The following is a 72,089-nucleotide window of genomic DNA, read 5'->3' on the forward strand; positions in this document are numbered from 1 at the left end:
CTCCGGTTTGACGGTGGAGGTCTCACTCATCTTTTCACCGGCCGTGTAATGCTGCTGCGTGGAAGCGACCTCGCCTGTGGCTCTGCTCTCCCTTCTCTATGCTTGCGAAACGTGGACCCCCCTCTAATGGAACATCTACGCCGGTTAGAAAAATTAATGTTGTTTTCACTCTTGACCAGTCGTGGGGACATTTGAAGTTGTATCACTCGCCAGATGAACACCCCATTACGTTGCGTCTATGCATGCGGCACCAAACCATTTTTGTGTCATTATTAGGGGCGCCGCGGTGGCTAGGAGATGTTAACTGCCTCTCCTGGTCTACAGGAGGTCGTGGTTTGATCTCGACCCTGACGCCTGCTGTATATTTGGAGTTTGCGTGTCTCTCTGATCACCATCACGGTGGCTAGGAGATGTTAACTGCCTCTCCTGGTATGCAGGAGGTCGTGGTTTGATCTCGACCCTGACGCCTGCTGTATATTTGGAGTTTGCGTGTCTCTCTGATCACTATCACGGTGGCTAGGAGATGTTAACTGCCTCTCCTGGTATGCATGAGGTCGTGGGTTTGATCTCGACCCTTACGCCTGCTGTATATTTGGAGTTTGCGTGTCTCTCCCCGTGGTCGTTTGGATTTTTTTCCACATTTAGAATCAACGTGCGTTTAGAGTATGCGGCTGCTGCTATACATTTCCACGTGATAAGCCGCTTAAGTTGGGCTATCATTTGTGATAGCCAGGTCGCTTCTGAAAAAGAGCTGCTACATTGGACCTTACACGGTAAAATGTAAATCATTCATATCGTTTTATTGATTTACTAATTATGCAATTAAACAAAAATATCGCCCAAACAGAGACTCAGACACTGAATCAGAGACACAGGAGCGACTCAACACTCAGACATAGATTGAGATTAGAGACTTCGAGTTTCTATGAATCTCTCTGAGTCTCTTATTTCAGACTCAGAGAAAGGCTCGGACACAGAGAGAGACTCAAAGAGAGACTCAGGCTCAACCCTAGTTTTGGCCCCACGCCACCGCAGTTGAAACTGCCCCGACTCACACGGCCACCCCACCCTCACCCCCACCGTCACATTCTCTCTGCCTCTCACTTTATCTCACTCTCCCTGCCTAATTCACTCTCTCTCTCTGCCTCTTCGCGCGCACTGAGATCGCACGGCCCCTGAAGGAACGTAGATTGGACGGAAGACAGACTCAGAGACTCAAGCCGGGACAGACTCGAAATCGAGACTCGGAGATCGTGCCAGAGCCGTGAGCCCGGATTGCTGCCCCACAATGCTGCCCCTGCTGAGGCCGCCCCTGCTGAGGCTGCCCTGCCGAGGGCTTACCCGTGCTCCTGCCCGGTCGACCCTTCTCCGTGCACTCCACGCAAGCAGGGGTCTCTGCTCAAATGGGTGAGTCCACGCTGCACTCAGACTCACCGAGTCCACGCTGCACTCAGACTCAGTGAGTCTACGCTGCACTCAGACTCACTGAGTCCACGCTGCACACAGACTCACTGAGTCCATGCTGCACGCAGACTCACTGAGTCCACGCTGCACTCAGACTCACTGAGTCTACGCTGCACACAGACTCACTGAGTCCACGCTGCACTCAGACTCACTGAGTCCACGCTGCACTCGGACTCACTCAGTCCACGCTGCACACAGACTCACTGAGTCCACGCTGCCCTCAGACTCACTGAGTCCACTCTGCACTCAGACTCACTGAGTCTACGCTGCACACAGACTCACTGAGCCCACGCTGCACTCAGACTCACTGAGTCTACGCTGCACACAGACTCACTGAGTCCACGCTGCACACAGACTCACCGAGTCTACGCTGCACACAGACTCACTGAGGTTACGCTGCACTTAGACTCACCGAGTCCACGCTGCACTCAGACTCACCGAGTCCACGCTGCACTCAGACTCACCGAGTCTACGCTGCACTCAGACTCACCGAGTCTACGCTGCACACAGAATCACTGAGTCCACGCTGCACACAGACTCACTGAGTCTACGCTGCACACAGACTCACTGAGTCGAAGCTGCACTCAGACTCACTGAGTCTACGCTGCACACAGACTCACTGAGTCTACGCTGCACTCAGACTCACCGAGTCCACGCTGCACTCAGACTCACCGAGTCCACGCTGCACACAGACTCACTGAGTCTACGCTGCACACAGACTCACTGAGTTCACGCTGCACTCAGACTCAGTGAGTCTACGCTGCACTCAGACTCACCGAGTCCACGCTGCACTCAGACTCGCTGAGTCTACGCTGCACACAGACTCACCGAGTCCACGCTGCACACAGACTCACTGAGTCCACGCTGCCCTCAGACTCACTGAGTCTACGCTGCACACAGACTCACTGAGTCTACGCTGCACTCAGACTCACCGAGTCCACGCTGCACTCAGACTCACTGAGTCTACGCTGCACTCAGACTCACTGAGTCCACGCTGAACTCAGACTCAGTGAGTGCACGCTGCACACAGACTCAGTGAGTTCACGCTGCACATAGACTCACTGAGTCCACGCTGCACTCAGACTCGCTGAGTCCACGCTGCACTCAGACTCACTGAGCCCACGCTGCACACAGACTCAGTGAGTCCACGCTGCACACAGACTCAGTGAGTCCACGCTGCACACATACTCACTGAGTCCCCGCTGCACTCGGACTCACTGAGTCTACGCTGCACTCAGACTCACTGAGTCCACGCTGCACACAGACTCAGTGAGCCCACGCTGTACACAGACTCACTGAATCTACGCTGCACACATACTCACTGAGTCCACGCTGCACTCAGACTCACTGAGTCTACACTATTTACAAAGATGGATAACCGGTTGCGAATGTCAGTAACCGGTAGCCGTCTGTATTAGTCTATGGGTCTCTGTGTGTGAGGTTATGGGTCTCTTTGTGAGTTCATGGGTCTCTGTCTGATGAGTCGTTGGGTGTCTGTGTGAGTCTGTGGGTCTCTGTGAGTGAGGTTATGGGTCTCTATGTGAGTCCATGGGTCTCTGTCTGATGAGTCGTTGGGTGTCTGTGTGAGTCTGTGGGTCTCTGTGAGTGAGGTTATGGGTCTCTATGTGAGTCTGTGGGTTTCTGTGTGGTGAGTCTACAGATCCCCGTGTGAGTCTATGGGTCTCTGCGAGTGAGGTTATGGGTCTCTATGTGAGTCCATGGGTCTCTGTGTGGTGAGTCAACAGAGCTCCGTGTGAGTCTATGGGTCTCTGTTGTTGTATATGTCGGGTTATGAAATTTTCATAAAAAAATAATTAAAATTAAATGAAGATTGGAAAAATGCGCAAGTTTTGGAAATTATATGCATAAATTATGATAAGCATGGAGATTATGTTAATGTGGGCAGTTATGATAATTAGGCTTAGCTTCCTTGCCCAGAGTCGTATTAATCGGGATAAAACAATTATCATTGCTTAAACATTTATTAATTATATCTTAGTGTGTCTCCAAATTCATATCTCAACGCAGGATACAGTTCTTGTAAATAAGATAGTTATGCATGGACTTGGAAAGAAACACTCAAACACTTCTGGGTTAATCAATTTTAATTCTTAACAAAAATATGACACTCTAATATGCGAACTCTCATGCTTGGAATTATCCAGGGTACCATCGGGGAGATTTCTCTCAGTGAGCAGCATACTTAACCATCAATACTTTTTTTTCCTTTTGCAATCGCACATATCATTAATTCCACCGCGTAACGAGCATAGACGACGATAGGGAGAGTTCTTAAAACAGGCATGCAACGATATTCATAGGAAGGCCAATAAAAGCACTTATTATACCCCAAAGGCGAAAGAATATGTCAATAGATTCGTCGGAAAGATTACATTTTTAACGAAATGTTTTGGAACAATGGGGTGCGAAGGCGTGTGTGTGTGTGTGTGTTCTTTATGGGAGATCGTATCTCTGGCTCAGCTTTAATTAATTCTTAAGCGAGATTCTATGACAAAGGAACAGGTTTGACACGATATTCTCTCTCTGTAAACATGTAGATTCGTGATGAGGATTTCAAGAGTTTAGTTTGCATCGACGAATCTATTGGTCGTATATGCGAATAAAAAAACAAAATAAAAGAAAACGACTAATGCACTTATAACCGACGTATTATAATCACGCGATAAGCAGGCGATGCCTTCATGGCCAGCTGATGATTCATACTTTTATAATTAGTCTTCTTATGATTGGCTAGGGTTGATTCCATTGTGTGGGTGTGTGGGATTGTCTCCTTGGTAAATTGTCGTATTTAAACAGACGCCGTCGTGAGTTTGTGAGTGTGAGGGAGGGGATACGAACGGCTTGGAGTTTCCTCTCACACGTGGCGTGTCTGCAGTGAGCCGCCGGCTTTCTCTCTCCGCTGCTAGATGAGTGGCGTCGGCCCGATGCTGTCCTTGGAGAGGCTCGGTCACTAGGTGGCGCCCGGTGGCGCCCGGTGGCCCCGGTGGTGCCCGGCGGCGCTTGGCTGCGCTTGGCGCTGGCAGGCTGGTACTCTGTAGCGCTGGCGGCGCGGCGGTGCTCGTTCGCTGGTGGCTGGCACCTTTGTGCTCGGGGCACTGGACGAAGCGGCTGTGCGCGCTCGCCGCCTACGGGTGCTCTGGCGATGAACGATACTCTCGTTCGTTGCTGGGTTGACGTTGGGTTGACGTTGGGTGTCTTCGCTATTGCCCGAGAATGATAACTGAAATCTCCGTCAGTTTCACTCGCACCTCGGCGGCTCGGTGTAGCGACAATTCTTCGGTGGTGCAGACCCCTGTTTGGCTTAGCACGTCGCTACTGAGCGAGCATCGCCATCTTGGATGATGAGAGAGCGCCTCCGTTGGAGGTGATGATGATGAGATCTCCTCCGGCTCCGGTGATGAGATGAGATGCTCTATGTATGGCTGTGTCTCTCTTATATCTGGAAAATGTCTCTGCTAGTCACGCCTGCCTTCAAAGGGGCCGGAATCATATTTTTTTCGTTCGCTTGTGTGTGGACACAGCTGCGTGTGCGTGTCCGTGTGTGTTCGATTTATTGGAATAAACAGGACCCTGCGGGATGGGCTGGTAGGAACGTATATCCAAAGAATATAAAGATAATGTATTATTACACTTGTTTAGCCAGGAAAGCCCCACTGAGTCTAAAGGTTTTTGTAGGGTCCTGCCAAGTGTTTGCAGTAGGGGGCGATGTTGCTACACCGAATCGGACGATACGAAGGGAGAGTGTGAGGCCTAGGTCTAGGCTTTAGGCCTAGCTGTAGGCTTTAGGCCTAGCTGTAGGCGTTAGGCCGCTGTGAGTTAATTTTTAATTTAAATGTTTTAATTATTTATGTAAAAGCTTTAAATGTAAATGTTTCTATTGAAAACATAAGGGAATGTAACATTGTTAAACATTAACTCCCTTTCACACACGCGGGGGTACGATACGAAGGGAGAGTTGGAGGCCTAGTTCTAGGCTTTAGGCCTAGCTCTAGGCTTTAGGCCGCCGTGAGTTAATTTTAAATTTAAATGTTTTTATTATTTATGTAAAAGCTTTAAATTTAAATGTTTCTATTTAAAAGCATCAGGGAATGTAACATAGTTAAACATTAACTCCCTTGCACACACGCGGGGATACGATATGAAGGGAGACTTTGAGGCCTAGTTCTAGGCTTTAGGCCTAGCTGTAGGCTTTAGGGCGCTGTGAGTTTTTTTATTTAATTTCAAAGTTTTAATTTAAAGCTATCTCAGGGAATAATAAGGGAATGTTACACGTGTTTAGCCAGGAAAGCCTCATTAATTGAAATGTTTTAATTACAAGCTATCTGAGGGAATTATAAGGGAATGTTACACTTGTTTAGCCAGGAAAGCCTCACAGAGTCTAAAGGTTTTTGTAGGGTCATGCCAAGTGTTTTCAGTAGGGGGCGATGTTGCTACACGTAATCGGACATCGGACGGACGGACGAAATAATCTATTGTAGGCTGGTCCACTTCGTTCCTACCAGTATAAAGTTCTTCAAGCGAAGCAGCCGTCCCAGACCGTCCGCTCGGCCTCTGCCATAATTAACCTGGAAAGGGGGGTGTCTTCATCACGAAACTGGAGTCACAGCTGAGTCATCAGGCTCTTTGTTCACAAAAGGCCAACTCTGCTTTGTCGTTTGTTGTGGGCAGGGGGGGGGGTATTGAGACATCTGTTAAATATCCTTCCCTCAAGCCATCTTTTCGTCCGTGGGACACAGATACCCGACCAGCAATACACTTTTTTGTGATAGACTACGCTTTGGTTCTTTCGGTAAAGTCACGTATCAAGAGAAAATAATCAATTAAATACTAGCATACGACGTTTCGATTGCAACACAAGCGATCATCAGGTATAAATGAAATAGAAACACAAATCTAGTATACTTAGAAATGTAATGTAATACAACAGAGAGTCGGATAACATAACAGTCAACACCCTACCTGGTTGATTACGTTCTTCCTGAGAATGCTAAATTTGAGAGAGAGATAAAACACAGAACCAGAGACATATAGACAGACATATAAGTAGATACAGATATCACAGAGATACATAAAGATAGAGACGTACATCGGCACACAGAGAAACCACGCCTCTGTGTCGAGGCCTTAAATAGAGAGAGGGGGCGGGGGCGGAGAGAGAGGGAGGGGTTAGATAAATTAGCATGTCAATGAGTGGCACGCTGCAGAAGGTTGGAAAAATGAGGGGACCGGGAGAGAGACACACTGAATGAAATAACCTAGCAAAATTTCGAAATGTAATGTAATGCAACACAGAGAGTCGGTCAATACACAATTAACGCATATACTGGTTGATTATGTTTTTCAAAGATTGCTAAGTTAGAAGTTAAGTGTGAAATTTTAAAGAGAGACAAGACGCAAACACGAAAAACAGACAAAAGCAGAGAGAGAGAGGGACAACAGCCGAGACACACAGAGAGAGCAGAACATAAGAACGACAAAACGAGTGGAGACAGATAAAGGTACACTAATTCAAATAAACCTAGAAAATTTTCGAAATGTAATGCAATGCAACACAGAGGGTCGGTCAACACACAATTAACGCATAGCCTGGTTGATTACGTTCTTCCAAAGATTGCTAAATGAGAAGTTAAGTGTGAAATTTGTAAGACACAGACACGAAGACCAATACACAAGCAGAGAGAGAGACAACAAAAATCCAGATAGAGTGAAGACGGCGGCGATGGCAGCGGCGGTGGCAGTGGCGATGGTTTGTGAACGGCACCACATCGTGCATCAGGTGGCACGTGTCGACCCGGTCCTCATTCGGGGGAGTGGGGAAGTATGGTCAAACAATCGGCCACATCCTTCACCCCGCGCCCTATGCCCACATGGCGGAGTGGGGGGGGTCACTGAGCAGGGTGGGGTGGGGCTCAGGGAGGGGGGTAGCCCCACCTCTGTGCGTTACGCAACGGGGCCCTTTGCCTCAGTCTGACTCCTGCGAAGTGAGCCCGTGGGAGTCAGGCGAGGTGAGAGGGGAGGGGTGGGAGGGGGATTGAGAGGGGAGGGGTGGGATGGGGATCGGGAGGGGAGGGGTGGGAGGGGGTTTGAGAGGAGAGGGGGGTTGAGAGGGGTGGGGGGAGTTGGACACGGCCCGTGACTTCAGTTCACGCGGCCCTGAACCATCGATTATTGAATTATGCCATTTGTTGTTATGATTGTCATTGTTTACCACACCCCGCTTCCACCACCACCACCCTCGTGGGGAGAGTCCCGTGGCGCTGTTGTTATGGAGGGTCCTGCCCGGTTCTGATGAGTGTGGAACGGATGGGGATTGGTCCTCCCACGGGTTAGAAGGTAGTGAGATGGAACAGATGGAGATTAGTCCTCCCACGGAGTAGAAGAAAGTGAGATGGAACAGATGGAGATTAGTCCACACACGTGGTAGAAGGGGATGAGATGGAACAGATGGAGTTTAGTCTACCCACGGGTAGAAGGGAGTAAGATGGAACAGATGGAGATTAGTCCACACACGGTGTAGAAGGGGAGTGAGATGGAACAGATGGAGATTAGTCCACACGGATAGAAGGGAATGAGATGGAACAGATGGAGATTAGTCCACCAACAGGCAGAAGGAAGTGAGATGGAACAGATGGAGATTAGTCCACACACTGATAGAAGGGAGTGAGATGGAACAGATGGAGATTAGTCCACGCACGGATAGAAGGGAGTGAGATGGAACAGATGGAGATTAGTCCACACACGGGTACAAGGGAGTGAGATGGGACAGATGGAGATTACTCCACACACGGTGTAGAAGGGAGTGAAATGGAACAGATGGAGATTAGTACACCAACAGGCAGAAGGAAGTGAGATGGAACGGATGGAGATTAGTCCACACACTGATATAAGGGAGTGAGATGGAACAGATGGAGATTAGTCCACGCACGGATAGAAGGGAGTGAGATGGAACAGATGGAGATTAGTCCACCCACGGGTAGAAGCGAGTGAGATGGAACAGATGGAGATTAGTCTACACACGGGTAGAAGGGAGTGAGATGGAACAGATGGAGATTAGTCCACGCACGGATAGGAGGGAGTGAGATGGAACAGATGGAGATTACTCCACACACGGTGTAGAAGGGAGTGAGATGGGACAGATGGAGATTACTCCACACACGGTGTAGAAGGGAGTGAGATGGAACAGATGGAGATTAGTCTACACACGGGTAGAAGGGAGTGAGATGGAACAGATGGAGATTAGTCCACGCACGGATAGGAGGGAGTGAGATGGAACAGATGGAGATTACTCCACACACGGTGTAGAAGGGAGTGAGATGGGACAGATGGAGATTACTCCACACACGGTGTAGAAGGGAGTGAGATGGAACAGATGGAGATTAGTCCACACACGGGTAGAAGGGAGTGAGCTGGAACAGATGGAGATTAGTCCACACCCGGGTAGAAGGGAGTGAGATGGAACAGATGGAGATTAGTCCTCCCACGGGGTAGAAGAGAGTGAGATGGAACAGATGGAGATTAGTCCTCCCACGGAGTAGAAGAAAGTGAGATGGAACAGATGGAGATTAGTCCACACACGTGGTAGAAGGGAGTGAGATGGAACAGATGGAGATTAGTCCACACACGGGGTAGAAGGGAGGGAGATGGAACAGATGGAGATTAGTCCACACACGGTGTAGAAGGGGAGGGAGATGGAACAGATGGAGATTAGTCCACACGGATAGAAGGGAGTGAGATGGAACAGATGGAGATTAGTCCACACATGGTGTAGAAGGGGAGTGAGATGGAACAGATGGAGATTAGTCCACACACGGATAGAAGGGAGTGAGATGGAACAGATGGAGATTAGTCCACACACGGTGTAGAAGGGGAGTGAGATGGAACAGATGGAGATTAGTCCACACACGGATAGAAGGGATGGAGATGGAACAGATGGAGATTAGTCCACACACGGGTAGAAGGGAGTGAGATGGAACAGATGGAAATTAGTCCACACACGGGTAGAAGGGTGTGAGATGGAACAGATGTAGAAGGGAGTTCCACAGCCCATCCCTGTGCGATCCACCAACCATCCTCCACCACCCCCATCTGGCCACACAGCTGGGCTGCGGCCACGCGAAACCTGGCACCGGGTCAGAGACCCGTGGAGCATGGAGTGGTGGAGCAGTAAACGGGGTGACCCCAGAGTGACCCTTGTGTGGTTATCAGCTCAGGTCACTCATTGACTCACTGTGATCATTAACACGAGTGGAGGGCAGAGAATTGGGGGGGGGGGTGACCTCGGTGGCCCAAGGAAAACTTGTCGATTTGTTTCAAACTTCACCGAACTCTCACTCGGTCACTCTCACTCGCAAGTTCTCTGTTAATGTGTGTGTGGGGGAGTGTGCGGGAGGATGAGGGAGTGAGTTGGTGGGTGGGTGAGTGATTGTGCGGGTGTTTTAATAAGTGAGTGAGTGTGTGGGTGGGTAAGTGAGTGAGTGAATGAATGTGCAGGTGAGTGCGTGATTCATATATTGATTATGTGGGTGTGTGAGACAGTGAGTGAGTGTAGATGAGTTAGTGAGTGTGTGGGTGGGTGAGAGAGTGAGTGGGTGGGTGGGTGAGAGAGTGAGTGGTGGGTGGGTGGATGAGTGAGTGAGATGTGGGTGAGGGAGTGAGTGTGTGGGAATTTCACCACGGCAAAACAACCTCCTACCTCCTCGCGGTGCCGGACGGGCAACACTGTCGTGGGCAGTGCTGTGGGGGGAGGCCCAATGCCCATTGGCCTCTCTCCTCATGGCGTCTGTGACCACCACAGTGGCTAAACGGGGGCTCTGGACGGGTGTGAGGGGCTGGTAACCCCTCCACCTTCAATTCATTACCACGAAACCACGAATTAAACATAAACCTGTAACAAATAAGCTTGTGCCGGAGGCCCCGGGGGGTCAGGCTTTTATGACGTCTCCTGGCCAAACCCCATTTGGCGGAGCCAGGAGATTGAATTTTCACCCTCGGGGCTCCTCCAGAAACAACAAAAAACCATTGCGGATGGCCACGTGGAATGTTCGAACGCTCACTGCGGAGGAGAGGCTGCCACTCCTCTGTCGGGAGCTGGACCGGTACCGCCTGGATCTCTGTGGCATTCAGGAGGTCCGGTGGACCGGTTCTGGCTCCTGCCACCATGAGGGGTGGACAGTCCTCTACTCGGGGCAGGAGACTGCCAAACAACAGGGTGTGGCTCTTCTTCTGAACAAAACAATGAAGGGGGCGTGGGAGCGTGGCGGTGAGGTGTGGGAAGCTGTAAGCCCCAGGATACTTTGGGCTCGCCTTCCCATCAACCAGAGGCGAGGAGTGGTGGTCGTGGTTACTTATGCCCCCACCGAAGACGAACATCCGTGGAGGGATGCAAGCAAAGCCGATGAGTCAGACGCTTTCTATGACCTCCTGTCACAGGTGCTGGCTAAAGTGGCCACTCGGGACAGAGTCATCTTGTTGGGTGACTTCAATGCCCGAGTTGGTCATGATGCTGACACCTGGTCTGGAGTGATTGGAAGGCATGGGCCAGATCAGCTCAATAATAACGGTAGGAGGCTGCTAGATTTTTGTGCAGCCCATGGGCTTGTAATTACCAACACGCTCTTCCGGCATCGGCGCATCCACACAACATCATGGATACATGCCGGGTCCAAGCAAGAACATCTGCTGGACTACATAGTGACGGACCAGCGGATGCGAACCCATGTCCTTGACACCAGGACCTACCGTGGAGCTGATCTGTCCTCTGACCATCGACTAGTCATCTGTAAGATGCGCCTGCCTTTCTTCCACTCCGGTGGTGGGTGTACACCCAGGATCCCATTCCAACCAAAAGTGGCCTGGTCTCAGTTAGCTGATGAAAGTTGCAAGCGAGAATTTCATCATCGCTTGCAGCTGGGGTTGGCATCGTCCCCCACTCCACCTGATGTCGAGGGTAAATGGGCGAGGTTTAAGACTGTGACTCATGCAGCTGCAATGGCTGCTTTGGGTACGCGGTCCAGACCTCCCCAGAAACCCTGGCTGACAGAGGAGGTGTTCAGGTTAATTGAGAAAAAGCGACAGGCCCACTCTCATCGCCTACAGCATCCCACGTCAGAGAATGAGTAGGTTTACCGCAGCCTTCGCTCGGAAGTTCGGAGAGCCGTAAGGCGTTGTAAGGATGGGTGGTGGTCGCGGGTTGCTGAGGAGATGGAGTCTGCCTCAGTGGCCCGTGATCACAAATCACTATTTAACTCCATCAAAAAAGTAACCTGCAGCGCCACACCTATTACCATCATTAGAGGAAAAAACGGTGATCCAATCTCCGACCCCCAGGAACAGGTTTGCAGATTTGCTGAGCATTTCTGTGAGGTCCTGGGGGAGGGAAATTCTCTCAGCCAGGAAAACATCATGGCACAAAGTGGGGATAACCCTGCTGAGGCTGCGGTGCCTCAAATATTGGAAGAGGTCACCCCCTGTGAGTGGCTGGCTGAGGTGCCAGCTGTTGAGGAAGTACTGAGGGCGATCCGGAGTCTGAGACCAGGGAAGGCACCGGGCAGAGATGATCTCCCAAGCGAAATGCTGAGGGAGGGTGGCGTTTGTGCACAGACTGCCCTATATGACATCATAACAACAGTCTGGACCACTGGACGGGTTCCGCAGGACTGGAAGGATGCCCTGGTGGTCCCCCTCTTTAAGAAGGGGGACCGCACAGACTGTAACAACTACAGGGGCATCTCACTCCTCAGTGTGCCGGGTAAGGTCCTGGCAAGGATTATTCAACATCGCCTTGCTAGGCACGCTGAGGAGGGGCTTGCGGAGCCCCAATGCGGTTTCAGGAAAGGGCGGTCTTGCACAGATGCCATATTTTCTGTCCGTCTGCTACAGCAGAGGTGTAGGGAATTCCAAAAAGACCTACATCTCTGCTTTATTGACCTGGTCAAGGCCTATGATACCATCAGTAGGACTGGACTCTGGGTTGTTCTTCGTGCTTTCGGAGTCCCTGACCCTCTGCTCATGATCATTAAGGACCTTCATGATGGTGAGCGGGCCCGGGTAAAACTACGTGGCCGGGAGTCGGAGCCTTTCCCTGTACACCTTGGGGTGCGACAGGGATGTCCTCTGGCTCCCACATTATTTAACATCTATTTTGACCGCGTAGTTCGTGAAGCCTTCAATAGCTGTACCGGGGGAATTTCCATTTGGTACAGATATAATGGGAGGCTGATCGACGCCCGGGTGCGATCAAGGGATGGCTCCCTATTGGTCAACCACGTTATGTATGCCGATGATTTGGTAATAGCTGCTCATTCAGAAGAGGAGTTGGAGGCGCTGCTGCTGAGACTGGAGCGTGCCACTAAGAGGTGGGACCTTACCATCAGCCCCACCAAAACCAAGCACCTGCCTGGGTATTTTGTACCATCGGACACTCCACCCCCACAACTCCCAATTGGTGATGGGGCAGTTGTGGAGAGAGTGGAGAGTTTCCCATACCTGGGCAGTGTGCTTATGACCGGCTCCAGTCTATCAGCAGAGGTCTCACTCCGAATCAGTCGAGCGGCAATATCTTTTCATCGGTTGCGTAACGCTGTGTGGAAGCTACCTGGTCTGTCGCTCCGCACGAAGCTTCAGGTCTTCTCGGCCACGGTCATTCCCTCCCTTCTCTACGCTTGCGAGACGTGGACCCCCCTGGTGGAGCATCTTCGCCGGTTGGAAACATTTAGGCTGGCCTGCCTACGATCCATCCTGGGTTTAACCAGGCTGGATTGTGTGAGGAGCTCACAAATCCTTGAAAGATCTGGGCAAAGTCCCATCAGTGAGCTCCTCCGGCAGACAAGGCTGCGTTGGCTGGGTCATGTAGCCCGCATGCCCAGCCACCGCATGCCTAAACAGCTTTTGTTCGGCCGGATCGAGGGGGCTAGACGGGCGCGGCACGGGCTGGAGAAGAGATGGAGTGATGTGGTACAGGAGGACGTGGAGCTGAGTGGACTTGCCGATGACTGGTACCAGCGGTGTCAAGATCGGCCTCAGTGGAGGAGGCTCGTGAAGGACGCTACTGGGCAGTTGGAGGCAGTCGCCCTCCAACAACAACGGAGGGCGGAGGAGCGACGCTCACAACAACGAGCGGAGCGCCGGGTGGCTAAAGCACAGCAAGTTGGCACAGTAGGGGGCACAGGTGGTGCATCAGCCAGTCATCTCGGTCATCTCGGTCAGTCGACCAGTGGCACCTGGGTCTGCCCCGTGACCTCCTGCCAGCGGGCTTTCGACACTTCACGTGGCCTCAAGGTGCACTTGGCCTGGCACAAGCATCGTGGTGACGTCACCGCCACTTAGTGGCGAATGGCGGTTGTTGTTGTTGTTGTGTGGGAATTTGGGTGAGTGTTTCAAGGTGTGGGTGAGTGTATGGGTGAGTGAGTGTTGGGTGGGGGAGGTGAGTAATCAGTGGGTGAGTGAGTGATTATGTGAGTAAATAAGTGTGTGAGTGGGTGGGTGAGTGAGTGGGTGGGTGAATGTGTGAGTGAGTGAGTGAGCGATTGTGTAGGTAGGTGAATGAGTGCGTGGGTGGGTGAGTGTGCGAGTGTTTGAGTGTTTGAGTGTGTGAGTGATTGTGTGGGTGAGTGAGTGGTGAATAAGTGGGTGTGTGTAGGCGTAGGGAATTACAACAAGGCCGACATCTTTGCTTTATTGACCTGGTCAAGGCCGATGATACCATCAGTAGGCCTGTGCTCTGGGTTGTTCTTCGCGCTTTCGGAATCCCTGACCCTCTGCTCACGCTCATTAAGGACCTTCATGATGGTGAGCGGTCCCGGGTAAAACTACGTGGCGGGAGTCAGATCCATTCCCTGTACACCTTGGGGTGCGATAGGGATGTCCTCTGGCTCCCACATTATTTAACATCTATTTTGACCACGTAATTCGTGAAGCCTTCAGTAGCTGTACCGGAGGAATTTCCATTTGATACAGATATAATGAGAGGCTGCGGTCAAGGAATGGCTCCCTATTGCTCAACCACGTTATGTATGCCTATGATCTGGTAATTGCTGCTCAATCAGAGGAAGAGTTGGAGACGCTGCTGCTGAAACTGGAGCGTGCCACTAAGAGGTGGGGCCTTACCATCAGCCCCACCAAAACTGAGCACCTGCCTCGGTATTTTGTACCATCTGCCACTCCACCCCTACAACTCCAAATCGGTGATGGGGCAGTTGAAAGAGTGGAGAGTTTCCCATACCTGGGCAGTGTGCTCATGACCGGCTCCGGTTTAACAGCAGAGGTCTCACTCCGAATCAGTCGAGCGGCAATATCTTTTTATCGGTTGCGTAACACTGTATGGAAGCTACCTGGTCTGTCGCTCCGTACGAAGCTTCAGGTCTTCTCGGCCACGGTCATTCCCTCCCTTCTCTACGCTTGCCACACGTGGACCCTCCTAATGGAACATCGTCGCCGGTTAGAAACATTTAGCCTGGCCTGCCTACGTTCCATACTGGGTTTAACCAGGCTGGATTGTGTGAGTAGCTCACAAATCCTTGAAAGATCTGAGCAAAGTCCCATCGGTCAGCTCCTCTGGCAGGCAAGGCTGTGTTGGCTGGGTCATGTAGCCCACATGCCCAGTCACCGCATACCTAAACAGCTTTTGTTCGGCCGGATCGAGGGGGCTAAACGGGCATGGCACGGGCTACAGAAGAGATGGAGTGATGTGGTACAGGAGGATGTGGCGCTGAGTGGACTTGCCGATGACTGGTACCAGCGGTGTCAAGATCGGCCTCTGTCGAGGAGGCTCGTGAAGGACACTACTGGGCAGTCGCCCTCCAACAACAACGGAGGGCGGAGGAGCGATGCTCACAACAACGAGCGGAGTGCCTGATGGCTAAAGCACAGCAAGTTGGCAGAGTAGGGGGCACAGGTGGTGCATCAGCCAGTTGTCTCAGTCAGTCGAACAGTGGCATCTGGGTCTGCCCCGTGACCTTCTGTCAGCGGGCGTGGCCTCAAGGTGCACATGGCCTGGCACAAGCGTCGTGGTGACGTCACCACCACTTAGTGACGAATGGCGGTTGTTGTTGCTTATGTGTGATTGTCTGGGTGAGTAGGTGGGTGGGTGAATTGGTGGGTGAGTGGGTGGATGAGTGTATGTGGCGTCCCAGTCGATTCCCGCTCACGGCCAACACCAGTGACGATTATTTGAACAGGTCCTGGGCCTCCCCTAGGTCGACTCAGCCTAAAATAAGTACCTGGTGCGATGTGTAAACATCGTCACTGGGGAGACAAAGGCGGCCGGGCGTGGTGGTGGCGACCCACCTCTTCGTGTGCAGTGCCGGCCTTAATAAGCGCTCACTTACAGCGCTTTCCCCAACAGTCTGTTAAGGCTACACGGGGGATCTTTGTCTTTGTGGACGTTAGGCTACATGGAGGAGGCGACTGGCGAGTTTGGTTCATCTGACTGACCCGGAGTCTATGCTTGAAGTTATTGAGGGACAGTAATACTTTGACAATGTGAAGATAGGGATTCCAGAGTACGGAGATTGACTGTGGCCGTATCCCTCGGTGATTATTTAAAGTATTTGTCTGCTGTAATTTTTCCCACGTGATTACGATAAGCCACATTGGTTGGGCTATCATCTGTGATAGTCCAGGTCGCTTCTGAAAAAGAAGCGAAACAGCTCAGTGAACTTTACATGGTAAGATAAAAAAAAAATATGTTGTATTTGTATATATGTTTTTAGTGAATCGCTCATCTTTCCTACACTTTGCACTCCGATCGTGTTTGTGCGTGTCGCCACTTTTGTTGGGCTATCATCTGTGATAGCCAGGTCGCTTCTGAAAAATAAGCGAAATACCACAGTGGGCTTTCCCTGGTAGGATGGGGTTGTATTTGTACAATACTAAACCATCCCCATCCTTACTCTTTGGTTCTTTCGGTAAAAGTCACGTAGGTATAAAATAAAATAAATTAAATCACGACGTTTCGGGCGCAACACAAGCGTCCGTCATCAGGTGGGACAACCACAGCAAGAAACAGTTGCTGAAGTGGGCAAAAGGGCTGCTGTGACAAGAGGCTATATAGGTAAGAGAGGGGAGAGAAGCAAGGGAGGAGATATAGAGAGGGGGGGTGTCGGGTAGGGGGAGTGGAGCGCTGCTAGAGAGTCACGAAAACTTCAAATCAAGATTCATCCCCATCCTTGTTAACCTGTCTTGTAGTTTGCACCGCTGCCGTGTTGTTGTAGCGTGCTGTTCCCCGTGCCCCGACTCGACATCTGCGTGACAAAGAGCTCGATAGCTCATCGGATTCCTCCAGGATAGAGACATATTCTGAGTCTGTGTGTGAGAGAGTTGCGCAGGGTATGGGGAGCGGTAGTGCAGTGTTTGCAACTGCGCTGCGTCATGAACCCAGCGAGCGATCCGAGTTCCATCCCCGCTCACGGCCTCCACCAACCAACACCAGTGGCAGTGAAGATTTTCTGTACCGGTCCTGGACCTCCCCTAGGTCGACTCAGTCTCACATGAGTACCTGGTGCGATATGCAAATGTAATCGCTTGGGGAGACAAAGGCGGCTGGGCAGGCGTGGTGCAGCCCACACCACCCCCGCGTGTGCCGTGTCGACCTTCGTAGGTGCTGCTCACTAACAGCACATGCCGCAACAGTCTGTTATAGGCTGTACGGGGGGTGCTTTGCCTTTGACTTGCGCATAACCGAGGAGTTATATGGGAGGAGACCTTTGTATCTGCGTCTCTGGCTGGACGAGGCTGCCTGTTTGCTCTGACTCAACGAGCTATCTTTGTGTATCCATAATACAGGGGGTTTTTTGGTGGGGGGGGGGGGGTAGATCGCCACAAATCTGGCTGTCCGCCTGAAGATGTCGGTTGTAATTATCACGTATGAAACTCGTGATCGGACCATATTACTGTGTCCTAACTATCGGACGAGCTGCAGCATTTAACACCGACTGGAGTGGCCGCAGGTGGACAGCTATGGCACAGCCGATGAGGCTGTTGTCGCAGTAGTCCACGCAGCTGACGATTAATGCGTGGACGAGCATCCCAGCGGTCTCCACAGTCAGAGGGGGAGGGGAGGGTGGGGAGGGGCTGGGTGGGGAGGGTGGGGCTGGGTGGGGGGTGGGAGGGGTGGGGCTGGGTGGGGAGGGGCTGGTCACCCCGTGGTGCCCTTATAAAACTCAACGTTTAACCTACTCACGCCGGCTTGTGCCCGCCCTCACAGTCGGCCATATTTGCGGAATACGCCACGCCGCCGTTGACCCTGGCCATTGACCGAGCAACCCAACGTTCCTACCAGCTCCCTCCGCAGGAATGTGTTTTAAGTTGCGGTAATCTTCCTTGCCTGGTGTGCAGGATGTCGGGGGTTCGATCCCGACTCTGACGCCTGCTGTATATTTGGGATTTTTATGTCTCTCTCCTCTCTCCCCGTGGTTGTGTGGATTTTGTCTGCGCGTCCTCCGGGTTTTGCCTCCACATTTAGAAAAAATGCATTGAGATTCTTGGTTTGAAGTTTCCGTGACTGCAGGAATCCATACTCTTTGGTTCTTTCGGTAAAGTCACCTGAAGACGGTCGCTTGTTGTTGCGATCGAAACGACGCGATCTGTTATTGTTTTTCTACCTATACGTGACTTTACCGAAAAAAACAAAGAGCATGCATTGAGATTATTTCGATGATTTCGCCGCTCTACATGTCCAAATGATGGGGCCACTTTGTTGAGTTTCATTTGTGGCCAGGTCGCTTCTGAAAAATAACTTCATACCTCCATGGGCTTTGTCTGGTATGATGGGGGTGGTTTAGCGTTGTATTTGTACAGGTTCGGGTGATTTGTTTACCTTTCTTGAACTTTGCATCACTCTCTTGTTTTTGTATCGTCTGTTGTTGTTGTAATGTTCTTACCCCGTGCCCCGACTGGACGTGAAAAAAAGTTTTATAGCTCATCGGATTCCTCAAGTACAGTAGAACCCCTCTTAACAGCCACCCGTGTTAACGACTAATTGCTTAACGACGGGCCTCCATAGAGCCCGATGTGTAGTGTATAGTGTAGTGTATAGTAGCGCAGTGTATAGTAGTGTATAGTGTATAGATGCGTAGTGTATAGTAGGATAGTGTATAGTAGTGTATCGTAGTGTAGTGTATAGTAGCGCAGTGTATAGTAGTGTATAGTAGTATATAGTGTAGTGTATAGTGTAGTGTATATTAGTGTAGCGTATAGTGTAGTGTATGGTAGGATAGTGTATAGTAGTGTAGTGCCTCCATAGAGCTCAATGTATTAGCTTATCGACTGTTCCCCTGTTAACGATGGGCTGTTGTATGTACAGTAAGTATTAATGAATGCATGAATAAACCGTGTTTATTTTAATATTATGTGATTATAATGTCGTTAGTATCCTTATGTATTAATATCCATTGTTTACATATTATAAAGTAAGTTTTTTTGGATGATAAAGGTGTAACTTTCGATACTATTGGAACATATAAAGCCTTTATGACATGTATTTCCCGATACTCGCTTAACGACCGAATCACTACGCGACCCGTCTCATGGAAACAACGTCCTTGAGAGGAGGGGGTTGTACTGTATGAATACAGCTTCTGTTTCTGATTCTGGGAGGTCGGAGTGTTCAACAGGACCCCGTCACGATGCGCCACAGAGCACGGGGTCACGAGCCGACTCATTGACGCGCGGGAGCGTAGAGACGATTGGCGAGACTCGATAATGGGTCCGTGTGCAGGTTCTACACTCAGGCAGGGGCAGAGGTCCCAAACGGGTTTTGATTCCTTACCCGATACCCGGCCGGGTACGGGTAGCCGGGTATCGATTAGGGTACGGGTATCGGGTACCCGATTGCGACCTCTGGGATGAAGCCATGTTGCAGGCACAGGTGGGTTGATTCTAGGAACTTGAATTGTGAGAAGAGACAAGACGTTGGGAAATGAGTGACAAACGGTTACTCACCAGTGACTCACGGCCTACCCGTACCTGTACCTGGCCGCACCAGGGTCGCAAACGGATACCCATACCCGCAAACGGGTACCCGTACCCGGCCGGGTACGGGTAGCCGGGTATCGGGTAGGGTACGGGTATATCGGGTACCCGCTTGCGACCTCTGGGAACGTCCGGCCCGCGGGCCGTATGAGGCCCGCGAAATCATTTGGTGTGGCCCTGCCAAGGCAACCACAGGCGGGACTCGAAATTCAATAAATCTAGGAGCAAACCTGGAAAAGCAGTTGCGAGTAGCAACATCATCAATACCAGCTAACATCACACGCCTCACCAAAGAGAAGCAAATCCAGCCCATCGCATTAATGGTGAGTTAATTAAATGTTTGACCAAATATAAACAGGCACATTTTTAAGTTGATAATTTTGTATGGCCCGCGAATGATGTTATAAATATCCAAATGTCCCTTGGCAGAAAAAAGGTTCCCCACCCCTGGTCTACAGGCACGCTCGATGACCTTTGAAATCTCTGCGTGTGTGTGTGTGTCTGTGCGTGTGGGGGGAGCGGTGGTGTAGCGGTAGCGCTACGCTGCGCTATGAACGAAGCACCCCCGAGTTTGATTCCCGCTCACGGCCACCAACACCAGTGACGATTATCTGAAGCGGTCCTGTGTACCTAGTGCAGTGTAGTAACCATCGCCACTAGAGAGACAAAGGCGGCCAGATCTGGTGCTGGCCACCCACCCCCTTGTGTGCCGTTCCAGCGTTCATAGATGCTGCTCGCTAACAGCACTTGCCCCAGCAGTCTGTTAAGGCTATACGGAGGATATTTGTCTTTGTCTGTGTGTGTGTCACTATGTGTGTCTATGTGTGTGTCTGTGTGTCGACTCAGCCTCAAATGAGTACCTGGGGAGGTGTGTAAACATCGCCACTGGGGAGACAAAGGCGGCCGGGCCTGGTGTTGGCCACTCACCTCCTCGTGTGCCGTGCCAGCCTTCATGGTGCTCACTAACAGCACTTTCCCCTACAGTCTGTCCAGATTTGTCTTTGCCTTGTGTTTTTGAACAAAGTTTAGTGGTGGTGAATGAGTGGCACTGTAGCGGTTAGCACGCTGCTCTACGAGCCGGAACCCGAGTTCGATTCCCGCTTACGACCAACATCAGTGACGATTATCTGAACCAGTCCTGGGCCTCCCCTAGCTCGACTCAGCTTTAATGAGTACCTCGTGTAGTGCGTAAAAACCTCGTCACTGGGGAGATAAAGGCGGCCGGGTGTGGTGCTGGACACCTACCCCCCTCAGCTCCCCATTGATGATGGTGCAGTTGTGGAGAGAGTGGAGAGTTTTCCATACCTGGACCGTGTGATCATGACCGGCTCCGGTTTGAGGTCTCACTCCGAATCAGTCCGGCGGCATCATCTTTTCATCGGCTACCCAATGCTGTGTGGAAGCTACCTGGTCTGGATTGTGTGAGCTCACAAATCGTTGAAATATCTGGACACATTCCCATCAGTGAGCTCCTCCGGCATGCAAGGCTGCATTGGCTGGGTCATGTTGCCCGCATACGCAGCCACCGCATGCCCAATCAGCTTCTATACTCTTTGGTTTATTTTAAACCTAAGTTACTTTACCGAAATAACCAAAGAGTATAGATCCCTGCAGTCACGAAAACTTCTAATATAGATTCAATCAGCTTCTGTTTGGCTGCATAGTGGGGGCTGAATGGGCACGACATGGGCTGGAGAAGAGCCAGACTGATGCGGTACTGGAGGATAAGGAGCTGAGTGGACTTGCCGACGACTGGTATCAGCGGTATCAAGATCGGCCTCTATCGAGAAGGCTGTGAAAGACGCTACTTGGTTCGGTTTGAGGCCTCCAGCAACAACGGACGGCAAAGAAGCGACGCTCACAACAACAAGCGGAGCGCTGGGCGGCTAGAATCCAGCAAGTTGGCACAGGAGGGGGTACAGCTGGTGGTGCATCTACCGGTCATCTCAGTCAGCCAACCCATGGTACCTGGGTGGGTCCTGAGACCTCCTGTCAGCGAGCCTTCGACACTTCACATGACCTGCAAGTGCACCTGGCCTGGCACAAGCGCCGTGGTGACGTCGCAGTCACTTCCTGGCAAATGGCAGGTATTGGTATTGTGGAGGTGGTGGTTGTGATGGTTGTTCTGGCGGTGATGGTTGTGGTTGTAGGCGGACCACTAGTGACGTCACCGTCACGTGGTCGTGAATGGCAGGTATTGATATTGGTATTCGTGTGTCACTGCGTGTGTGCCTGTGTGTCACTGCGTGTGTGCCTGTGTGTCACTGCGTGTGTGCCTGTGTGTCACTGTGTGTGTGCCTGTGTGTCACTGCGTGTGTGCCTGTGTGTCACTGCGTGTGTGCCTGTGTGTCACTGTGTGTGTGTCTGTACGCGTATGTGGGGCCACCCAGGCCGGCGCAGGGACCCGAGAACGAGGAGGGGGCCGAGGACGCAGGAGTGGGGGGTGTTGCAGGGGCGACCCCCGCTCGCCTCACCTGGAGCTACGTGCACGGCGCCTCGCGCTCCCCCCTGCTGGGCACATCGCTGGGCGCGCGCCTCGAGCTCGCGGCGCGCGCCCAGCCCCAGCGCGCGCTCCTCATCTGCGCCGAGCGGCGCACTGAGTTCACCTACAGCCACCTGCTCGAGCGGGTGCGGTGGTGGGGGCTGGCGAAGGGGGGGGGGGACTGGGCGTTGAAGGGGGGAAGTGGGGGAAGGGTGGGAGGGGGTGTTGGGGCCATGGGGGAGAGGATGGGGGGGTAAAGGGGGGGGAAGGAGGGGAAGGGAGAAGGGGGTGTGGCGTTGAGGGGGTAGGGGGAGACGGGGGAGGGGGCGAAGAGGGAGGGGGCGAAGGGGGGAAGGGGTGAAGGGGAAGAGGGGCGTGTCGGCGGCCATGTATGTTTTAATACACGTGCGCCTCACACACATGCTCAAATTACCAACACCGCACCGAGGTTCCACCCACACACACAAATCACACTGCGCCGACACTTTGTACTAAAGTTTATTACCGGCGCAAATACCTGGGGGAGGGGGGTATTTCGCGTGAAGAGCTTAGCCTAACTCTGCCTACAAACCCAGTTACTCAAACGTCATACCACGTACCTCGAAGCTGGACTCACGGCGTCCCACGGACGCTGAGAGAGTCGGAGGGAGAAGTTCGAGAGAAGACTTGACCCATCACCGTCTCGCAGCAGCACTCGCTGGCATCACACGGATACTGCGAATGGCTCGAGGAGGCAGGACGGCAGGGAGTGGGTCTTGACGGCCCGAAGGTTGAAGACAAGAGACCGAAACGCATATTCTATAAACTTCAAAGGCCCAGGGTGACATCGTACCGCGCAGCCAATTGTGTGCTTACCTGTGGTTACCGCCCCCCACCGCCTCTGTTACCGGCGGCCACCCATTGTGCCTTGCTCAGAGTTCTTTCCTCCGTTCTCCCCCACCCCCCCCCGAGTTGTACTTCATTGCGGTTGTCCCAGGGAACCTTTTCTTTCTGCACCCATACAATTTGAAACCAATTTTAGGGCCACTGCAATGTAACCTGCCCTGCGAGAGTTGGCCAATCTCCTGGCACCGGGAAACCGTGGGACTTTCCCTCTAGGGGCCCTTTGGATTAAAACCCGATGTGCCAGGCAATCCCCTGCCAGGGCACTACGTGGGTGCACTGCGTGCGGGTGTGTGTTTAGTGCCGGGGCCAGGATAGAATTGCCTGGTGCTTGTGGAGTTGCTCCGCAGTCGTGGCACCACATTTCCCACACCTGGGCAATGTGCTCATGACCTGCTCTGGTTTGACAGCAGAGGTCTCACTCCGAATCAGTCGGGAGGCATTATCTTTTCTTCGGCTGCGTAATGGTGTGTGGAAGCTACCTGGCGTGTTGCTCTGCCCTCCCTTCTCTATGCTTGTGAAAAGTGGACCCCTCCAATGGAACATCTGCGCCGGTTATAAACATTCAGGTTGGTCTGACTACGATTCATCCTGGGTTTGACCTGCAGGCTGGATTGTATGAGGAGCTCACAAATCCCTGAACGATCTGAACACATTCCCATCAGTGAGCTCCTCTGGGAGGCAAGGGTGCATTGGCTGGGTCATGTAGCCCGCATGCCCAGCCACCGCATGCCCAAGCAGCTAAACGGGCACCACATGAACTGGAGAAGAGGTAGAATGATGCAGTACGGAATGATGTGGAGCTGAGTGGACTTTGTGAAGACTGGTACCAGCAGTGTCAAGATCGGCCTCTATGGAGGTGGCTCGGGAAGGACGCTGCTACTGGTCAGTTGGAGGCAGTCTCCCTACAACAACAACTGAGGGAAGAGGAGCGACGCTCACAACAACGAGCGGAGCACCGGGTGGCTAAAATCCAGCAAGTTGCCACAGTAGGGGATACAGCTGATGCATCCACCAGTCATCTCAGTCAGCCAACCCATGGAACCTTGGTCTGTCCCTTGACCTCCTGTCAACGACCCTTCGACTCTTCACGTGGCCTACAAGTGCACCTGGCCTGGCACAGGCGCCGTGGTGACGTCACAGTCACTTCGTGGCAAATGTCAGGTATTAGTATTGTGGAGGTGGTGGTGGTTGTGATGGTGATGGTTGTTCTGGCGGTGATGGTTGTGGTTGTAGGCGGACCGCATGGCCGCGGGCCTGCTGGCTCTGGGCGTGACGCGTGGCGACCGCCTGGGGATTTGGGGCCCCAACTCGGTCGAGTGGGCGCTCACTGCGCTGGCCGCAGCGCGCGCGGGCATCGTGCTGGTACAGCAGCCACAACCACCACCACTATAGCCACAACCACCACAACCACTATAGCCACAACTACCACCACTATAGCCACAACCACTATAGCCACAACCACCACCACTATAGCCACAACCACCACAACCACTATAGCCACAACCACCACCACTATAGCCACAACCACTATAGCCACAACCACCACCACTATAGCCACAACCACCACAACCACTGTAGCCACAACCACCACCACTAAAGCCACAACCACTATAGCCACTACAACCACCACCACTATTGCCACTACAACCACCACCACTATAGCCACAACCACCACCACTAAAGCCACAACCACCACCGCTATAGCCACTACAACCACCACCACTATAGCCACAACCACTATAGCCACAACCACCACCACTTTAGCCACAACCACTATAGCCACAACCACTATAGACACAACCACCACCACTACAACCACCACCACTATAGCCACAACCACTATAGCCACAACCACCACCACTATATGCACAACCACTACTACAGCTACAACTACTATAGCCACGACAACCACCACTACTACAGCCAAGACAACAACAACCACCACCACTACAGCTAAAACCACCTCCACATCAGCCACAACCACTACTCCAGTCACAACCACCACCACCACTATAGCCACAACCACCACCACTATAGCCACAACCACCACCACCACTATAGCCACAACCACCACCACCACTATAGCCACAACCACCACCACTACAACCACTACAGCTACCACCACCACTCAGCCACAACCACTACCATTACAGCAACTACCACCACCACCACTATAGCCACTACCACCACCACCACTATAGCCACGACAACAACCACCACCACCACTCTAACCACCGTGGTGCTGGCGTCCGTGCCGCAGGTGAACATCAACCCGGCGTACCAACCCCAGGAGCTGGAGTTCGCCCTCAAGAAGGTGATGGTGGCAGTGGTGGCGCAGTTGGTGATGATGGTGGTGATGATAGTGGTGGTGATGGTGGTAGTGGTGGTGGTGATAGTTTTGGTGCGGATGTTAGTGGTAGTGTTGATGAAGGTGGTGGTGGTGGTAGGGGTGGTGGTGGTGTTGGTGGTGGTGATGTTGATAAGGTGATTGTGATGGTGGTGGAGTTGGTGAGGGTGGTAATGGTGGTGAGGTTGGTGATAGTGGTGGTGATGGTGGTAGTGGTGGTGGTGATGGTGGTAGTGGTGGTGGAGATGATGGTGGTGGTGATAGTGGTGATGATGGTGGTGGTGGTAGTGGTGATGATGGTGGTGTTGATGATGGTTGTGGTGGTGATGGCGATGATGATGGTCGTGGTGATGGCGATGATGATGGTCGTAGTGATTGTGGTGGTGATTGTGGTGATGATGTGCAGGTTGGCTGCAAGGGGATCGTCTCTGCGGTGGAGTTTAAGGGTCGCAACTACCTAGACCTCTTGACTCAGCTCTGCCCTGAGCTGCCCTCCAGCTGCCCTGGAGACCTCCACTCTGCCCGGTCACCCACCCACTCACCCACACAGGCAAACACACACTGACTCACTCACCCACCCACCCATCCACTCACCCACCCATCCACTCACTCACCCACGCCCTCACTCACCAATTGACTCACCCACTGACTCACCCACTGACTCACCCACTCACTCACCAACTGACTCACCCACTCACTCACCAACTGATTCACCCACCCACTCACTCACCCACCCACTCACTCACCCACCACTCACTCACCAATTGACTCACCCACTGACTCACCCACTGACTCACCCACTCACTCACCAATTGACTCACCCACTCACGCACAAAATTACTCACCCACCCCCTCTCCCGCACAGTCAACCACCCACTGACTCACTCGCTCACCCACTCCCCCACCCACCTACTCACTCCCCCACCCAACCTCTCACCCAGTCACTCACCCACCCAACCACTCACTCACCCACCCACCCACTCACCCACCCAACCACTCACCCACTCACCCACCCAACCACTAATCCACCCAACCACCCACTCACTCACCCACCCACTCACTCACCCACCCACCCATCCACTCACTCACCCACCCACTCACTCACCCACCCCGGCAGGCTCCCGGATCTCCGGGTCGTCATCTCGCTGGGGGAGGGGGAGCCGAGTCCCGGGGCTCTGTCCGTGCGCGAGGTGGAAGGCCGCGCCACCCCGGGCCTGGAGGCGGAGCGCCACGCGATCCACTCGGCCCTGTCGTGCGACGATCCCATCAACATCCAGTACACCTCGGTACAAAGACGACGATCACCCGGGTAGCCTCAGCAGGTCTGTGGGAGCAAGTGCTGTTAGTGGTAGCGAGTGGCAGCACCTATGCTATATACACACAGACACAGATCCACCAGGTAGCCTCTAGCTGGGCTGTAGGGGCAAGTGATCTTAGTAGCGAGTAGCATCACCTATTATTCACGCACAGACAAAGCTCCCCCAGGTAGCCTCTAGCAGGGCTGCAGTCCCAGCGGTAGCACTCAACGCAGCAGCTCGCCTCTCGGCTTGCTCTCTCACCGCAGTTAGATTTTAGCGTTTAATGTCATTTATTGTAGTTTATTTATTTTATTAACTTTTTCACCAGAATGTGTATCAAACGTCCGATCATTATCTATGATAGACAAACATTATTGGACATCAGGAAGAAGAGCTTGCTTACCCAATGCAGCCTGCCCTGAGACGACCCTTTGTTTACCAGACAACAACATGAGACGAGACGAGGAAGAAGAGTCGCCGTTCAGATGAGGAATAGAAAACATCCTCATCGTACTGCAATGTCGAGCATATTCTTGCGCAACGCACAGTCCCTTGTTAACAAGTTGGATGATGTGTGGGCCGGGATCGAATTCTAACGGGAAACACGATACTTGCAATGTTCTGTGTTTCACGGAAAGCTGGCTGAATGGAAATATCCCGGACGCAGCCATCGGGCTAACAGGCTTCTCTCCTTTTCACCACGATCGGACTTTGGACAGTGGGGGAACAAAAGGTGGCGGATTGTGTGTGATCGTCAACTCATCTTGGTGTAACATGTTCACCAGATGTAGAGCTTGTGATCCTATCATGCCGCCCTCATTACCTCCCGAGATAATTTCACGCGATTGTTTCAGTCGCTGTGTACGTCCCTCCGAGCGCCAACTCCACGCCGGCTATGGACCTATTCCACAAAACAATCTCTGCACTGGAAACCAAACATCCGGTCGCTGCTGTGATTGTAATTGGGGACTTTAACGAAGCGAACCTTAGGAGTGCACTCCCAAAGTTTTACCAAATGTGAAATTTAACTCCAGAAGAGACGCCATCTTGGATCACTGTTATTCAATGCTGAAAGACGCCTACAAGTCATTCCTCCGCCCACTGCTCGGGAAGTCCGACCACCATGTCATCTTATCCCGTCATCTTGCTGGTGCCAAAGTACTGCCCTCTCTTAAAGAGACAGACTACCACTACAAGAATAGTCCAATGCTGGTCAGAGAAGCAGGGACAGACTCACGGATGGCCTGGAGGATACAGACTGGGATATATTTAGGGATGCAGCCTACAACAGAGTGGGGGAATTTGCATCGACAGTGCTAGGTCATATTATGTTCTGCATGGACGTTGCTGTGCCAACCAAGACTGTCCGTTCTTACCCAAATAACAACCCCTGAGTTAAAAACGCGGCAGTCAAAGCAGCACTGAAGGACCAACACAGAGCATGCAATTCCAGAGACCCCACTGAAAGCAGGAGGACCAAATACGCGGTCCGAAAAGCCATCAAGGCGGGCAAGAGACAATTCAGGGACAAGTTGGAGGCCCTGTACCGTGACTCCAACTCTAGGAGCCTGTGGCGCGGATCACAGTCCATCACAAACTACAAAGGACAATAAGCTGCGAGGCAATCAACCACCTCCCTTCCTGACGTTATTGCTATTACATTGCATAAGGCACTGTGCCACCTGGAGGTGAAGCAGGGTAACTATGTGTGAATGCTGTTCATCAATTACAGCTCAGCATCTAATACCATACTGCCCTCCATCCTAATCTCCAAACTAGAGGCCTTAGGGGCCGTCCATAAATGACGTCACGCACCTAGGGGGGGGTCAGACATTTGTGACGATGTGTGACGATGGGGGGGGGGGGTTGAGAAATGTGACGTCACATCAAAATGCACAACTTTAAATAAATATAGACAACACGTTCTACTTAATTAAATAGACTTTTTAATAAATGTTTCCTCCTACAACATCAGAGTGCAGCGCCACATTAAATACGCACTACAATGACAATAGTTTAAAGCGATTTGAAGCACGTGGCAGGCCACTTCCTTGAGCTATTATTTGTGGCCAGGTCGCTTCTGAAAAAGAGCTGCATAGCTCAGTGGGCCCTTACCTGGTAGTTTCGAGTTTAATTTACTACACACTGCACCAGGTACTTATTTGAGGCCTAGTCGACCTAGGGGAGGCCCAGGACCAATGTAGATTTTCCTCACCGGCATTGGCCGTGAGCAGAAATCGAACTCGGGTCGGCAGGTTCATAGCGCAGCACAGGAACCGCTTCACTACCGCTCCCCGTGTATGACCATCACCACCACCACCACCGTCATCACCACTACCACCATTATCAACACCACCATCATCAACACCATCACCACCATAATCATCATCAGCACCACACTACCACCGTCACCACCACACTACCACCATAAACCCCACCACCACCATCAACCCCACCACCATCACCACCATCAACCCCACCACCATCACCACCATCAACCCCACCACCATCACCACCATCAACCCCACCATCACCATCAACCCCACCACCATCACCACCACCAGTTTAGTATGAGCGCAGCAGCAGCAACGCTGACAAAGACAAAGGTGCCCCACGTAGCCCACGCAGGCTGTCGTTGGGCCAAGTGCGGGTTCATGCCTCTCCCCTCCCACTCCCCATATCGTCCCCCCGCCCCCCCCAGGGAACCACGGGGCAGCCAAAGGGAGCGACGCTCACGCACCACAACATCCTCAACAACGCCCACCTCCTGGGGGAGCGCATGGGGTACCATTGGAGGGTGAGTCCGGCGTGGTGTTTGTAGTGGCGGTGGTGGTGGTTATGGTGGTGGTTCTAGTGGTGGTGGTTATGGTGGTGGTTATAGTGGTGGTGGTTAATGTCGTGGTGGTTATAGCAGTGGTGGTGGTGGTGGTTCTAGTGGTGGTGGTTATAGTGGTGGTGGTTATGGTAGTGGCGGTTGTGATGGTGGTTATAATGATGGTGGACGTGGTGTTTATAGTGGTGGTTATGATTATAGTGGTGGTAGTTGTGGTGGTTCTGGTGTTTAGAGTGGTTGTGGTGGTTATAGTGGTGGTGGTCTGCAGGTTTGAAGAGCATTTTTGTGACGTCTTGGGGGAGAGGAATTCCCTCAGCCCAGACAACATCATGGGGCAAGGTGGGAACAATCCTGCTGGGGCTGCGGTGCCTCAAATGTTTTTTCCTCACCCCTTCAGAGTGGCTGGCTGAGGTGCCATCTGTTGAGGAAGTGCGAGGGCCGATCCGGAGTCTGAGACCAGGAAAAACGCCGGGCAGAGATGATCCCCCAGGCAAAATGCTGAGGGAGGGTAGCGTCTATGTGCAGACTGCCTACGTGACCATAAGATGTCAGGCACACGATGTGTGGTGTACTGTATGTGTAGTGACATCGGGGATGCCACTGTATGGTGCCGGCCCGGGAGGGCCGTGGCGTGCGATATCCCTACATTGCGGACAGCACCGTGTGGGTTGCTGTGTGAGGCCAGCTCTAGCACAGCACGGCGTACACCCCGTAGGCGGGTGTAGTACCAGCCCTAGCGGGGCTTGGTGAGCGCTGGGATAGCGCAGGCACCACGCTTAGCGTGTAGTGCGAGCTCCCACAAGGGGGAGTGGGAGAGTGTCGGCCAAGGGGCAGGGTTGCCCCGGGCCATGGCACTCTGGTTGACCCGCGTAGACACGTGACCTGGAGTGACCACAGAGAAGGCCCCCAGGTGGGGAAGGGGCTGGGGGGTGAGCACATGTCCAGGGAGAGCTCTCGAGAGGGATCGAGAAGGAGCTGGAACACTCGAGAAGGCGGGCGGGGCCGAGGGCGGAGCGGCCCTGACCCTGAAGGATATACGGTGGGTCCCTGAGAGGGACCGGGGTCGCTTCGCTCTACAAGATGGAAGCTCCACGTCTACAAGCTGGAAGCTCTACGTCCTACAAGGCACCAACACGTGGTCGGGGACCCGAGTGAGGGTCCGACCCTTCGTTGCCGTAACTGCTATGTGTAGTGTAGCTAGCTGGGTGGTCACCACCCTAGGCTGTATTGGGTAAAGGGGCAGTGACCCCTTTGTGTTAACGTGTTGATGTTAAATATATGTGTTGCCTTTAAAGAATAACGTCTGCGACTCAGTTGGACTCACTACATATGTATACCGTGCTGTGTGTGTGTATCATGCTGTGTGTGTACCGTGCTGTGTGCAGGACGTGCGTGTGGCGCTGCCCGTGCCACTCTACCATTGCTTCGGCCTCGTCGCCGGCCTCCTGGGCTGCGTGGCCCACTCAGGGACTCTGGTGCTGCCGTCTGCGGCCTACAGCGCCAGGGCCACGCTTACCGCTATCCAAACTCACCGGTGAGGACACCACACACTCACCACCATGCACACTCACCACCATGCACTCACCACCACCCACACTCACCACCACGCACTCACCACCTCGCACACTCACCCCCACGCACTCACCACACACACTCACCACCACACACTCGCCACGCACACTCACGACCACCATGGTGGTGGTAATGGTGTTGGTGATGGTGGTGTTGATGATGGTCCTGGTGGTGGTAATGGTCATGGTGGTGGTGATGGTATTGTTGATGGTGATGGTGATGATGGTCATAGTGGTGGTGATGGTGTTAGTGATGGTGGTGTTGATGGTGATTGATGGTCATGCTGGTGGTGATGGTGATGTTCATGGGTTCTCCTCTTTAGGTGTCACAATATTGCAAATAGTCTGGATGATCTCTTCACGTCCCAAGGTTTCTCCCTTGCAGATCTTGACCTAATGACAAATTGAATGTATGATGGGGGAGCTCTGCGCGTGACCCCCCACCCCCAGCTGAGAGTTGAAAAAATGTTGCCGCATTTCTCAATCCTCGTTAATGACTATCGTAGATTCTTCTGTGACTGAAGCGCGTGTGATGATCCAGTTCATCGTGTGTCTTGGCAGAGTGGCAAGTAAGGGCGCGGCGCTTCGGATTATTGCCAATTTAGAACCGGTTGAAAGGTGACTCGTTTCGGTAGCCAATCTTAAGTTGGTCGTCGATGCTGACGTAGGCATTTTGGGCCTGCACAGGCCATGTACGTCCAACCAACAAATCCACCGGTTGCGCGATGTCTGGCACGACAAGGACGGTTCTATTTGTTCCCCTGAACGTCATCAATTTTGATTTCCAAGTCAGCCTTTCCTTGTATGGTGGTTGCAGCCGACTCTGCGTTGCAGAAGTTAAATACCATTGTGTCTGTATCTTCAATCCTCGGCCCGACAGCATAGGGCGGCAGTTGCCCGCTTCATCGCTTCATACACACCCCCACTTCCTGGGTCAATTGTCGCTTCCAAACTGATACCATCGACCTACGCTGGTTTGGTAAATTTCACTACATTTGGTGTGGGTTGACTCGTGGTGTTGACTTGCATATGTAGCTTCAGAATGTCCACTCTGGTGTGACCGTTTCGGGGCAGGTCGAAGAACCATGTCCCTCCCGCTTACAGATGCCACAAATGCGAGGTCTACGTGGCAATGGGGCAGTCGGCAAAAGATTTGCCTAAGTTGGTTTGCAATTATAGCATCGGCGCCCCTTTGATGTTTCAACAGGCCTCTGTTGCTGGTGGACCCAGCTGTTGCTGTAGCACGTCATCTTCCCGGTGTTAAGATATTCAAACACCAAATGGTGCTCTTACTGGCTGCTTGTGTGAGGCACAAAATGGCGGCTGAAGCACGAGGTCGGCGTGCCGTAGCCTCAGTGAAGAACAAAGTCGGCGCTCTTATTGGCTGCGTGTTTGCGGTACAAAATGGCGGCTGAAGCATGAGGTCGGTGTGTTGACAGCAGCAGCAGTAGCAGCAGCTGAGCACAAGGTGCGGTGTGGCTTTTCTCGCTTTATTTTATTCAGCCTTTACGTTCATCCCACTACTTCTGAAGCGTGGTCTATTTTCTACTTCGCCATCTTACTAACTTGTGTAGCGTAGAATGACCTCAATCAGGATGGTCCTGTAACAATAACTTTTTTAATAGCATACTTGTCAACCCATACGGTTTACCCATATTCTTGAACAGGGAAATTTAGTTTTCAGGTCCATACAGCGTACAGCCGTTTCAATACGGGTATTAAAAAAAGTTTGTCTATTTGTTTGTGTTGACATGTATGAAATTAGACGTTTAAGATAATAATGAAAGACGGGAGCAACCACTCCATAGCTCCTCCCCTCACCGGCGGGAGGGAAACGGCTCCGTCCCTTTTTAACATGACGACAAATGGGAGTTGTCTACACGACGGGCAGCACTTTCCCCCCAAAAAGCTGCGAAAGGCTACCTGGGGGGTAATTTTCCTGTGCCTGTGTGTGTGCAGCTGCACGGTGTTGTACGGCACGCCCACCATGTTCGTGGACATGCTGAACGATCCCGACTTCCACTCCTTCGACCTCTCCTCCCTGCAGACAGGTCAGTGCCAGGCTAGGTGCGGAGGAGGTCACGAGGGCAGACCCGGGTGTCATGGGTTGACTGCTGTGCCACGCTAGGTGCATGAGAAGGTCACGGGAAAGACTCAGGTGCCATGGGTTGTACTACTGCTGTGCCAGGCTAGGTGCATGAGGTCACGGGACAGACCCAGGTGCCATGGGTTGTACTACTGCTGTGCCAGGCTAGGTGCATGAGGTCACGGGTCAGACCCAGGTGCCATGGGTTGTATTACTGCTGTGGCAGGCTAGGTGCATGAGGTCACGGGACAGACCCAGGTGCCATGGGTTGTCCTACTCCTGTGCCAGGCTAGGTGCATGAGAGGGTTACGGGACATACCCAGATGCCATGGGTTCTGGGCCTCCCCTAGGTCGACTCAGCCTCAAATGAGCACCTGGCATAATGTGTGAACACCGCCACTGGGGAGACAAATGCGACTGGGCGTGGTGCTGGCCACCCACCCCCTCGTGTACCGTGCCGGCCTTCATAGGTGCTCCCTAACAGCACTTGCTCCAACAGTCTGTTAAGGTTATAGGGGGATCTTTGTGTGTTATACCTGTATGTCTGTGTACCTGTGTGTGTACCAATGCTTTTGGGTATGTGTATAGGCGCTGTTGCTACTGCTGCTGCTCGCTAACAGCACTTGCCCCGACAGCCCTGTGTGAGACGAGCCAGGGGAGCTTTAGCTGTGCCTGTGTGTGTCCGCAGGGATTGTGGCTGGCTCCCCGTGTCCCCCTGAGCTGTTCCGGCGAGTCGTGGACTCCATGAAGCTGCCCGACTTCGTGGTGAGTGACCAATCGCACCACCCCAAGTGGCACAGAGGAGGATCCCTACTGCTTCAAGTATGTGTGTGTGTGAGGCTACAGGTCACTTTGTATGGTGAGCCTATGGGTATCTGTGTGTGATGAGTCTATGGGTCTCTATGTGAGTCTACGGCTCTCTGTGTGAGACGCTGATGACAGGGTTGAGACCATCTACTCACAAATGAATATCCTTAGTGATAATTATGGTGGTGTATTAATTGCTTTTGATGGTGGTGATGTTGTTGATTGTGGTGATGATGGTGATGCTGGTGTTGATTGTACTTATAGTGTTGATGATGGTGGAGCAGAATGGTGGTGGATGTCTAGGCTTATGCCTGACCGTAGTGAATGGATGCAGGCAAGGCCAATGAGTCAGATGCCTTCTATGACCTCCTGTCACAGGTGCTATCTAAAGTGGCCCCTCGGGATAGAGTCATCCTGTTGGGTGACTTTAATGCCTGAGTAGGTCATGATGCTGATACCTGCGCTGGAGTCATTGGAAGCCATGGGACAGATCAGCTCAATAATAACAATAGCAGGCTGCTTTAATTCTGTGTATCCCATGGGCTTGTAATTACCAACACATTCTTCCAGCATCGGCAGATCCACACAACATCATGGATGCACGCCGGGTCCAAGCAAGAACATCTGCTGGGCTTGAAAGTGTGGGTCCATGTCCTTGACACCAGGACCTACCGTGGAGCTAATCTGGCCACTAACCCATCGGCTTGCCATCTGTAAGATTTGCTTGCCATTCTTCCACTCCGGTGGTGGGTGTCCATCTATGACCCCATTCAAACCCACCGTAGCCTGGTATCAACGAGCTGATGAAATTTGCAAGCGAGACTTTAATCATCGCTTGCAGCTGGAGTTGGCATCGTCCCCCTCTCCTCCTGATGCTGAGAGGTAATGGGCGAGGTTTAGGACTGTGGCTCATGCAGCTGCAATGACTGCTTTGCGTACATGGTCCAAACCTCCCCAGAGATCCTGGCTGATAGAGGAGGTGTTATGGCTGGCTGAGAAATAGCGACAGGCCCAATCCCACCGTCTGCAGCATCCCATGTCGCTCGGATGTTCGGAGAGATGTGCAGTGCTGCACGGCTGAGTGCTGGTTGCGGATTAATGGGGAGATGTGTATGTAAGTTTAACTGTTTTTGCACCGAATGTAGTCAATGGTGCTAATCGGAAAGTTTAACCAGGCTGGATTGTGTGAGGAGCTCACAAATCCTTGAAAGATCTGGGCACAGTTCCATTGGTGAGTTCCTCCAGCAGGCAAGGCTGTGGTGGCTGGGGCATGTAGCCCGCATGCCTAAACAGCTTTTGTTTGGCCAGATAGAGGGGGCTAAATGGACGTGGCATGGGCTAGAGAAGAGATAGAGTGATGTGATACTAGAGGATGTGGAGCTGAGTGAGCTTGCTGATGTCTGATACCAGCGGTGTCATTATCAGCCTCTGTGGAGGAGGCTCGTGAAGGACGCTACTGGACACTTGGAGGCAACAACAGCGGAAGGCATATGAGCGATGCTCACAACGAGCGGAGTTTCCGGCGGATAAAACACAGCAAGTTGACAGATTAGGGAGAACAGGTGGTGCATCTGCAAATTATCTCAGTCCATGGTACCTGCTGGGTCCATCCCGTGACCTCCTGTCAGTGCGAGTTTGTCACTTCACGTGACATCAAAGTGCACCTGGCCTGGCACCTGTGCCATGGTGACGTCACCGTCACTGAGTGGTGAATGGCGGTAGTTGTTATTGTTGTCGTCTGTTGTTAATGGTGTTGGTGATGTTGCAGAACGCATTTGTGGCACAATAGCAGTCAACCCATGGGACATTGGTCTGTCCCTTGACCTCCTCCTGCACCTAGCCTGGCACAGCATTCGATCCATGGCACCTGGGTCTGTCACTTGACCTGCTGCACCTAGCCTGGCACAGCAGTAGGCAACACATATGTAATGACTCTCGGACAACTTCTGTAGTCTTCGTTATTTATTTATTAAGGTGTGTCGTGCAGATAACTCGATCTCGTGTCTTACAGATACTTGGGCTAGTATAAAATATAGATACTTGGGCTAATATAAAATACAGATACTTGGGCTAGGAATAACATACAGATACTTGGGCTAGGATAACACACAAGTAGCGACGACGCAATGACAGTGACGGCCCGAAGACAGCGAAGGCGTGAGACAGTCGACCCCGATCCCACGGCAGCCCCGAGCTCCCTCGCCCGCCGCTTTATCCCCCCCCCACACCCTGGCGTGGCCACGCCCCGCTCCAGGCCACGCCCCCTTTCTGGAATTGTCTGGGCCAAACCTGATCTTCCCCGATGGTTCCCTCTTGTAATTATCCCTTGAGACCACTTGGCGATGCACTGTCCCTGCACCCGCACTGTCTCCCCACACACGCCCCGTCTCTCTCTCCGCACTGTCCCTACACATGACCTCCTCCTGTCATCGAGCCTTCGACGTCGCCATCAATTAGTGGCGAATGGCGGTAGTTGTTGTTGCTGTTGACGACCGCGGTGCCGGTGATGTTGCAGAACGCATATGGAACGACAGAGAACAGCCCGGTGACTTTCTGCGGGTTCCCTCGCGATGACATCAACACCAAGATGGACGCCGTGGGCAGAGTGCTGCAGCATTTGGAGGTGATGCCGTCATCACCATCAACACCACCCATCAACACGACCCATCATAACCACCCATCAACACCACCATCAACACCAACATCACCACCACAATCACCACCACCATGATCGCCATCACCACCATCAACACAACCCATCAACACCACCATCACCACCACCATGACCGCCATCACCACCACCACCAACACCACCAACACCACCCATGAACACCAACATCACCACCACCATCACCACCCCCATGACCGCCATCATCCCCATCAACACCACCATCAACGCCAAGATCAACACCACCCATCAACACCACCATCACCAAGACCATGCCTGCCATCACCACTGCCTCCAACTGCCCAGTAGCGTCCTTCACGAGCCTCCTCCACTGAGGCCGATCTTGACACCACTGGTACCAGTCATTGGCAAATCCACTCAGCTCCACGTCCTCCTGTACCACATAACTCCATCTCTTCTCTAGCCCGTGCTGCGCCCGTTTAGCCTCCTCGATCCGGCTGAACAAAAGCTGTTTAGGCATGCGGTGGCTGGGCATGCGGGCTACATGACCCAGCCAACGCAGCCTTACCTGCCGGAGGAGCTCACCGATGGGACTTTGCCCAGATCTTTCAAGGATTTGTGAGCTCCTCACACAATCCAGCCTAGTTAAACCCAGGATGGATCGTAGGCAGGCCAGCCTAAATGTTTATAACCGGCGAAGATTCTCCATTAGGGGGTCCACGTTTCGCAAGCGTAGAGAAGGGAGGGAATGACTGTGGCCGAGAAGACCTGAAGCTTCGTGCGGAGCGACAGACCAGGCAGCTTCCACACAGCGTTACGCAACCGATGAAAATATATTGCCGCTCGACTGATTCGGAGTGAGACCTCCGCTGCCAAACCGGAGCCGGTCATGAGCACACTGCCCAAGTATGGGAAACTCTCCACTGTCTCCACAACTGCCCCATCACTGATTGGGAGTTGTGGGAGTGGAATGTCCGATGGTACAAAATACCCAGGCAGGTGCTTAGTTTTGGTGGGGCTGATGGTAAGGCCCCACCTCTTAGTGGCACACTCCAATTTCAGCAGAAGCGTCTCTAACTCCTCCTTTGAATGAGCAGCAATTACCAAATCAACGGCATGCATAACGTGGTTGACCAAAAGGGAGCCATCCCTTGACCGCACCCGGGCATCGATCAGCCTCCCATTATATCTGTACGAAATGGAAATTCCCCCGGTACAGTTATTGAAGGCTTCACAAACTACGTGGTCAAATAGATGTTAAATAATGTGGGAGCCAGAAGACATCCCTGTCGCACCCCAAGGTGTCCAGGGAATGGCTCCGACTCCCGGCCATGTAGTTTAATCACCACCACCCATCAACGCCACCATCAACACCACCATCAACGCCACCATCACCACCACCATCACCACCGCCATCAACACCGCCAATACCACCATTAACTCCACCATCAATACCACCATCAACACCACCATCAACACCACCATCAATACCACCATCAACACCACCATCACCACCATCAACACCACCATCAACACCACCATCAACGCCACCATCAACCCCACCCATCAACACCACCATCACCAATGCCATCAATACCACCGTTAACATCACCCATCACCATTACAATCACCATCAACACCAATATTAACAACACCCATCAAAACCACCATCACCAACGCCATCACCACCACCATGACTGCCATTACCATCACCACCACCATCACCACCATCAACACCACCCATCAACACCAACATCACCACCACTCATCAACACCCCCCATCACCACCACCATCATCACCACCTCCATCATAAGCATCACCACCATTAACAACATCACCGCCCTCACCATTATCCCCATCACCAACATCACCATGATCAACATCACCATCATCACCATCACCCTGATCAACATGACCATCATCACCCCCATCATCACCATCAACAATAACAACCGCAGCTGTAGTGCTAACACCCCCATGGCACTTGTGCCAGGTTAGGTGCTAGCCGGTCATAAGCACACTCACCCAGCTATGGGAACACCTCCACTGTCTCCCCAAGGGACCCATAACTCAATGGGGAGTTTGGGTATTTTACGCCAAACTCTACCCGCTAGACAGGTGCTTCGTTTTGGTGGCGTTGATGGTAACGGCCCGTCTTATTGGGCACGGCATGGGCTAGAGCAGAGATGGACTGATGGGTCAGTGAGTGGCACGGGCTGGAGCAGAGATGGACTGATGGGTGAGTGAGTGGCACGAGCTAGAGCAGAGATGGACTGATGGGGCAGTGAGTGACATGGGCTGGAGCAGAAATTGACTGATGGGTCAGTGAGTGGCACGGGCTGGAGCAGAGATGGACTGATGTGTCAGTGAGTGGCATGGGCTGGAGCAGAGATGGACTGATGCGTCAGTGAGTGGCACGGGCTGGAGCAGAGATGGACTGATGGGTCAGTGAGTGGCACGGGCTGGAGCAGAGATGGATTGATGGGTCAGTGAGTGGCATGGGCTGGAGCAGATATGGACTGATGGGTGAGTGAGTGGGTGAGTGAGTGGCACGGGCTAGAAAAGAAATGAACTGATGGGTGGGTGACTGGCATGGGCTAAAGTAGAGATGGGGCTGATGCGGCATGGGAGAACGTAGAGCTGAGTGGACTTGCCGATGACCGGTACCAGCGGTATCAAGATCACCCTCTGTGGAGGAGGAGGAGGAGGTTCGTGGAAGACGCTGCTACTGGGAAGTTGGAGGCAGTCGCCCTCCAGCAACGACGGAGGGCAGAGGAGCGACGCTCACAACTAAGCTAACGAAGTGGCTAATCATCATCGCGGTGGCCAAATATTCTAAACGCGTGGAGACGTCAACTCTAAACGCGGAGGGAAATGACTGGAGGTCCCGGAGAAAAATCCACGCAGTGACCATCATAGGGAGAGAGACGCAAACTCCAAATATACAGAAGCAGGCTTCACGGGGGTCGAGATTTAACCCATGAACCCCTGCATATCAGGGAGTCAACATCTCTTGGTACAAAATATACAGCAGCAGGCGTCATCAGGGCCCGGGATCTAACCAACAACCTCCTGTGCACAAGGGCATCCATCAGGGTCCTGGATCGAACCCACGCCCTCATGCATACGGTACCAAATATACAGCAGCAGTCGTAGGGATCCGTCAGGCTGTAGGATTGAACCCACGACCCCTGCGTTCTAGGCGAGGGAGTTAACATCTCATAGCCACCGTGATGATAAGAGAGACACAGATTCAAAATATGCAGCAGCAGGCATCGTCAGGGTCGGGATCGAACCCACGACCTCCTGCGCACCAGGCGAGCTAGTTAACATCTCACCAAGAGGAGAGAGAGAGAGACGCAGACTCCAAATATACAGCACCAGGCATCGTCAGGGTCCGGGGTCTAACCGACGAACTACTGCATACCGTACCAAATAGACAGCAGCAGCAAGCAGCAGGCATCCATCAGGGTCCGCGACGAGCAAACCCACGTCCTCCTGCGCACCAGACGAGGTAGTTCACATCTCTTGGGACCAAATAGACAGCAGCAGCAGAAGGCATTGCCAGGGTCCGCGATGAGACCCACGACCTCCTGCGTAACCAGGGCGAGGGTAGTCAACATCTACCCTAACCACCACGCAGAGGCAGCAGCATCTTCCTCCTCCCTCTCCTCTCTCCCCGCGGCATGGCTCCCGTGCAGGCCAAGGTGGTGGGGCCCGGCTCGAGCAGCCCGCCGCTGCGCGTGGGCGAGCAGGGGGAGCTTTGCGTGCGGGGACACTGCGTGATGCGCGGGTACTGGGGGGACAGCGGCAAGACGCAGGAGTGCATCACGCCCGACGGGTGGTACCACACCGGGTGAGTGGCGGGGTGGGGTGAGTGAGGTGGGTGAGGTGGGTGGGTAGTTAGCACATATGTAGAGAAGTTCCGACGGACGTACTCGGGAGACGGAGGTAAGTTAAGGGCTTTCGCCAGGGTTTATTAAAGCTGTTACAATAACACACAAGGGTACACAACTCCCAGGGGCTAGGGGTCCTACTCTGAGTCCGGGTCCCTGCCGGCTAGCTCCGGTCTCTCTCTCTCGTGTCGGATCGGGGACTCTGCCGACTCCACCGACCGGAGAGAGAAGCACCTTTACGGCTACCACCGACTTCTCCCCAGACTCCTTATTCGATCCCTCTCTCTACCCCTGGTTCCCTCTTCACCCTGCTTACTCTACCCGTTCCCACAGTGACCCCGCTTACGTCACGGGGTATCCCTTAAGTACCCTAGGAGACGTGACGTCATCGCACTGAACGGCACACCTGACGTCACGTCCCCATTTTACTCCTCTACACATACTCACTGGGTACCACTCCTACTGGGTCCCACACTCACCGGATCACACACCCACCGTGTACCGCGCCTGCCGTGTACCACACTCACTGCATGATGCGTGGGTGGGGTGGATGGTATCACACTCACATGGTGAGTAGCTGGTTGCGGTGTGTAGCAAACATCGCTACTGGGGAGACAAAGGCGGTCGGGCGTGGTGCTGCCCACCCACACCCTCGTGTGCCCTGCCGGCCCTCATCGGTGCTCGCTTAAAGCACTTGCCCCTACAGTCTGTTAAGGCTATAGGGGGGATCTTTGTCTTTGTTGTTGTTGGTGATGTTGCTGTTGGATTTATTGGTTCTGATGGTGGTGCTGGTAGTGGTGTTGATGGTTGTGGTAGTGATGGTGTTAATGGTGATGATGGTGTTGATGGTGGTAGTCGTGGTCGTGATGATGATGGTGACGATGTTGATGGTGTTGATGGTGATTATGATGATGGTGGCGGTCGTGGTGATTATGATGGTGAAGATGATGGTGAAGATGATGGTGGTGGCCGTGGTGGTGGTGATGATGATGGTGATGATGATGTTGATGGTGTCGACGATGATGTTAGTGTTGATGATTGCGGTGATGATGATGATAGTCGTGGTGGTGATGATGGTGTCGATGGATGACAGCGATGTGGCCGTGATGGACGAGCTGGGTTACTGCCGCATCGTGGGACGACTCAAGGACCTCATCATTCGCGGAGGGGAGAACGTCTACCCTGCCGAGGTGGAGGCGCTGCTGCACACTCACCCCGCGGTCCTGGAAGCACAGGTGCCGCTCACCCGCCCGCTCACCCACTCACACACTCATCCACTCACACACTCACCCACTCACTCACCCACTTACTCACCCACCCGCTCACTCACTCACCCACCCTCTCACTCACCCACTCACTCACCCACCCTCTCACTCACCCACTCACTCACCCACCCACTCACTCGCCAACCCTCTCACTCACCCACTCAACCACCTACTCACCCACCTACTCACTCACCTACTCACGCATTCACTCACCCACTAACCCACCCACCCTCACACCCACTGTAGGTGGTTATGGTGTTGGTGGTAGTGGTTACTGTATGTGGTAGTGGTGATAGTGTTTGTTGTCTATGGTTGTGTAGGTCGTTGTTGTGGTGGTTGTTTAGGTGGTTGTTCTTGTGGTGGCTTACCGCAGCGTTTGCTCGGAGGTTCGGAGAGCCGTGTGGCACTGCAAGGATGTGTGGTGGTCGCGGATTGCTGAGGAGGTGGAGTCTGACTCAGTAGCCGGCGATCACAAATCACTCTTTAACTCCATCAAAAATGTAACTTGCATCGCTACATCTATCACCATTATTAAAGGAAAGAAAGGTCATCCGGTATCCGACCTCCATGAACAGGTTTGCAGATTTTCGGAGCATTTCTGTGAGGTCTTGGGGGCGTGGAAATCTCTCAGTATGGCAAACATCATGGGGCAAAGTGCCTCAAATTTTGAAAGAAGGTGTCACCCCCTGTGAGTGGCTGGCTGCGGTGCCATCTGTTGAGGATTTAAGAAGGCGATTCAGAGTAGTCTGAGACCATGAAAAGCACCGGGCAGAGATGATCTCCCAAACAAAATGCTAAGGTAGGGTGTCGTTTGTGCACAAACTGCTCTACATGACATAACAGTCTGAACCACTGGACGGGTTCTGCAGCATGAGAAGGATGCCCTGGTGTTCCCCCTCTTTAAGAAGGGGGACCACACAGACAGTAACAACTACAGGGGAATCTTACTCCTCGGTTTGGCGGGAAAGGTCCTGGCAAGGATTATTCAACATCGCCTTGCTAGGCATGCTGATGAGAGGCTTGCGGAGCCACAATGTGGTTTCAGGAAGGGCGGTCCTGCACTGATGCCATATTTTGTGTCCGTCTGCTACAGCAGAGGTTTAAGCAATTCCAACAGGACCTACATCTTTGCTTTATTGATTAATTCAAGGCCTATGATACCATCAGTAACCCTGGGCTCTGGGTTGCTCTTCGTGCTTTTGGAGTCCCTGACTATCTGCTCACAATCATTAAAGACCTTCATAATGGTGAGCAGGCCCAGGTAAAACTACGTGGCCGGGAGACAAAGCCATCCCCTGTTCACTTTGCGGTGCTTCAGGCATGTCCTCTGGCTACCAAACATCTATTTCGACCACGTAGTTCGTGAAGGCTGTACCGGAGTATTTCCATCTGGTACAGATACAATGGGAGGCTGATCGATGCCCGGGTGTGGTCAAGGGATGGCTCCCTATTGGTCAACCATGTTACGTATGCTGATTATCTAGTGATTGCTGCTCACATAGAGGAGGAGATGGAGGCGCTGCTGCTGAACCTGGAGCGTGCTACTAAGAGGTGTGGCCTTACCATCAGCCCCACCACAACTAAGCACCTGCCTGGGTATTTTGTGCCCTCAAACACTCCACCCCCACAACTCCCAATTGGTGATGGGGCAGTTGTGTAGAGTTTTCGATACCTGGGCAGTGTGCTCATGATAGGCTCCGAATCAGTTGAGCGGCATTATTTTTTCATCAGATGTGTAACGTTGTGTATAAGCTACCTGGTCTGTCGCTCCACACCTCATGCCCTCCCTTCTCTATGCTTGCGAAATGTGGACCCCTTTGGTGGAGCATCTTCTCCAGTGAGAAACATTTAGGCTGGCCTGCCTACTACTTATCCTGGGTTTAACCAGGCTGAATTGTGTAAGGAGCTCACAAATCCTTGAAAGATCTGGACATAGTCCCATCAGTGAACTCCTCTGGCAGGCAAGGCTGCATTGGCTGGGTCATGTAGCCTGTATGCCCAGCCACCGCATGCCTAAACAGCTTTCGTTCAGCTGGATAGACGGGGCGGAAAAGGCTATAGAAGAGATAGAGTAATGTGGTACAAGAAGATATGGAGCTGAGTTGACTTTCTGATGACTGGTACCAGCAGTGTAAAGATCGGCTTCTGTGGAGGAGGCTCGTGAAGGACGCTGCTACTGGGCAGTTGGAGGCAGTCGCCCTCCAACAACAACGGAGGGCAGAGGAGCGATGCTCACAACAACGAGTGGAGCACCGGGGTGGCCTAAACACAGCAAGTTGGCACAGTAGGGGGTACAGGTGGTCATCTAAGTCACATGGGTCTGTCCTGTGACCTCCTGCCAACAGGCATTCGACACTTCACGTGGCCTTTACGTGCACATAGCCTGGCACAAGGGCCATGGTGACGTCACCGCCACTTAGTGGCAAATGGCGGTTGTTGTTTGTAGGTGGTGGTGGTTTTAGTAGCGGTGTAAGTGCTTGTGGTGGTGTAGGTGGTAGTTGTTGTGGTAGTTGTGGATGTATAGGTGGTTGTGGTGTTGTTGTGGTGGTTGTGGTTTTTCTGGCGGTCGTTGTGGTGGTGGTTGTTGTGGTGGTCGTTGTGGTGGTTGTTGTGGTGTTTGTGGTTATTGTGGTGTTCATTGTGGTGGTCGTTGTGGTGGTCGTTGTGGTGTTTGTGTAGGTGGTAGTGGTTGTTGTGGTGGTTGTGGTTATTGTTGTGGTTGTTGTGGTGGTGGTGGTGGTGCAGACGGTTGTGGTAGTTGTGGTTGTGATTGTGGTTGTGTAGGTGGTGGTGTGGTAGTTGTTGTGGTGATTGTGTAGGTGGTTGTTTAGGTGGTTGTGTTTGTGTAGGTGGTAGGGGTAATGCTTGTGGTGGTGGCTGTGTTGGTGGTTGTGTAGGTGGTGGGCGTGCACGATGAGCGCATGGGGGAGGAGGCTTGCGCCTGCCTACGCCTCCAGCCCGGAGTGGCGGCACTCTCCGCTCGCGACCTCCACTCCTTCTGCAACACCAAGGTGGAGACCCCACAGCCCCCCCCACCCATGGCCCCCACCCCACGCTCCCTCCCCTCCCCCACGACCCCTCCCCCACGACCCCTCCCCCACGACCCCTCCCCCACGACCCCTCCCCCACGACCCCTCCTCTCCTCCACGGTCCCTCCCCCACAGCCCTTCCTTCCCCCATGGCCCTCCCCTACTGTATCCCCTCCACCACAGCCACTGCCACCCACTAACCCCGCCCACTCTCACAAAGCCCCTCCCACTCGCCCACTAACCCCGCCCACTCGCACATAGCCCCTCCCACTCTCACAAAGCCCCTCCCACTCGCCCACTAACCCTGTCTACTCTCACACAACCCCACCCACTCTCACCTAGCCCCTCCCACTCGCCCACTAACCCTGTCTACTCTCGCACAACCCCACCCACTTCCACATAGACCCTCCCACTCGAACTTCACGTGTCCATTGAGTCGGACTGCAACTCAAAACACGTGGGACTTCTTTAACACTGGTGCGTGTGTCTGTGTGCCTCTGTCTTTGTGTGCATTTTGTCTGCGTGTCTCGGTGTTTGTATGTCTTTGTGTGTCTGCGTGCGTGTGTGTCCATGTGTCCATGTGTGTGTGCGTTTGCGTCTGTATCTGTGTGTCTCTATGTGTGTCTCTGTGTGTGTCTGTGTTTGTCTCGAAGTGTCATCGTCTGTGTGTGTATTTGTCTCTCTATGTTTCTGTATTTGTCTGTATGTGTGTCTTTGTCTGTTTCTGTGCGTCTATGTCTTTGTGTGCGTGTGTATGTGTGTGCATGTGTCTATGTGTGTGTCTGCGTGTGTTTTGTGTGTCTGTGTGCATCTGTGTGTATATTTGTGTGTCTGTGTTTGTGTTCGTGTCGGTAATAACCACTCAGATCGCTCACTTCAAGATCCCAAAATACGTTGAGATCGTGGACTCCTACCCCCTCACGGTGACTGGCAAGGTGCGTTCCCCCCCACACCCCTTCTCAACACGTGCGTGCATGACGTCACAATCGCCCTTGTGCGAGGCCACGTGGGAGGCCACGAGAATGCAGACCACGTGGAACCCCATAGGGAGAGGCCTCTCTCCATTGCTGCAAACCAGCGCTTGAAAGGCTTTGGGCCCAACGATCGATGGTGAATGCGGTGTCGTCATCACGTGTGCGGAATGCACGCCGGGTTTATTCCCCCCCCCTCTCCGCTCTGTGGGTTTTGATTTCGGGTGTTTCTTGCTCCTTCCCTTCAGATCCAGAAGTTCAAGCTCAGGGAGCAAATGGAGAAGAAGCTGGGGCTGAAATGAGCGCACGCACGCACATACACGTGGGGATCTACACACGGACACATAACCACATACATACAGACACAACAACAACAACCGCCATTCGCCACTAAGTGGCGGTGACGTCACCACGATGCTTGTGCCAGGCCAAGTGCACCTTGAGGCCACGTGAAGTGTCGAACGCCCGCTGGCAGGAGGTCACGGGGCAGACCCAGGTGCCACGGGTCGACTGACCGAGATGACCGAGATGACTGGCTGATGCACCACCTGTGCCCCTTACTGTGCCAACTTGCTGTGCTTTAGCCACCCGGCGCTCCGCTCGCTGTTGTGAGCGTCGCTCCTCCGCCCTCCGTTGTTGTTGGAGGGCGACTGCCTCCAACTGCCCAGTAGCGTCCTTCACGAGCCTCCTCCACTGAGGCCGATCTTGACACCGCTGGTACCAATCATCGGCAAGTCCACTCAGCTCCACGTCCTCCTGTACCACATCACTCCATCTCTTCTCCAGCCCGTGCCGCGCCCGTCTAGCCCCCTCGATCCGGCCGAACAAAAGCTGTTTAGGCATGCGGTGGCTGGGCATGCGGGCTACATGACCCAGCCAACGCAGCCTTGCCTGCCGGAGGAGCTCACTGATGGGACTTTGCCCAGATCTTTCAAGGATTTGTGAGCTCCTCACACAATCCAGCCTGGTTAAACCCAGGATGGATCGTAGGCAGGCCAGCCTAAATGTTTCCAACCGGCGAAGATGCTCCACCAGGGGGGTCCACGTCTCGCAAGCGTAGAGAAGGGAGGGAATGACCGTGGCCGAGAAGACCTGAAGCTTCGTGCGGAGCGACAGACCAGGTAGCTTCCACACAGCGTTACGCAACCGATGAAAAGATATTGCTGCTCGACTGATTCGGAGTGAGACCTCTGCTGATAAACTGGAGCCGGTCATAAGCACACTGCCCAGGTATGGGAAACTCTCCACTCTCTCCACAACTGCCCCTTCACCAATTGGGAGTTGTGGGGGTGGAGTGTCCGATGGTACAAAATACCCAGGCAGGTGCTTAGTTTTGGTGGGGCTGATGGTAAGGCCCCACCTCTTAGTGGCACGCTCCAGTCTCAGCAGCAGCGTCTCCAACTCCTCTTCTGAATGAGCAGCTATTACCAAATCATCGGCATACATAACGTGGTTGACCAATAGGGAGCCATCCCTTGATCGCACCCGGGCATCGATCAGCCTCCCATTATATCTGTACCAAATGGAAATTCCCCCGGTACAGCTATTGAAGCCTTCACGAACTACGCGGTCAAAATAGATGTTAAATAATGTGGGAGCCAGAGGACATCCCTGTCGCACCCCAAGGTGTACAGGGAAAGGCTCCGACTCACGGCCACGTAGTTCTACCCTGGCCCGCTCACCATCATGAAGGTCCTTAATGATCGTGAGCAGAGGGTCAGGGACTCCGAAAGCACGAAGAACAACCCAGAGCCCAGTCCTACTGATGGTATCATAGGCCTTGACCAGGTCAATAAAGCAGAGATGTAGGTCTTTTTGGAATTACCTACACCTCTGCTGTAGCAGACGGACAGAAAATATTGCATCTGTGCAGGACCGCCCTTTCCTGAAACCGCATTGGGGCTCCGCAAGCCCCTCCTCAGCGTGCCTAGCAAGGCGATGTTGAATAATCCTTGCCAGGACCTTTCCAGGCACACTGAGGAGTGAGATGCCCCTGTAGTTGTTACAGTCGGTACGGTCCCCCTTCTTAAAGAGGGGGACCACCAGGGCATCCTTCCAGTCCTGCGGAACCTGTCCCGTGGTCCAGACTGTTGTTATGATGTCATATAGGGCAGTCTGTGCACAAACGCCACCCTCCCTCAGCATTTCGCTTGGGAGATCATCTCTGCCCGGTGCCTTCCCTGGTCTCAGACTCCGGATCGCCCTCAGTACTTCCTCAACAGCTGGCACCTCAGCCAGCCACTCACAGGGGGTGACCTCTTCCAATATTTGAGGCACCGCAGCCTCAGCAGGGTTATCACCACTTTGTGCCATGATGTTTTCCTGGCTGAGAGAATTTCCCTCCCCCAGGACCTCACAGAAATGCTCAGCAAATCTGCAAACCTGTTCCTGGGGGTCAGAGATTGGATCACCGTTTTTTCCTCTAATGATGGTAATAGGTGTGGCGCTGCAGGTTACTTTTTTGATGGAGTTAAATAGTGATGTGTGATCACGGGCCACTGAGGCAGACTCCATCTCCTCAGCAACCCGCGACCACCACCCATCCTTACAGCGCCTTACGGCTCTCCGAACTTCCGAGCGAAGGCTGCGGTAAACCTCCTCATTCTCTGACGTGGGATGCTGTAGGCGATGAGAGTGGGCCTGTCGCTTTTTCTCAATTAACCTGAACACCTCCTCTGTCAGCCAGGGTTTCTGGGGAGGTCTGGACCGCGTACCCAAAGCAGCCATTGCAGCTGCATGAGTCACAGTCTTAAACCTCGCCCATTTACCCTCGACATCAGGTGGAGTGGGGGACGATGCCAACCCCAGCTGCAAGCGATGATGAAATTCTCGCTTGCAACTTTCATCAGCTGAGACCAGGCCACTTTTGGTTGGAATGGGATCCTGGGTGTACACCCACCACCGGAGTGGAAGAAAGGCAGGCGCATCTTACAGATGACTAGTCGATGGTCAGAGGGCAGATCAGCTCCACGGTAGGTCCTGGTGTCAAGGACATGGGCTCGCATTCGCTGGTCCGTCACTATGTAGTCCAGCAGATGTTCTTGCTTGGACCTGGCATGTATCCATGATGTTGTGTGGATGCGCCAATGCCGGAAGAGCGTGTTGGTAATTACAAGCCCATGGGCTGCACAAAAATCTAGCAGCCTCCTACCGTTATTATTGAGCCGATCTGGCCCATGCCTTCCAATGACTCCAGACCAGGTGTCAGCATCATGACCAACTCGGGCATTGAAGTCACCCAACAAGATGACTCTGTCCCGAGTGGCCACTTTAGCCAGCACCTGTGACAGGAGGTCATAGAAAGCGTCTGACTCATCGGCTTTGCTTGCATCCCTCCACGGATGTTCGTCTTCGGTGGGGGCATAAGTAACCACGACCACCACTCCTCGCCTCTGGTTGATGGGAAGGCGAGCCCAAAGTATCCTGGGGCTTACAGCTTCCCACACCTCACCGCCACGCTCCCACGCCCCCTTCATTCTTTTGTTCAGAAGAAGAGCCACACCCTGTTGTTTGGCAGTCTCCTGCCCCGAGTAGAGGACTGTCCACCCCTCATGGTGGCAGGAGCCAGAACCGGTCCACCGGACCTCCTGAATGCCACAGAGATCCAGGCGGTACCGGTCCAGCTCCCGACAGAGGAGTGGCAGCCTCTCCTCCGCAGTGAGCGTTCGAACATTCCACGTGGCCATCCGCAATGGTTTTTTGTTGTTTCTGGAGGAGCCCCAAGGGTGAAAATTCAATCTCCTGGCTCCGCCAAATGGGGTTTGGCCAGGAGACGTCATAAAAGCCTGACCCCCCGGGGCCTCCGGCACAAGCTTATTAGTTACCGGTTTATGTTTAGTTTGTAGTTTACTGGTGGTTAATTGAAGGTGGAGGGGTTACCAGCCCCTCGCACCCGTCCAGAGCCCCCGTTCAGCCACTGTGGTGAACACAGACGCCATGAGGGGAGAAGCCAATGGGCATTGGCCCTCCCCCCACAGCACTGCCCACGACAGTGTTGCCCGTCTGGCACCGCGAGGAGGTAGGAGGTTGTTTTGCCGGACAGACACACACACTCACACACAGACATACGGAGCCATACAGAACCACATCCAGACTCACGAACACTCATACACACACTCAAAAAACAAAGACAAAGATCCCCCGTATAATCTGAACATACTGTTGGGGCAAGTGGTGTTATCGAGCACCTATGAAGGCCGGCACGGCACACAAGGGGGTGGTTGGCCAGCACTAAGCTCGGCCGCCTTTTTCTCCCGAGTGGCAATGTTTTTACACATCACACTCAATACTCAATTGAAGCTGCACATTCATGCGTCCGCAAATGGCAATACAAAGATCCCCATATCACCTTTAACAGACTGCCGGGGCAGGTGCTGTGAGTCAGTCGTTGCAGTGCCTATGAAGGCCGGCACTGTGGCAAACGAGGGGGTGGGTGGCCATCAACCACTACGCCCTACCCGGGCTGCCTTTGTCTCCCCATGCACCCCCTTGTGGTGGATTTCGGAATGCACGGGGGGTTCATGCAAAAGCTCTCAACTTTGTCCAGACCACCGGCTCCACAGAACTGGACGTGTGGCCATGGCCATGTTTGACTCGGGGGAGGGGGGGCCTCTGAATGTTGGACGAGACATTGCGATTCCATTGACGGAGTGAACGGAAATTAACCTCGTAAAAGTTCGCAGAAGACTTGACGCGGAGTGATCGGGAACACCCTCACGGTGACTGTCCAGGTTATATTAAGTCGACTGATGATTAAGAGAATTGCATAATTATTGACTTTGATTGTAATGACGTGTAATCATTGTCATAACATTCATAACGAATATATGAATTGCATTAGTATCGTGAAATATACGTGTTATAAAGGTCGTGGAAGCGACTTCTGGAATCCGGTCTTTATTTGTCTTTCTTTTACAACACTCCTTCACGCTTCTGACAGACAGCGTGAGAGGGATAGAGAGAGACACGCGCGGCTACGTGGCAGCCTGGACTCCGCTCCCGCGTGGCCTCACCCTCTGTTCGTTCCAGATCTGACCACGTGTTGTTCGTCTCCACCCCTTTTTAATACTCGGGTCACGTGGTACCTTTCCACCAATCCTGGTTAACCTCTATGGAATCTTCTAGACTCCATCGTACGCTCCCGGGACCATGCCCCTGACTCGTCCCCCCATTGGCTGTGGCTAAAGCCAGCAGAACCAATCCTCTACTTACAGATGTCACCTTCCCATTACGTCAGGGCCACGCCCCTAGACTTCTCCCCATTGGCTATGGGCCAGGACCGGCAGAGCCAATCATCGTAACGAGGTGTGATCCATCAGCAACCCGGATATATCCTCACATTACAGAAGTATCTGATCCACTGACCGGATTAGGTGCATGGAGTGAAGAAGCCATGGTGGCCATGTTGCACAGGTGACGCCATGGTGGCCATGCTGCACAGGTGACGCCATGGTGGCCATGTTGCACAGGTGACGCCATGGTGGCCATGTTGCACAGGTGACGCCATGGTGGCCATGTTGCACAGGTGACGCCATGGTGGCCATGCTGCACAAGTGACGCCATGGTGGCCATGTTGCACAGGTGACGCCATGGTGGCCATGTTGCACAGGTGACGCCATGGTGGCCATATTGCACAGGTGACGCCATGGTGGCCATGTTGCACAGGTGACGCCGTGGTGGCCATGTTGCACAGGTGACGCCATGGTGGCCATGCTGCACAAGTGACGCCATGGTGGCCATGTTGCACAGGTGACACCATGGTGGCCATGCTGTACAGGTGACGCCATGGTGGCCATGTTGCTCAAGGAATGCTATGGCGGCCATGTTGGCATCCTGGCAGTTGATACTCATTTGAAGCTGATGACTCAATCCTAAGCGCGAGTTACTCTTATGAGCAAGAGTTACGATCTCTTACCCACGACGTCTATATATTTGACTCTGACTGACAATTGTTTATCTTGTCATGTAGACCATCGTTACTCGATCGTAAGCCTACAGCAGCAGCGCTTGAGATACATCTTAAAATTGTTTTGTGCACCCAGGCCTATGCCGAGATTCTCGCTGTGTCCAAAACTCAGAGAATAAACATTTCTCCATCAGCCACTCTAGACACGGTAGCCCCTAGGTTCGATTCACAATGCTGGCCTCCAGACGGAGTTTGTATGCTCTCCACCTGTTCTACAGTGTGAGTGTGTGATGGATCGAGTTGAGTGTGTGTAAGTGAATGCGTGGGTGAGGGAGGCTTGCGGAGCCCCAATGTGGTTTCAGACAATGTTTTCTGTCTGTCTGCTACAGAAGAGGTGTAAGGAATGACAACAATCTCTGCTATATTTACCTGGTCAAGACCTATGATACAATCAATAGACCTGCACTCTGGATTCTTCGTGCTTTCGGAGTCCCTGACTCTCTGCTCACTGAATCAGTCGGCTGGCATTATCTTTTCATCGGCTGCCTAACGCTGCTATGTGGAAGCTACCTGGTCTGTCGCTTCACACGAAGCTTCGGGTCTTCTTGGCCATAGTCATCCCCTCCCTTCTCTAGTTTGGAAAAATGGACCACTCTAATGGAACATCTGCACCGGTCAGAAACGTTCAGGCTGGCCTGCCTAAGATCTATCCTGCTTATAACTAGGCGATATTGTGTGAGGAGCTCACAAATCCTTGAAAGATCAGGACAGAATCCCATCAGTGAGCTCCTCCAGCAGGCAAGGCTGCATTCTACATACCCAGAGAGACCCACAGATACCCATACAGACCCACAGAGACCCATACAGACCCACAGAGACCCATACTCATAGAGACCAATACAGACCTACAGAGACCCATGGAAAACCATACAGACCCACATAGACCCATGGAGTACCCATACAGATTCACATAGACCCATACAGACCCATAAAGACTCATAGAGACTCATAGAGACCCACAGAGACCCATACAGACCCACAGAGACCCATACTCATAGAGACCAATACAGACCTACAGAGACCCATGGAGAACCATACAGATCCACAGAGAACCATGGAGTACCCATACAGATTCACATAGACCCATACAGACCCACAGAGACCCATAAGGACTCATATAGACTCATAGAGACCCACAGAGACCCATACAGACCCACAGAGACCCAGACAGACCGACAGAGACCCATACTGATAGAGACCCATACTAAAACGAAACTTTTTTTATTTTACCAGGTGTAAGACCGCACTGAGCTCTGTATCTCTGTTTCAAAGGCTACTTGGCCATCGCAAATTATAGCCCAACGGAGTGGCTGATATCGTCTTCATCACGTGGAAATTTATAGCGGCATACTCCAAATACTCTAAACGCGTAGAGACGTCGATTTTCCACGTGAACCAGAGGACCCGTATAAAGATCCACGTCACCAAGGGGAGAGAGAGACACCGCAGACTCCAAATAATACAGCTGCAGGCGTCAGGGTCGGGATTGAACCCACGACTTCCTGTATACCAGGCGAGGGATTTAACACCTCGCCACCGAGGCGACCTCGATGGAGGGTCATGCCGTATTCTCTTCACAGGCGGTGAATGAGCAGTTATCTCAGTCAGCAGTCAACCTGGGAACTATCCCGAGACCTCCTCCTGCACCTAGCATGGCACAGTAGCGGTCAATCCATGGCACCTGAGTTTGTCCATTGACCTCCTGCACCTATCCTGGCACAGAAGTCAACCCATTGCACCTGGATCTGTCCCATGATCTCCTCATGCACCTAGCCTGGCACAGCAGCAGTCAACCCATGGCACATGCTGGGTCTGTCACGTGACATGCTCCTGCACATATCCTGGCACAGACGTCAACCCATGGCACCTGGATCTGTCCCTTGATCTCCTCCTGCACCTAGCCTGGCACAGCAGCAGTTAACCATTATACCTGAGTCTATCCCGTGATCTCCTCCTGCACCTAGCCTGGCACATCAGCAGTCAACCCATGGCACCTGGGTCTGTCACGTGATCTCCTCCTGCACCTAGCCTGGCACAGCAGCAGTTAACCATTATACCTGAGTCTATCCCGTGATCTCCTCCTGCACCTAGCCTGGCACATCAGCAGTCAACCCATGGCACCTGGGTTTGTCACGTGATCTCCTCCTGCACCTAGCCTGGCACAGCAGCAGTTAACCATTATACCTGAGTCTATCCCGTGATCTCCTCCTGCACCTAGCCTGGCACATCAGCAGTCAACCCATGGCACCTGGGTATGTCCCGTGACCTCCTCCTGCACCTAGCCTGGCACATCAGCAGTCAACCCATGGCACCTGGGTCTGTCACGTGACCTCCTCCTGCACCTAGCCTGGCACAGCAGCAGTCAACCCATGGCACCTGCTGGATCTGTCACGTGACCTCCTCCTGCACCTAGCCTGGCACAGCAGCAGTCAACCCATGGCACATGCTGGGTCTGTCACGTGACATGCTCCTGCACAATATCCTGGCACAGACGTCAACCCATGGCACCTGGATCTGTCCCTTGATCTCCTCCTGCACCTAGCCTGGCACAGCAGCAGTTAACCATTATACCTGAGTCTATCCCGTGATCTCCTCCTGCACCTAGCCTGGCACATCAGCAGTCAACCCATGGCACCTGGGTCTGTCACGTGATCTCCTCCTGCACCTAGCCTGGCACAGCAGCAGTTAACCATTATACCTGAGTCTATCCCGTGATCTCCTCCTGCACCTAGCCTGGCACATCAGCAGTCAACCCATGGCACCTGGGTTTGTCACGTGATCTCCTCCTGCACCTAGCCTGGCACAGCAGCAGTTAACCATTATACCTGAGTCTATCCCGTGATCTCCTCCTGCACCTAGCCTGGCACATCAGCAGTCAACCCATGGCACCTGGGTATGTCCCGTGACCTCCTCCTGCACCTAGCCTGGCACATCAGCAGTCAACCCATGGCACCTGGGTCTGTCACGTGACCTCCTCCTGCACCTAGCCTGGCACAGCAGCAGTCAACCCATGGCACCTGCTGGATCTGTCACGTGACCTCCTCCTGCACCTAGCCTGGCACAGCAGCAGTCAACCCATGGCACCTGGGTCTGTCACGTGACCTCCTCCTGCACCTAGCCTGGCACATCAGCAGTCAACCCATGGCATCTGGGTCTGTCACGTGACCTCCCCCTAAGCGGTGAATGGCGAATGCGACATTGCTGCCGCTGCTGCCGCTCCCGCTGCGAGGTTCGAGTCGAGGAGGCGATTTTCACGGCGACGTTGACTCAGCGTCGATTGGGGACGTTGGTTTGGCCGATCGCAGCTCCACGGCGATGGGAGGAGAACCAGAGAGCCTCTCGATCCCCCAGAGCCCCGCTCCTCCACACCCCCACAGCCCCTCCCCTAAGTCCCCCACAGCCCCTCCCCTAAGTCCCCCACAGCCCCTCCCCTCAGTCGCCCCTCCCCTCAGTCCCCCCTCTATCCCCACTGCCACTCCAATCAATCCCCCACAGCCCCTCCCCTCAGTCCCCAACTGCCCCTCGCCTCGATCCCTAGCAGCCCTTAGTCCCCCACATCGCCTCCCCTCTTTCCCCCATAGCCCCTCCCCTCATTCTCCCACAGCCCCTCCCCTCAATCCCCCACAGCCCCTCCTCTCAGTCCCCCACAGCCCCTCCCCTCAGTCCCCCACAGCCCCTCCCCTCAGTCCCCCAAAGCCCCTCCCCTCAGTCCTCCACAGCCCCTCCCCTCAGTCCCCCAAAGCCCCTCCCCTCAGTCCCCCACAGCCCCTCCCCTCCGTCCCCCAAAGCCCCTCCCCTCAGTCCTCCACAGCCCCTCCCCTCAGTCCCCCACAGCCCCTCCCCTCAGTCCCCCAAAGCCCCTCCCCTCATTCTCCCACAGCCCCTCCCCTCAGTCCCACACAGCCCCTCCCCTCAGTCCCCCAAAGCCCCTCCCCTCAGTCCCCCACAGCCCCTCCCCTCAGTCCCCCAAAGCCCCTCCCCTCAGTCCTCCACAGCCCCTCCCCTCAGTCCCCCACAGCCCCTCCCCTCAGTCCCCCAAAGCCCCTCCCCTCATTCTCCCACAGCCCCTCCCCTCAGTCCCACACAGCCCCTCCCCTCAGTCCCCCAAAGCCCCTCCCCTCAGTCCTCCACAGCCCCTCACCTCATTCTCCCACAGCCCCTCCCCTCAGTTCCCCACAGCCCCTCCCCTCAGTCCCTCACAACCCCTCCCCTCAGTCCCCCACAGCCCCTCCCCTCAGTCCCCCACAGCCCCTCCCTTCAGTCCCCCACAGCCCCTCCCCTCAGTCCCCCAAAGCCCCTCCCCTCAGTCCCTCACAACCCCTCCCCTCAGTCCCCCACAGCCCCTCCCCTCAGTCCCCCACAGCCCCTCCCCTCAGTCCCTCACAGCCCCTCCCCTCAGTCCCCCACAGCCCCTCCCCTCAGTCCCCCACAGCCCCTCCCCTCAGTCCCCCACAACCCCTCAGTTCCCCACAGCCCCTCCCCTCAGCTCCCCGCTTCCCTATTGGACCACGCGTATTAAACCCTCGCGTTACGTCACTAACCGCCGACGGTCGCTTTCGGGGGAGCCATCTTGGCACGGGGTGAGTGACTTCAGCGTGGGGGGGTGTGGTGGGGGTGAGGGGAGGGGTGACTCCGCTTCCAATCAGCGAGCGGCTGTGGGGGCGCGCGCTCGGGGTGGGAGGGTGATGACGTCAGAGTCCCTTTAACATCACGGAGCCGGGTGGGCGCGCGGTGAACCCCACCCCCTACGTAAGATGGCGGCTTCTTGAGCTTCGCAACTCAGCACGGCAGCTTAATACAAAAAATCTCTCGAGGAGGTGGGGGAGACGAGGTGGAGGAGGAGGTGGGGGAGACGAGGTGGTGGAGGAGGTGGGGGAAGGCGTAGGAGGTGGGACAAGAGGAGGAGGTGGGACAAGAGGAGGAGGTGGTGAGGAGGTGGGAGACGAGGAGGGAGACGAGGTGGAGAGGCGATGTCGGGCCCAGCGGAAGCGGCTGCTGCTGCAACAGCAGAAGCAGGAGCAGCAGCAGCAACAGATGAGGAGGTGGAGGCGGCGAGGCGAGGTGGAGGGGGTGGAGGAGGTGAAGAGGGAGCCGAGGGAGGAGGAGGAGGAGCGGACCCCACGTTTGAGTGCAACATTTGCCTGGACGTGGCCAGGGATGCGGTCATCAGCCTCTGCGGCCACCTGTTCTGGTACAGAGTAATCCCCTTGCAGAGTAACGGGGAATGACATCCAGAGTAATCCCATGCAGAGTAATCCCTAATCAGAGTAATCTCCTCACAGAGTAATCCCTCAGATCAATCCCTCACAAAAGTAACGGGGAGTGACAGCCAGAGTAATCCCTCACGGAGTAATCCCCTCGCAGAGTAACGGGGAGTGACAGAGTAATCCCCTGCAGAGTAACCCCTTATCAGAGTAATCCCCGCAAAGTAACCCCTAAGCAATCCCTCACAAGAGTAACGGGGATGACATTCAAAGTAATCCCTCACAGTAATGCATCTGAGTAATCCCCTGCAAAGTAATCCCCTCACCCATCCACTCAGAGTAATTACCTCAGAGTAATCCCTCAGATAAATAGAGTCATGGGGAGGGACATCCAGAATAATCTCTCACAGAGTAACGTTGAGTGACATTAAGAGTAATTTCTCAACATAGTAATCCCCTCAGAGTAATCCCTAGCAGAGTAATCCCCCAGTGATACACTACTATACATTATACTACACACTGCACGATACACTACACTTTATACTACTATACACTACACTATACACTACACGATACACTACATTATACACTACTATACTATACACTACACTACTATACTATACACTACTATGTACACTACACTATACACTACACTACTATACACGACACTATACACTACACTATACACTACACTACTATACACTACACTACTATACACTACTATACACCACTATACACTACACTATACACTACACTACTATACACTACACCACTATACACTACACTATACACTACACTATACTCTACACTACACGTTATACTACTATACACTACACTACACACTACACGATACTAGAGGCCGACCGAAACTGAATTTCTGGTTTCGGCCGAAACCGAAACCAGACCGAAAGTAAAAAATCGACTTTCGGCCGAAACCGAAAGTTTTAACTTCACTTTCGACCAAGACCGAAACAGAAAGGTGTATAACCGGAGTTACCGAACACAAGATTTATGAAATACTCGCTTTACTACCCGACTTCGCCCGGGACTTGGATTCACCACAGCCGGCCGCCTTTGTCTCCCCAGTGGCGATGTTGACACACCACACCACTTACTCGTTTGAGGCTGAGTCGCCCTAGGGGAGGCCCAGGACCGGTTCAAATAGTCGTCACCGGCCGTGAGCGGGAATCGAACTCGGGCCGCCGGGTTCGTAGCGCAGCGCGCGAATCGCAACGTAGTCGCTGCCCCCCCTAGGTGCGTGACGTCATTTATGACGGCCCCTGACCACAAGCTGCTGCTGACGTGTGTGTGTGTGTGTATGCAGCCTATCGCATAGGATTGCCTAGCGCCGACTCACCGGCTGATAGACTTAGCAGTAGCGTTATTTTCTAAAAATAAATCTTTGGTTGACGACTGAAAGTCAATATCAGTTTCGGTCGAAACCGAAACCAGGCCGAAAGTTAAAAATTGACTTTCGACCAAAACCGAAAGTATGCCGAGAGTGGTCATTTGCCAACTTTCGGCGCTGAAACGAAAAAAACGAATTTCGGTCGGCCTCTACACGATACACTGCGTTATACACTTCGAGTCTATGTGCAGTGTTGAGTCTATGGGCAGTGTTGAGTCTATGGGACAGTGTTGAGTCTATGGGCAGTGTTGAGTCTATGTGCAGTGTTTTGTTGAGTCTATGGGCAGTGTTGAGTCTATGGGACAGTGTTGAGTCTATGGGCAGTGTTGAGTCTATGGGCAGTGTTGAGTCTATGGGACAGTGTTGAGTCTATGGGCAGTGTTGAGTCTATGGGACAGTGTTGAGTCTATGGGCAGTGTTGAGTCTATGGGCAGTGTTGAGTCTATGGGACAGTGTTGAGTCTATGGGCAGTGTTGAGTCTATGGGACAGTGTTGAGTCTATGGGCAGTGTTGAGTCTATGGGACAGTGTTGAGTCTATGGGCAGTGTTGAGTCTATGGCCAGTGTTGAGTCTATGGTTCAGTGTTGAGTCTATGTGCAGTTTCTATTTAAAGCTTTTGTGACTGCAGGGATTCATATTCTTGGTTCTTTCGGTAAAGTCATGTAAAAGGGGGAAAAAAGCATAATAAAATAACATTTATAAAATAATAAAAATTAAACGTAATAAAATTAAGTTGTATTATGTTTTTTTGGTATTTTATTATTTCCCTTTTATGGGCAGTGTTTAGTCGATGGGCAGTGTTGAATCTGTGGGCAGTGTTGAGTCAAACTTAGTGTAGAAACATCACCATGTTGATCTCCATTCAGCAGTGGATAGACCATGACTTGTACTCTCCCCCCTCCCCCTCCCTTCGGATGATGCCTGGGGATCCATCACAGCTGGCCCTGCCTCCATCAGGTGAGGGCAGGAGAGTGAGAGTGAGTGTGAGTGAGTGAGTAGATGAGTGGGTGTGTGGGTGAGTGGGTGATTGAGTGAGCAAAGTCCCATCGGTGAGCTCCTCTGGCAGGCAATGCTGCGTTGGCTGGGTCATGTAGCCCGCATGCCCAGGCACCGCATGCCTTAACAGCTTTTGTTCGGCCGGATCGAGGGGGCCAAACGGGCGCGGCACGGGCATGGAGCTGAGTGGACTCTGCCGATGACTGGTACCAGCGGTGTCAAGATCGGCCTCTGTGGAGGAGGCTCGTGAAGGACGCTACTGGGCAGTTGAAGGCAGTTGCCCTCCAACAACAACGGAGGGCGGAGGAGCGACGCTCACAACAACGAGCGGAGCGCCGGGTGGCTAAAGCACAGCAAGTTGGCACAGTAGGGGGCACAGGTGGTGCATCAGCCAGTTATCTCGGTCATCTCAGTCGACCCGTGGCACCTGGGTCTGCCCCGTGACCTGCCAGTGGGCGTTCGACACATCACGTGGCCTCAAGGTGCACATGGCCTGGCACAAGCATCGTGGTGACGTCACCGCCACTTAGTGGCGAATGGCGGTTGTTGTTGTGTGACTATATGCGAGTCTATATGTGAGTCTGTGTGTGAGTCTATTTGTAAGTTTAAATGTGAGTCTGTGTGTGTGTGTAAGTCTGTGTGAGTTTATATGTGAGTCTGTGTGTGTAAGTCTGTGTGTGAGTTTATATGTGAGTGTGTGTGTAAGTCTGTGTGTGAGTTTATATGTGAGTGTGTGTGTCTCTGTGTGAGTAGTGGCTGGAGACGCGCCCTAGCAGGCAGATGTGCCCGGTGTGCAAGGCTGGCATCAGTCGAGACAAAGTGATCCCTCTCTACGGACGAGGGAGCGCCAACCAGCAGGACCCCAGGTTCACAGTCACCACCACCACTAAAACCACAACCACTATAACCACCACCACTAAAACCACAACCACCACTATAACCACCACCACTATAACCACCACCACTATAACCACCACCACTATAACCACCACCACTATAACCACCACCACCACTATAACCATCACCTCTATAACCACCACGACTATAACCACCACCACTATAACCACCACCACTATAACCACTACCTCTATAACCACCACCACTATAACCACCACCACTATAACCACCACCACTATAACCACCACCACTATAACCACCACCACTATAACCACCACCACTATAACCACCACCACTATAACCATCACCTCTATAACCACCACGACTATAACCACCACCACTATAACCACCACCACTATAACCACTACCTCTATAACCACCACCACTATAACCACCACCACTATAACCACCACCACTATAACCACCACCACTATAACCACCACCACTATAACCACCACCACTATAACCACTACCTCTATAACCACCACAACTATAACCACCACCACTATAACTACCAAAACACAAAGACCCCCGTATAACCTGTAACAGACTATTGGGGCAAGTGCTGTTAGCCAACACCTATAAAGGCCAGCACTGCACACGAGGCGGTGGGTGGCCAGCACTGCGCCCGGCCGCCTTTGTCTCCCCAGTGGCGATGTTTACAAACAGCACCCATGTACTCATTTGAGGCTTAATCGACCTAAAAGAGTCCCAGGACCGGTTCAAATAATCATTGCCGGTGTAGAGGAGTCGTGTGAGCAACCTTGAGCGGGCGAACAGAGGGGGGTGCGAGCGAGTTGCCAGTTAGGGTTCACGTCGTGTCACCGGTGGTGTTTCAGTTTCAGTTTTCAGTTTAATTTGTTTGGTGTAGCCCTGTGAGCCATTCGGCTCTTGAGTCGGGTGCAACCGCAACAAACAAAAAACAAAACCATGAAGAAGAAAACATCTTAAAGTGACTACGTGACTATGTGCAAACAGAAAAGACGGCAAAATATTGCAGAAAAAGCACCGTACACCAACGCTGTGTGCAAAAATCCCAGTGGGATGCAAGTCAAACAACAACAACAACCGCAAGACAACTTAGATTAAGGTCATCAGTCTAATGCCGTACTACAACAAACAAACATGGCCAAACCAAAAAAGCGTTTTCGAAATCACCAAAATAAAGCCATTAAAGCAATGTAACGGTGATCATAGGAACTGTGACCGAATTTTCACAATAAACGACAAGGATCGGCTGCAAGGGGTCTGCCCCCTCGTCGCCGGGCGGCGTTGGATGAGCCCCGCTCCGGGCAGACGAGTGCGAGAGCCAAGGGAATAGCCGAGAGTAGCGTCCCGAACATTCAGTAAGGAATCATCTTCTTGGTTCTTTCGGTAAAGTCACGTAGAAGGGAAATAATAAAATAATAAAAATAAAACGTAATAAAATACAATTCTCACGACGTTTCGGCCGCAATGCAAGCAGCCGTCCTCAGGTGAAGAACAGGTCTGTCGGCAAGACAGCGTCTGAATGAACACCACCAGGCTTGGCAGCGTATATTTAAGCTGGGTTAGAGGAGGAGGGCGCCTTGACAAAGGAATTTGCATGTCAGCAGAGGAATTTAGCATATTTATGGAAAATGCAGATATGGGATTAGTCACTACTTGTGGAATGTGTAGGAGGTGGGGGGGGTCTCAAAAAGAAAATTCTGTAAGGAATGAGCATGTAACTGTAAGATAGGAGGAGAGCGGCCTCCTCGACGAGGGCATGGGAGTGGCTATGTTAATGTGAGGGATTAGCGTTAATGCTGATTAGCATTCATGCTAATCCATCACTAGCCCCGGCCACTTCTGTACAGAGGTCGCAACCGGGTACCCGATATCCGTACCCTACCCGATACCCGGCTACGGGTACCCGTTTGCGACCCTGGTGCGGCCGGGTATGGGTACGGGTAGGCCGTGAGTCACTGGTGAGTAACCGTTTGTCACTCATTTCGGGTAGGGTACGGGTAGGGAACGGGTAACCGTACCCGCCTGGGTACGGGTACCCATTTGCAACCCTGGTGCGGCCGGGTACGGGTAAGGAATCAAAACCCGTTTGCGACCTCTGCTTCTGTATGACCCTTGAGCTACACCCATTTCAAACCTTTCAAAACAGTCTGCCTCAGCAGCAGACCGCGCCTTCCCACCTGATGACGGACGCTTGCGTTGCGCTCGCAAACGTCGTGATTTATTTTATTTTCTACCCATGTGACTTTACCGAAAGAACCAAAGAGTATGGATCCCTGCAGTCACGAAAGCTTCAAATCTAGATATGCAGTAAGGATCAGCTGAGGGAGAGGCTTCCCGAGTGAGAGAACCAGTCAGGATAGCTGAAGCAGGACCAGACAATGTTCAGTGTCCGGGGTAAAGGACCCGATAGAGAGCACCGCCCTCTGGGGTGAGTTGAGGGTGTTGTGTGCAACAGCGTTAATGAACGGCAACAGCCCTTGCAGCTTCCTCGTATCCGCGTGGTTTTGCTGCACAACGCTGGCGTTGGCCGTGAGCGGGAGTGGAACTCGGGTCGCCGGGTTCATATCGCAGCACGCTAACCACTCTGCTACCGCTCCCCCATACTATCACAACCACCACCACTAGAATCACCGCCACAACCACCGGCACTGTAACCACCACCACTATAGCCACCATAACCACCACCACTATTACCACTATAACCACCACCACCTCAACCACTATGGCCACTATAACCACCACTATAACCACAACCACCACAACTATTACCACTATAACCACCTCCACCACCACATACCACTACCACTATAACCACCACCACTGAGTGGGTGAGTCGGGTGAGTGAGTGGTGAGTGAGTGGTGAGTGAGTGGTGAGTGAGAGGTGAGTGAGCGAGTGGTGAGTGGTGTGTGAGTGGTGTGTGAGTGGTGTGTGAGTGGTGAGTGAGTGGTGAGTGAGTGGTGAGCGGTGTGTGAGTGGTGAGTGAGTGGTGAGCGGTGTCGTTTGCTCTGCAGAGAGAAAACTCCGCCCAGACCCCAGGGACAGCGCCCAGAACCAGAAGCACGAGGGGTGAGACACCCTCACACTCACCATCACACACCCATCACCATCACTCACCCTCACTCACCTACCCTCACCATCACTCACCCTCACTCACTCACCATCACCATCACTCACCATCACCATCACTCACCCTCACCATCACTCACCTTCATTCACTCACCTTCACTCACGCACCATCACCATCACTCACCCTCACCATCACTCACCTTCACTCACTCATCATCACTCACCCTCACCATCACTCACCCTCACCATCACTCATCACCATCACACACTCACTCACCCTCACCCACTATTACCATCACTCACCATCACACACTCACTCGGCCTCACTAGCCCACCCTTACCATCACTCACCCTCACTCACCCACACTCACACTCACCCTCACTCATCCACACTCTCTACGGGTCTCTGAGTATGTAGAATCGTGTGTTTTAGACTATTTGGCTACTGCCATGAATCTCCACGTGGTGATGATGATGATAGCCACTTGGTTAAACTGCTGGTATCATTTGTGATGGGCAGGTGGCTTCTGAATAAGTCTAAAAATTATTTTTTTTTAACACGCTTTTATGAAATGTACTGTAGTAATAGCAGAACTCCACGACTTCAGGAAGTAGCCCCGAAGCTTGCCATAACGTAAGGGACCGTAGCCAATTACAGCCAACGTCAGTTGACCGTGGACAATTAGTCCCAAGCTGAAACATAACATATAAAAAAGATTGTTTAAAAATATATATATATTTAAATGTTTTAATGACAGAATATAGTATTGTCATCAGTATGACGTAAGTATACCAAGTTTGCAGTCGATACCACATTGGGAAGTGGGTTAAAATTGAGTTACAAGATTTCAGGATATGACAACAACAACGACAACAGGCAGAGTGAGTTAAAAGAAAGCGCGTAGTACAAAGAGCCACCCAGCAGCTCAGAGGGGCCTTACATCCGGCAACATGAAACTAGTTGAGTTTGAGTGGGTCTCTGTATAAACGTGGGTCTCTGTGGGTATGTAGAATGGTGTGTTTGGAGTATTTGCTGGCTGCTATAAATGTCCACGCGATGATGATGATTTCAGCGACTGAACACGAGCTATGTAGCATCTTAGCGGGGCCTTTCACCTGGCAAAATAAAAAAGTAGTTTAAAATCTCTCCCTCACCCCCCCCCCCCCCCCCGGCTCCTTCCCAGGGGTTCCAAGGGTTCGGCTTTGGGGACGGAGGTCTTCAGATGTCGTTTGGCATCGGCGCTTTCCCCTTCGGCTTCATCGCCACGGCCTTCAACATCAACGACGGACGGCCGCCCCCAGGTAACTCACTCACACACTCACACACACAGGCAAAGATGTCCCAGGTAACACTCACACACACACACAGCCACGGGCAAAGATACCCCAGGTAACACTCACACACAGCCACAGGCAAAGATACCCCAGGTAGCACATTCACACACACACAGCCACAGGCAAAGATACCCCAGGTAGCACATTCACACACACACAGCCACAGGCAAAGATACCCCAGGTAGCACACTCACACACACACAGCCACAGGCAAAGATACCCCAGGTAGCACATTCACACACACACAGCCACAGGCAAAGATGCCCCAGGTAGCACACACACACACACACACACAGCCACAGGCAAAGATACCCCAGGTAACACACTCACACACACACAGCCACAGGCAAAGACACCCCAGGTAACACACTCACTCACACACAGCCACAGGCAAAGATGCCCCAGGTAACACACTCACACACACACAGCCACAGGCAAAGACCCCCCAAGTAACACACTCACACACACACAGCCACAGGCAAAGACACCCCAGGTAACACACTCACACACACACAGCCACAGGCAAAGACACCCCAGGTAACACACTCACACACACACAGCCACAGGCAAAGACCCCCCAAGTAACACACTCATACAGCCACAGGCAAAGATGCCCCAAGTAGCACTCTCACTAACACACAGCTACAGGCAAAGATCCCCCAGGTAACTCACTCACACACAGCCACAGGCAAAGACCCCCCAGGTAACACACTCACTCACACACAGCCACAGGCAAAGATGCCCCAGGTAACACACTCACTCACACACAGCCACAGGCAAAGACCCCCCAGGTAACACACTCACTCACACACAGCCACAGGCAAAGATGCCCCAGGTAACACTCACTCACACACAGCCACAGGCAAAGATACCCCAGGTAGCACACTCACTCACACACAGCCACAGGCAAAGATGCCCCAGGTAACAAACTCACACACAGCCACAGGCAAAGATGCCCCAGGTAACAAACTCACACACAGCCACAGGCAAAGATGCCCTGGGTACCACGCTCACACTCACACACTGGTACACACACACACTGTTAAACATTGGTACACACACACACACACTGGTACACACACACACATTGACGCACACACTGGTACACACAAAGACAAAGATCCCCCATATAGCTTGAGCAAACTGTTGGGGCAAGTGCTGTTAGCGAGCAGCGCCTTTGAAAGCCTGCGCGTTACATGGGGTGGGTGGCCAACATCACGCCCGACCGCCTTTGTCTCCCCAGTGGCGATGTTTACACACCGCACCAGGTACCCATTTGAGGCCAAGGGGAGACCCAGGACCGGTTTAGATAATCGACACTGTGTTTGCCGTGAGCGGGAATGGAACTCAGGTCGTCTGGTTCGTAGCGCAGCGTAGCACTGACCCCTATACTACCGCTCTCCACACACACACACGCACGCATACTGACACACACACTGATACACGCAGACACACACACCGATACACGCACACACATACAATCTTCTTTTTTCTGCTTAACTGAAGGAAACTGCTGAATACCGGTTTGGGCCGCAGTTACAGAAATCTCTCTGGCAGTGAACGGGATGCTATTGGCTGCTGCTGCTGCTGTGCTGTGTATAGCCTAGGGGCACCCCCAGTGGCAGCTGTCCCTGTGCGTTAGTCTGCTGCCAGTAGGGGTAGCGATAATCACTGCTGTGCGGTCTGTAGCCTAGGGGCACCCTCGGTGGCAGCTGTCTCTGCGTTAGTCTGCTGTGAGAATGGGTAGTGATGATTGCTGCTGTGCTGTCTATAGCCTAGGGGCTCCCCCAGTGTCAGGTGTCCCTGTGCGGAGTAGCTGTGTGTGCTCAACGCGCACGGCCGCAGTGTTAATCGGGGCGGCCCACCGGGTTCGAACCATCGTCCTCGTGCGCGAGTGCACGCGTGATGGCGCCATGCACCAGGCAGAGACTTGGTGGTGGTTGGAGGTCGGTAATGCGGTGGTGGTGGTGATGGTGGTTGCCAGATGGCAACGCTGTGGTGGTGGTGATGGTGGTTGTGGTAGTTTCCAATAACAACGGAGGGCGGAGGAGCGACCCTCACAACAACGAGCGGAGCGCCGGGTGGCTAAAGTACAGCAAGTTGGCACAGTAGGGGGCACAGGTGGTGCATCAGCCACTCATCTCGGTCATCTCAGTCAGTCGACCCGTGGCACCTGGGTCTGCCCCGTGACTTCCTGCCAGCGGGCGTTCGACACTTCACGTGGCCTCAAGGTGCACATGGCCTGGCACAAGCGTCGTGGTGACGTCACCGCCACTTAGTGGCGAATGGCGGTTGTTGTTGTTGGTAGTTTCCAGCCAGGAATGCTGTGGTGGTTGTGAGCAATGCCATTAGGGGATGGGGGTGGGGGTTGGGGTGGTGGGGGTGGGGGGGTGGTGAGGGGGGAGCCCGAGAGCCCGATACAATCAGCTGGTAGCCTCTGGGTGGGCTGACCTCCCCCCACCTTCAACTCAGATCACCAGAGCGAGGCGCCTCGGGGCCGCGGGGAATGTTTGAACGCTCCCTGCGGCGGAGGAGAGGCTGCCACGAATCTCGTCGGGAGCTGGACCAGTTTTTCCGCCTGGATCTCTGCGGCATTCAGGAGGTCCGGTGGACTGGCTCTGGCTCCAGTCGCCATGAGGGGTGAACAGTCCTCTACTCGGGGCAGGAGACTGCCAAACAACGGGTAGTGGCTCTGCTTCTGAACAAAAGAATGAAGGGGCCGTGGTGGTGAAGTGAGGTAAGATGCGAGTCCCAGCCGACTGTGGGTTCACGTCCCCATCAACGGGAGGCGATGAATGGAGGTGGCTTACACCCCCCACCGAAGATGAGCATCAGTGGAGGGACGCAGGCAAGGCCGATGTGTCAGATGCTTTCTATAACCTCCTGTCCCAGGTGCTAGCTAAAGTGGCCCCCTCAGGATAGAATCATCCTGTTGGGTGTCTTTAATGCCTGAGTGGGTCATGGGCTGCAGTGATTGGAAGGCATGGGTCAGATTACAATGGGAGGAAGCTGCTATATGTCTGTGCTGCCCATGGGCCTGTAATCATCAACACACTGTTCCGGCATCGACGCATCCACACAACATCATGGATGTATGCCGGATCGAAACAAGAACATTTGCTGGACTATCGAGTGATGTAACCGTTAATTTGGGCTCATGTCCTTGATATCAGGACCTACCGTGGAGCTTATCTGCCCGCTGATCCATCAGCTTATCATCTATAAGATGCACCTGCCATTCTTCCACTCCGGTGGTGGGTTGTCCATCTAGGACCCCATTCAAACCCACAGCGGCCTGGTCTCAATTGCTGATGAAAGTTCCCAATTGAGAATGTCAAGATCGCTTGCAGCTGGGGTTGATGCCGAGGGGAAATGGGTGAGGTTCAGGACTGTGCCTCATGCAGCTGTAGTTGCTACATTGGGTATGCAGTCCAGACCTCCGCGGAGACCCTGACTGACCATGGAGGTGTTATGGCTGGCTGGGAGAAAGAGACAGGCCCACTTTCACCTTCTAGAGCATCCCACGTCAGAGAATGAGGAGGCTTACCGCAGCCTTTGCTCGGAGGTTCGGAGAGCCATGCGGTGCTGCGAGGATGGGTTTGTGGTCGCGGGTTAATGAGGAGATGGAACCTGCCTCAGTAGCCCGCGATCACAAATCACTCTTTAACTCGATCAAAAAAAATAACTTGCAGCACCGCACCTATCACCATCCTTAGGTCTGCAGGTTTTACCGAACTTTTATGTGAGGTCTTGGGGGAGGGGAAATCCCTCAGCCCAGACGACATCATGGGGCAAGGTGGGGAGGACCCTGATGGGCCTGCTGTGCATCAAATGTTGGAGGAATTAGTCACCCCTTGTGAAGTAGCTGGCTGAAGTGCCATCTGTTGAGGAAGTACGGAAGGCGATTCAGATTCTGAGATGATCTCCCAAGCGAAATGCTGAGGGAAGGGTGGCGTTTGTGTGCAGACTGCCCTACATGACATCACAATAACAGTCTGGACCACTGGGTGGGTTCCGCAGGATTGGAAGGATGACCGTACTGATTGCGCCAACTTCCGGGGTATCTCCCTCCTCGGTGTGAGGCCAGAAACGGTCCTGGCAAGGATGATTCAACATCGCCCCTTTGCCAGGCACGCTGAGGAGAGGCTTTCAGTGTGTGTACTGTGTGTGTGTGCATTGTGTTGTGTAAGGGTGTGTGTGTACTGTGTGTGTGTGCATTGTGTAGTGTAAGGGTGTGTGTGTACTGTGTGTGTGCATTGTGTAGTGTAAGGGTGTGTGTGTACTTTGTGTGCATTGTGTAGTGTCAGGGTGTGTGTACTGTGTGTGTGCATTGTGTGTGTGCATTGTGTAGTGTCAGGGTTAGTGGGTGTGCACTGAATGTGTACATTCTGTAGTGTCAGGGTGTGTGTGTACTGTGTGTGCACTGTGTAAGGGTTAGTGGGTGTGCTGTGTGTGTATTGTGTGTACATTGTGTAGTGGCAGGGTGTGTGTACTGTGTGTGCATTGTGTAGTGTAAGGGTGTGTGTGTGTGTACTGTGTGTACACTGTAAGGGTGTGTGTGCTGTATGTGTACTGTGTGTGCACTGTGTCAAGGTAAGTGTGTGTACTGTGTGTGCACTGTGTAAGGGTTAGTGGGTGGTAGGCTGTATGTGTACTGTGTGCATTGTGTAGTATAAGGGTGTGTGTGTACTGTGTGTGCCCTGTGTAAGGGTAAGCGTCTGTGTTGTGCGTGTGCTGTGATGTGTGGGCTGTGTGTGCACTGTGTAAGGGTAAGTGTTTGTGCTGTGTGCTGTGTGTGTGCATTGTGTAGTGTAAGGGTGTGTGTGTACTGTGTGTGCACTGTGTAAGGGTAAGTGTGTATGTGCTGTATGTGTGTACCGTGTGTGCACTGTGTAAGGGTTAGTGGGTGTGCTATGTGTGTACTGTGTGTGCACTGTGTCGTGTAAGGATGTGCGTTTACTGTGTGTGCATTGTGTAGTGTAAGGGTGTGTGTGTATTGTGTGTGCACTGTGTAAGGGTTAGTGGGTGTGTGTGCTGTGTGTGTGCGCACTGTGTAAGGGTAAATGTGTGTGTGCTGTGTGTGCGCGTGCTGTGTGTGTGCTGTGCTTGCACTGTGCATTGGTAAGTGTGTGTGTGTACTGTCTACGGGTAAGTGTGTGTGTGCTGTGTTTGCACTGTGTACTGGTAAATGTGCATGTGTGTGCTGTGTGTACACTGTGTAAGGGTAAATGTGTGTGTGTGCTGTGCGTGTGTTATGCGTGTGCTGTGCGTGTGCTGTGCGTGTGCTGTGTGTGTGCTGTGTGTGCGTAGCTGTCCCGGGAACCCCGCAGCACACCGAAGAGCAGTTCCTGTCCCGAATCTTCCTCTACGTCGCCCTGCTCATCATGTTCTGGCTCTTTATCGCCTAGGCACGGCCCCCACCACCAAAGCCACCACCACAGCCACCACCACTACCACAGCCACCACCACCACAGCGGCCACCATGGCCACCACTACCACAGCCACCACCACCACGGCCACCACCACAACCACAGCCACCACCGCAGCCATCACCACTACCGCTACCACCACCACGGCCACCACGGCCACCACCACCACGGCCACCACCACAGCGGCCACCACCCCAACCACAGCCACCACCACAGCCATCACCACTACCGCTACCACCTCCACCCCCACCACAGCCACCACGGCCACCACCACCACAGCCACCACCACTATCATGGCTACCACCACCATCAACAACAACAACCGCTTTCACCACAAATTGGCAGTGGCATCATGGCGCCTGTGCCAGGCTAGGTGCACTTGGAGGCCACCTGAAGTGTTGAAGGCCCTGCTGGCAGGAGGTCATGGGTCAGATCCATCAGGTACCATGGGTCGACTGACTGAGATGACTTGCAGATGCACCACCACCTGTCCTCCCCACTGTTCCAACTTTCTGCTCTTTAGCCACCCGGCGCTCCGCTCGTTGTTGTGAGCGTCACTCCTCTACCCTCCGTTGTTGCTGGAGGGCGACTGCCTCCAACTGCCCAGTAGCATCCTTCACGAGCCTCCCCCACAGAGGCCGATCTTGACACCGCTGATACCAGTAATTGGCAATTACACTCAGCTCCATATCCTCCTGCACAGCATCAGTCCATCTCTTCTCTCGCCCATGCTGTGCCCGTTTAGCCCGCTTTATCCAGACAAACAAAAGCTGCTTGGGCATGCTGTGGCTGGTCATGTGAGAGACATTGCCCAGCCAATGCAGCCTTGCCTGCCGGAGTAGCTCACTGACGGGACTGCGTTCAGATCTTTCAAGCAGCTGTGAGCTCTTCACACAATCCAACCTGGTCAAAGTCAGGATGGATCGTAGGCAAGCCAGCCTGAATGTTTCTAACTGGCACAAATGTTCCTTATAGAGGGCTGTACGTCTCACAAGTATAGAGAAGGGAGGGCAGAGCCTTGTACAGAGCGACAGGCCAGGTAGCTTCCACACAAGTAGCGTTACGCAGCCAATGACAAAACAATGCCACCAGACTGATTTAGTGAGACCTCTGCTGCTTAATAGGATCTTGTCCTAAGCACACTGCCCAGGTATGGAACTTCTCCACTCTCTTCACAACTGCCTCATCACTCGGGGGGGGGGGAGGGGGTTGAAGGGGGGGGGCATTGTTTGACAATACCCAGGCAGGTGCTTTGTTTTTGTAGGGCTGATGGTAAGGCTCCATCTCATAGTGGCATGTTCCAGGTTGAACAGGAGCATCTCCAACTTCTTTCAGTCAGCAGCAATCACTAGATCGATAGATCTAGTGATCTATAGATCTAGTGATGATCACTAGATCATCCGTGTACGTAACATGGTTTACCACATAGGGAGCCATCCTTTAATCACACCCAGGCATCAATCAATCCTTCCATTGTATCTGTACCATATGGAGATTCCTTCAGTACAGCCATGGAAAGCTTCTTGAATTACGTGGTCAAAGATTATGTTAAATAATGTGGGAGCCAGAGGACATCCCTGTCGCACCCCGAAGTTGAACAGGGAATGGCTCCAACTCCCGGCCACGCAACTTCACCCGGGCCTGCCCACCTTCATGAAATGTCCTTAATAATTGTGAGCAGATGGTTTGGGCCTCCGAAAGTACGAAAAATAACCCAGAGCCCTGGCCTATTTATGATATCATAGGCCTTGACCAGGTCGATAAAGCAGATATGTAGGTCCGTTTGGAATTCCCTACACCTTTCCTGTCACAGACGGACAGAGAATCTGTGCAGGACCATCCTTGCCTGAAACCACATCCGGGCTCCGAAAGCCTCTCCTCAGCGCGTTGCCTAGCAAGGTGATGTTGAATAAACCTTGCCAGGACCTTTTCTGGGCTCACACTGAGGCGAGAGATGCCCCTGTAGTTGTTCGAGTCTGTAAGGTCCCCCTTCTTAAATCGGGGGACCACCAGGGCATCCTTTCAATCCTGCGGAACTCATCCAGCGGTCCAGACTGTTATAATAATGTTGCTATAGGGCAGTGCACACAAACACCACCCTGTCTCAGCAGTCTTCTTGGGAGATCATCTCTGCCCGGCACTTTTCCTGGTCTCAAACTCTGTATGGCGCCTCAGCCAACCACTCGGAAGGGGTGGCTACTTCTGCCGATATTTGAGGCATGGCGATCTCAGCAGGATCATCCCC

General features: G+C 53.1%; 2 protein-coding genes across 3 annotated transcripts in view; both read left to right on the forward strand.

Annotated features, from left to right (window-relative positions):
* The first annotated feature begins 1,126 nt into the window (after positions 1-1,126).
* On the forward strand, positions 1,127-50,440 carry LOC133361684 (medium-chain acyl-CoA ligase ACSF2, mitochondrial-like). Its single transcript, XM_061580673.1, has 16 exons — positions 1,127-1,407; positions 21,843-22,080; positions 24,053-24,181; positions 25,080-25,133; positions 25,573-25,691; positions 26,284-26,452; positions 29,166-29,261; positions 30,683-30,831; positions 32,828-32,919; positions 33,643-33,719; positions 36,277-36,384; positions 40,093-40,247; positions 41,381-41,522; positions 44,450-44,563; positions 45,448-45,516; positions 45,801-50,440. The coding sequence occupies exons 1-16, from the start codon at positions 1,289-1,291 to the stop codon at positions 45,852-45,854; spliced, it is 1,884 nt and encodes a 627-aa protein (XP_061436657.1). The 5' UTR covers positions 1,127-1,288; the 3' UTR covers positions 45,855-50,440.
* A 5,985-nt stretch (positions 50,441-56,425) lies between these two features.
* The window catches only part of RNF185 (ring finger protein 185), a 21,760-nt gene continuing 6,096 nt past the window's right edge, over positions 56,426-72,089 (forward strand). Inside the window, exons 1-6 of one of the 2 annotated variants that reach the window (XM_061580669.1) lie at positions 56,426-56,708; positions 59,068-59,086; positions 59,879-59,991; positions 63,026-63,080; positions 64,265-64,382; positions 69,726-69,823. In XM_061580669.1, coding sequence (XP_061436653.1) covers positions 56,488-56,708; positions 59,068-59,086; positions 59,879-59,991; positions 63,026-63,080; positions 64,265-64,382; positions 69,726-69,823 — 624 coding nt within the window. In that variant the 5' untranslated portion in view covers positions 56,426-56,487. The remainder of the gene's footprint in view (positions 56,709-59,067; positions 59,087-59,878; positions 59,992-63,025; positions 63,081-64,264; positions 64,383-69,725; positions 69,824-72,089) is intronic. The other variant, XM_061580670.1, reaches the window with a different exon arrangement.

Source organism: Lethenteron reissneri, unplaced genomic scaffold (assembly GCF_015708825.2).
Source record: "Lethenteron reissneri isolate LAM-NWPU_2019-01 unplaced genomic scaffold, ASM1570882v1 scaffold_120, whole genome shotgun sequence".
Taxonomy (NCBI): domain Eukaryota; kingdom Metazoa; phylum Chordata; class Hyperoartia; order Petromyzontiformes; family Petromyzontidae; genus Lethenteron; species Lethenteron reissneri.

Coding starts and splice junctions, on each gene's coding strand:
- LOC133361684 (XM_061580673.1), top strand. CDS start 1,289: ATGCTGCCCCTGCTGAGGCCGCCCCTGCTGAGGCTGCCCTGCCGAGGG. Junction 1,408..21,842: donor AGGGGTCTCTGCTCAAATGG/GTGAGTCCACGC, acceptor GGGGCCACCCAG/GCCGGCGCAGGGACCCGAGA. Junction 44,564..45,447: donor ACTCCTTCTGCAACACCAAG/GTGGAGACCCCA, acceptor ATAACCACTCAG/ATCGCTCACTTCAAGATCCC.